The sequence below is a fragment of the Globicephala melas genome, chromosome 7 (genome assembly GCF_963455315.2).
Source record: "Globicephala melas chromosome 7, mGloMel1.2, whole genome shotgun sequence".
Classification (NCBI taxonomy): domain Eukaryota; kingdom Metazoa; phylum Chordata; class Mammalia; order Artiodactyla; family Delphinidae; genus Globicephala; species Globicephala melas.
In genome coordinates this window covers 73,663,700-73,735,788 of record NC_083320.1, presented here as the reverse complement: position 1 = coordinate 73,735,788, position 72,089 = coordinate 73,663,700, and the positions used below count along the sequence as shown (strand labels likewise).

The 72,089-nt window shown below is 38.7% G+C and overlaps 1 protein-coding gene across 1 annotated transcript; it reads left to right on the top strand.

Moving 5' to 3' along the window:
* The first annotated feature begins 34,091 nt into the window (after positions 1–34,091).
* On the top strand, positions 34,092–70,399 carry GALNT5 (polypeptide N-acetylgalactosaminyltransferase 5). The gene is made up of 10 exons (XM_030849901.2): positions 34,092–35,542; positions 47,965–48,131; positions 49,716–49,835; positions 54,972–55,107; positions 55,727–55,846; positions 57,286–57,403; positions 58,407–58,730; positions 63,676–63,756; positions 66,562–66,723; positions 70,259–70,399. The coding sequence occupies exons 1-10, from the start codon at positions 34,092–34,094 to the stop codon at positions 70,397–70,399; spliced, it is 2,820 nt and encodes a 939-aa protein (XP_030705761.2).
* The last annotated feature ends 1,690 nt before the right edge of the window (positions 70,400–72,089 follow it).

Sequence of the window (72,089 nt, the reverse complement as noted above, 5' to 3'; positions counted from 1 at the left end):
GCCTCTTTACCATTTCAGTTCTATCTTTTCTTCATATATTTTGAAGCTCTATCATTTGAAGAATTCATACTTAGGACTGTAAAACTTCCTGGATTAGATGACCCCTTTATCATTATGTAATGTCCCTTTATATCTCTTATAATATTTCTTGTTCTGAACTAGTTTGTCTAATTTTACTTTACATTTACATTAGATATAATGTAAATCTAATTTACATTATACCTAACCCAGCTTCAGTTGATTAGTGTTTACATGGTATATCTTTTAAATCTATCTATATCTTTATATTTAAAGTGAGTTTCTTATAGACAAATATAGTTGGATATTACTTTTGTTAATACCATTTGACAATACCTAGCTTTTAACTGACATGTTTACACCATTTACACTTAATATAATACCAATATGATTGAACTTACATCTACCTTTTTACTATTTATTTTCTAAATGTGCCATATATTCTTCATTTACCCCCTTTCTTTTTGTCTTTTTTATGGTTTGAATGAGTAATTTTCTGATTCAATTTTGTCTCCACTACTGGTCTATTATAGTATTTTGTTTTACTTTTTAGTGTCTTCTCTAGGATTTACAATATACATCTTTAACTTCTCACAACCTATCTTCCAAAAATATACACATCATTATGTTGTAAAAAACACACAGTATCATTTCCTTCTACTAATTCCTTGCTATTGTTTTCATATATTTTACTCCTAATTATGTTATAAATCCCACAGTACAGTGTTACTATTTTTGCTTTAGATATTTGACTATCTTTTTAAAGTGTTTTTAAAAAAATGTTTTGTATTCTCACTTTTTTCTATCATTCACAGCATTATTCAATGTTGTAGGTCCAAATATTCATGTTGTATTATATTTCTTCTAACTGAAACACTTCCTTTAACATTTCTCATGGTGAAAATTCACTGCCAATAAATTTTCTCATCTCTTGTTTGCTGAACAAGTCCTCTATTTTACTTTTATTAAACAAAGCTATTTTGCTTGGTATAAAATTATGAGTTAACAGCTTTTTTTTTTTTCTTTCATCACTTTAAAGATATCCATTACTGGGCTTCCTTGGTGGCACAGTGGTTGACAGTTTGCCTGCCAATGCAGGAGACACGGGTTCGATCCCTGGTCCAGGAAGATCCCACATGCTGCAGAGCAACCGAGCCTCGTGTGCTACAACTACTGAGACTGCACTCTAGAGCCCACTGGCCACAACAACTGAGCCTGGGTGCCTAGAGCCTGTGCTCCACAACAAGAGAAGCCACTGCAGTAAGAAGCCCGCACACCTCAACAAAGAATAGCCCCCACTTGTGTCAACTAGAGAAACACCGTGTGCAGCAACAAAGACCCAACACAGCCAAAAAATAAATAAATTTATAAATAAATAAAGATATCTATTACTTTCTGCTTTGTTTAGTGTCTGATGAGAAACCTGCTGTCATTTTTATCTGTGGTCTTCTGTATGCAATGTTTTCTTTTCCTCTGGATGCCTTCAAGATTTTCTCCTCGTATTTGACTTTCAGAAATTTGGGTATGATGTGCCTAAGTGTGTTTTTCTTTTAATGTATCATGCTTGAGAGTTTCTACCTTCCTTGATCTGTTGTTTGTGGTCTTTCATTCATTTTAGAAAAAAACTGGCCATTATTATCTCTTTGAATATTTATTCTGTGCTGTCTGTCTCTATCTTCTCATGAAAATGTAATCATATATATGTTAAATCATTTTATATTATCCCACAGTTATTGGATACCCTATTCTGTTGTTTCTTCTTCTTTTTCTCTTTTGTTTCAGTTTGAATGCTTTCTATTGATCTAATGTACAGTTAACCAGTTCTTTCTACTGCTATATCCAGACTGCTGATAAGCCCATCTACTGAAATTTTCTTCTCTGTTAGCATGTTTTCCATTTCTAGCATTCTCATTGGATTCTTTTTTTATCTCCATATGCCTGCTGAAATTTCCCATCTGTTCGTGCATGTTTTTCTCTTTTCCACTACACCCTTTAACATATTTAACATAGTTATTTCAAAGTACTTCATCTAATGTTCCATAATCAGGGTCATATCTTGATTTGATTCTGTTGATTGTTTATCTCTTGCTAATGGGTTATTGCTGTTGTTGCTGCTACTTTTTTGTTTATTATATAATATTTGATCAAATGCAAATATTGTGTATAAACAAATAGTGAGGTAAATTTCAAACTGAAAATGGACACATTTCTTTTTCTTTCAGTCCATTAGTGTGGAGGTTGGGTCAGTCTATACAGTAGTTGAACTCAGTTAGTTTTGGTTGTTGCTCTAATTACCTTTAGTTTACCATAGACTTCAAATTCCTCCAGTGGTAGATTGCTTCTATCTTGTGCTTAGTATGAGACCTAGAGTGTTGGGAGGATTTTTATCAGTATTTCTGTTCCATTCTCACCTTTCAGCAGAGTTTGCATGCTCATCACAAGGGGATCTTTTTCCAGAATTTTCCCCCTCTTCCAGAAATAGACTACCTGCTTTAGCTTGTTACTAAGTGCAAGGATTATGTGGGTGCCTGGGAATTTTCAGTCTCTTGTTTTAAACTTCTCATTATTCCTTCTCCTCTCATCATGGCAGCCCCAAGCTACCTTGTATCAATGGAGTGTCTTGTGCAAAGTTGAGTTTCATGGCTCTGTCCTCTAACAGAACTCTGCTTGTCATCGGTGCAAGATCTTGGGCTCAAGTAAGTCTCCTATTTCATTCACTAGTGGCAGACAACTTTTTTCTTCTACTCCTAACCCAATGGCAACCAAACTTTGCCTGGTATCAGGGGTGAGAGGCCAATCCTTTTTTTCATGTAAGAAAAGGATTCAGAAAAGGGCCAGACATTGCACCTTTCCATCGGTAGCAGCCAGTCACCATCGACACGCCTGCACCACAAGAGTTTCTCTCAGGTCTCCTTCCTTGCCTCCAATCCTATTTGTGAGCACCCAGTTAGGGCCCATGGACAAGCATTGGTGAGTGCTTGCAGAGTCTCCTTTGTGTGGGGCTTTCAAGGGTTCTAAATTGTTATGCTTGTCCATATTTGACCTTTAAAAATTTGTTAAAATTTTAGTTTGTATTAGTCAGGATTCTCCAGAGAAACAGAACCAACAGGATGTGTGTGTGTGTGTGTGTGTGTGTGTGTGTGTGTGTGTGTGTGTAAAGAAATTTATTATAAGGAATTGGTTCGTATAATTATAGAAGCTGAGAAGTCCAGACCCAGGGGAGCTAACAGTATACTTCTAGTGTGAGTCCGAAGACCTGAGAAGCAGGAGAGCTAGTGATGTAAGTTCTATTCCAAATCTGAAGTCTGGAGAAGACCAATGTCCAAGCTTTAAGTCAGGCCTTTATTCTATTTAGGTCTACATGGATTGGATGAGGTCCACCCACATCAGGAAAGATGATCTGCTTTACTCAGTTTACCAATTCAAATATTAATCTCATCCAGAAACACCTCAGAGACACATTGAATAATAATGTTAATAATAATAAAATCCAATAATAATAAGCAATGTTTAATCAAATATTTGGGTGTCACATGGCCCAGTCAAGTTGACACATAAAATTAACCATCACACTTGTTTTCTTCTTACCTGATTTTTCTTTTTACTGTACTCTATCAAAGGCAAATTTTGTGTGGCCCCTATCTCTTTGGAGGGGCTTGCCATCCTTTGGAATTCAGTGACCCTGGTTGTCTCGACTCTGATGAGTACCAACAAGTTATGATTTTATAGATTATCCCATATTTTTGTTGTTAGAGTAGAAACAATCTATATCCAAAATAGAAGCAGTTTTCCTGAGTATTCCTAACAGTCAGAGTAAAAAGCTTTTGAATCAAGACACGTTTATCAAACACCTGTCAGTTTTGTTTTTTACAGTGACTGGAAAGATAAGCAATAATGGAATATCTCTACTTTTAATGCATTACTAACCTAGTGCATGGGAATGGTGAGTGTGTAACAACAAATAATGCTAATAGTTCAGTGAAAATCACTTAATAATAGTATTCTTTATGCTAAGAACCTAGGTCACCAAGGTACTTTATAGTGTACAAAAATAGCTATGCTGACTCAAATTTTGCTTAGAGTCAGTTCTATATTGCTCAGTATTCAAAATAATAGTACCACTGGCTTGATTCCTCAGTTTATGGTATACCTTTACCTAGATTTTTCACATGCAGGGTATTTATAACAGCATTCTTTAGCTTATACCTGTTACTATTTGTGAGAATAAAATTAAACTTCTTTATATTTTGAATGACCATCCCAGGCTACCTAAATTTCATCCCTAAATTCTAACAAGCTAGCATCATGCTTAACATCTTCTTGTCTTTCGTAAAGTGTATTAGAATTGAGAGCTGAAAAGCTACAGCCCTAAGCAAGTGGTAAAGATACACCTTATTTTCTTTGCTGAGTAAAAGCATGGAAGTGGAAGGTAGTTTAACAGAGATCGACTACATTTTATATTAAAGTTTTCCTCATAACAACATACAAAAAATGGACCCACTTCTCACAATAAATATTACTTATATATTATTAAGAGTTTAGTAAAATAGCAATTTATTTTTAATTACATGCTATAGATATGTGAAAACTTAACCTCAACTTTTCATTTTTTGGTTTCATACTACACAAATAATTTTTTTGAAGTTCAGATGCAAACATTCTCCGGGACCTTGAAAAGTTCAAACGTTCTTGGCACAGTGCCTGTAAATATATAGTGAATAAAATGATCTTACTCTTACCTTCTTTCCTAAGTCCGAGGGTGATAATAAAGTCAGGAAAGGTGATAAAGTCTAAACCCCTAGCAGCAGCAGCTTTATAGTTCCTAAATCAAACAATTTATAAACTAACTTTATCAGAAAGAACCCCACTATGCAATCTAATAGGGAAAGGATAGCTGTGTCATTAATGGATCACACATGTTTATAGTTGTCATTCATATGAATTAACACATGATCATCCAAAAGCCACTGATAGGAAGAGAGACGCAGACATAGAGAATGGACTTGAGGACATGGGGAGGGGGAAGGGTAAGCTGGCATGAAGTGAGAGAGTGGCATGGACATATACACACTACCAAATGTAAAATAGATAGCTAGTGGGAAGCTGCCGCATAGCACAGGGAGATCAGCTCGGTGCTTTGTGACCACCTAGAGGGGTGGGATAGGGAGGGTGGGAGGGAAATGCAAGAGGGAGGGGATATGGGGATATATGTATATGTATAGCTGATTCACTTTGTTATACAGCAGAAACTAACACACTATTGTAAAGCAATTATACTCCAATAAAGGTGTTAAAAAAAAAAGTCACTGATAGGGCTTCCCTGGTGGCGCAGTGGTTGGGAGTCCGCCTGCCAATGTAGGGGACACGGGTTCGTGCTCCGGTCCGGGAAGATCTCACATGCCGCAGAGCGGCTGGGCCCGTGAGCCATGGCCGCTGAGCCTGCGCGTCCGGAGCCTGTGCTCTGCAACGGGAGAGGCCACAACAGTGACAGGCCCGCGTACCGCAAAAAAAAAAAAAAAAAAAAGTCACTGATAATATGTTTGAATAAAAAGATAAAATAAAGACTATCATTGGAACCTGCTGTATACTGATAGCCTAGTTCTCCATTTTTGCTGCAAAGCAAAATGTGTCTTAAAGAGAAAAAAATGTGTCTTTAAAAAAATTCCTGTGGGAAGGGATAATAAATTATTTCAAACCTATATAAACCTCAGCAGATATAAACCATGTAATATTCACCCCAAATTTGGAGAATTCCATTAAACAATTCAGAATACCTTCATATTTTCTCCAATACATGAACCACATTTCCACCAAAATCTCCACCATCTTTGACTATTTGTTATTCACTATGGGTGCTGATACCAAGTTCAAATCTATATGAAATAACCAAAAATGAGTACCTGAAAAATTGATTCCATCCCTTCCATTCCCAGTAGTATAGCCAAGAGTGGCCTGAGCATGAAAATTATTATAATTTGTTGCCTTTGAATTTTCTGGAATCTCGCTGAAGATGAAACTGTTTCATAAAATTATTATTTGAAAACTCTGTTTCAGCTCCTCTGAGAATTATTCCAGAATTATTCACTAAGAAGTAACAGCATCAAGGAAATTTTGTGGGCAGTGGCCAACTTCCACTTGCTTTTCTCCCCGTTTTCCCTGTTACAGGCCAGGGAAAGATGTCAGTGCAGTTGGTATTCCTTAATAGAAAATTTTCCCACTCGTTCTAACAGTTCAGCCCACTCAGTACAAAACAAACTGAGGGTCAGGGGTTAGTGCCAACAGTTCTTTGCTGTTTGTCTCGTTAGTTTTAAAATATGATGTATAACAATTGTCCCCTGAATTTCAGTTTCCTGACGACAATATGACAAATTTATTTCAACTATTCTGATGGAGGAAGCTAATTAAGTAAACTAGTTTAGCAACTGATCACGTTTCACTAATTTCAACCATCTGCCTCAACATTTGTTCCTATGTGTACCAGCTTTCATAGCTTCTTTCCTCTAATAGCAATTAATGAAACTGTTAATAAGCTACATATATCATACAGTGTTGTAACAATTTACCAAAGGATAACATTATGAGACAAATTACATTTAACAATCGTAGAAAAATGACCCTGATTATCAAATGTTATACAACATCAACTAGTTTTCTTCTTAACTCATGCTTCTCAATTAATTCTCTAATTTAACACACATTTTATGTATAATTCATAATTTTAACTCTCGGTCATATTTGCCATCTATTTTTACATGCTGACTGCTTATATGAGACACATATTAATGAAACACAACCTCTGTGCAAATTACTGAGCCCTGATTTTATTTTCAATCACACTCTGAAGTTCACTGAGCTTTTCCATACGAACTCTTTTCAGTGATTGTGGAATGCATAAAGAGGCAAGCTATACTATTACCCAGTTTTTGTGCTATATTCAAAGAATGGTCTATGTACACACACACACTTATATCATGATTTTAATTTTTTAAATGAGATTAATTTATAAAGACCTTGAATGAAAACAAAAAGTAAGTGGCCTTGAAAAATAAGTCCTATTGAACTACTTTAGCCTTCTAAAATAGCTTAACGCGTTCGGTAACACTCACACAAAAGAAAAATATAAAACATCATTAGAAAAAATATATATATCATTAGACTTTGCTGAGAATTTGGGGTTTATTTTCATGGTAATTAAAAAAAATAAATATATTAACACCTCTTTAATATGTTTTCATGAAATACACAGTAAGTGCTAAAAGTTCACCTCACCAGTACTAAATATCCCTCTGTTTAGCCACTGCTCTTGTCCAAATATACACCCATATACAGTTGATCCTTGCACAATACGAGTTTGAACTACTTGGGTCCACCTACACCCGGATTTTTTTCAATAGTAAATACTATAGTACTACACGATCCATTGTTGGTTGGATCCACAGTTGCAGAGGAAAAGTGGATACGGAGGAACCACCAATATGAAAGGCAAACTATAAGTTATATGTGGATCCAACCACAACAGGTTATACCCCTAACCTCCTGGGTTGTTCACAGGTCAACTGTGCATGCACTCACTAACACTCAAAACTGCTCCCTTCTCTCTGATGACCACCACCTTCTGTTTCCATATCCACAATCAAAATAACGTCATAGAGAAAAAAAAACAAACCTGGATATTCTGAAATATCCAGGACATCTTTACAAAGCTGTAAACTTTGTTTATATTTGTATATAGATATGTATAGATGATCCTACATATTCCTCCTCCAATAAGTTGTTTGGATAACATAGACCTAAGTCAGGAATTTTTTAAATGATTTTACCAATTTACAGTGAATGATGTGAACAAGTAAATATATCTGAAATCATAATATATTAGTAAAAATATATAACAAGTTTCCAAATGAATTGAGTAAAAATGCAATTTAGAGTCTTAATGAATCATAAAATGGATACATTCATAGTATTATTCCCAACCTACACTAAGCTATGTTCATCCTATGACTCAGGTACATTAAGATTGGACATGACTGAAGGACTTATTAAATAGACTTACTTACCAAAATCTGTTTATAAGAAGGACATTACAGCCACTCATTCTGAAGGAGGAGAGAACACCAATTTGGTCAAGTACAGTAGCTCAGCACTGGTGAGGTCAAGCAAATGGGAAAATCCACTGCTCAGGGTATCTTTAGCTCAATTCCATGAATGTGCGTTTTATCTCCTTTAACCCCTGAAGAGACTGAAGTTTAAAGAATTTTGGTCAACATCATAAAAGTCAAAGTATGACCATTAAATTTACAGCAACTTGACTAGAGACATAACTAGTATTGTCTGTACCCAGATCACCAATTATTCATCAATCCTTCCCTGCTCCTCAGGCAATTTGCAGATTATGTTTGTCCTTCTCTGCCTGAAAAAATTAAAACCAAACTATTGGGAACACCTATCCATACATCTCATGAGAAACTTACTTCTTAGATTTTGCTTGATCATTATCATTTCTAGAGATAAGCAAGTGTACGGTATATTGATATAGCTGAGTTTAGAATGAGGGTTGAAGAAATACAGTGTGGTGCTAAGCAGTCTTGGTTCTACTGTGTTTTAGATATTTTGTATAATTTAGCGATTCTTATTGAAACTGTTGCCATTTTACCATTGGTATATAGAGATAATTTAAATAACTCAGAGAAGAAGAATAAAAAGAATTCAAAAAGTAAGAACTACATTCTTAGAAGAATGATGGAAAGGAATTGGGAGCCACACTAGAAAGATTACGCTCAAAATGCTAATATAAAGTAGTCTGGCTTCCTTTAAATATGCCACTTTTTATAATGTAAATAGCTTTCATTTTACAATGGATACTCCATGGCTTAATTAAAATAATCAGGTTGAAAAGCCCCTAAACCAAAGAGACAATAGAACAGAGAAACACTGTCTTCAAATAGTGTGAGAACAGTGGGGAGAATAATTCCACCCCCGCCTAGGATTCACAGAAATTACTTCATCAGTTGTGTCTATATCAGTTTCACCTCTTAAAATAAAAAGATTAAAGCCACCATTTATATCTTGCATTTCATCCTAAGCAACATCCAGTCTTAAATCTAGTGCCTACAATTCCAAAAGCAAGGCACACTAATCACAATTCTATACTTTCTCAATAACTCAGTGACAGAACTAAAATTCTATACTCGGCCCCGATGAAGAACCTTGCACATGGGCCATAAAAAAGAAAACTTCTCTTCCTTATGTGAAAAGAAAAAATAGAAAGGAAGGAAGGGAGAGAGGGAGGAAAGAAAAAACTGTGTCATGATTATACAGTATGTAAATATAACACCCCAATTCATAAAATCCAATAAATCTGCATTTCACTGAGGACCAGGTCAATGATGAATGAGTGAGAAAACACGTGTGCCCAGTTCAGGGCAAGGTTACCATAGATAAGCCATGACTGACTGTTATGACGCAGAGAAATTTGTGTTTAAATGGGTACAGCTTGAGTGCATTTAGACACTTATTAAGCATGTATGAGAACTTCTAAGTTTCGTTTGTCAATCTCACATTGTTCACAATCACAATTCTTCCATTGTCTGAAATATTCCACCCTTTTCCTTTCTTTTGTATTTTAGAATTTTCTTACCTTTTTCCTTTCTATTCCAAGAAGCCTAAGGAGTGCTTCAAGTTACTTTTTCATCAGATTTTACTATAAAAGACAAGTATTAGAAGACAAAGAACTAACTCATTAAGACCACAATAAAGAAAAAAAACATAAGCAATTTGTCACAACCTGAAATAGTTATAATTGCAAAATGTGGCAAAAGGCAGCTGCAAATTTGAGCACCACATTTAATCTGTAAACTCTCTTGAAGCCAAGGCAAAAAGAAGATAAAAATGTTGGTGTCTACTGCTCTAGCTATTCAGAGTCCTGAGAATGGGATCTCCTGTGGTAAGAAACAGCATACAAGTAACACCAGCAACCATAGCAGAGGGCCCCCGAAATAGCTAGTCTTCTAGGCAGAACTGACTCTGCGGTAATACCATTCTGGCTCCATTCCCCTTTCCTAAAATAACCTCTTAATCTTGACGTACAGAACCCGTGCAGTGGATGAAGATGGAGACACACACCACAAAATTGGACAAGTGCCACTCCTTGGCTGGCAATGGGAAATCTGGTCCTAAAAGTTTCATAGATCAAGGATCTAACTCTGCAGGCTTCCAATGAGTAAGCACTGCAGACCCTGCCCCTTGCCTTGGCCGCCACTCCAAACACAGCCACTCAGCAGCCATATTCCATTGTGAGGGTGAGGCAGCGGAGTTCCAAATTAATGGCTCTGCTCATTAGTAATATGCTAATCATTTTCCAACCAAGCTGTATTCATCTGGAATACAATCAGCAAAATCTAATATGTGTAGCGTTATCAGGAAAATCAACTGTTTAGCCTGGATTGTTTTAACCACGTAACTGAAGCAAACCCTTTTAACAATGCCACTGTTGAAAGCTACCTTTTTGAGAAAATCATTTAACCTTCTGTAATGACAGCTTCAGGGTTATCATTTGGATTATTAGTTATTGAACTGGATAAATTGAAATAATGCCCTGGGAACTCACAAGGATGTAGGGCTGCATAAATGGTCCCTAGTCACCTCTCTTTTGCATGAAGAGTCCTCTGTCCTTCCTTTGAAATCTGCTGTTATTTCTCATAGCTGCCAGTATGTTACCGCTTTTCATCTGTTCCCTTATTCTGTGTACAGTTGTCTGCGTAAGGTTTGGAAAGTGTGCCCACCTCTCCTCTGGAGTAAGCTCTGGACTGTCCTGTATCGTTAGAGGGCTGTTTCACTTACTCCCTCCTTCACAATTTGGTTTCAGACCATGGGCTAAAATCTGCCTCTGGACCCAATCAATCACAATGATGCACTTCCTGCCTCTATATAGAGTTTGTTATACTATGACCCTAATCTTCTGACAAAATCATCATGTGTTCTGGACAAGGAGCTAGTGATCGTTTGCCAAAATAGCAATAGTTTGTGCTTAAAATAGTACCAAAAATCACATGTTAGAGCATTCTGGCACATCTTGCACTATCAATATTCTACACCTGATATGGCTCTAAAGGCTATGTGGTGAAAAGAAAGAAATGTGAGAATAAAAGCCCTAAGTCATTTTTAAATTAATGAAATAGGATGTTGATTTAATGTTAACAAGTAGAGATATTTCAAGTAATAACTTGGTATTTTGTAAACAGATATTGAGGAGGCCTCCTAGAAAATATTATGGTAATACTCCCAAGTTGGTAGACTATGGCAACTAAAAGGCAAGGACCCAGCCGAAGTGGCTAATCTCCTGCATGAATATAGCAAACCTAATGAATGAATGAAAAGACAATCCAAATCCGATAATTTCAAACAAAAATTAAAGGCAATACTTCTGAAGCTGTATTCAGTTCCAAATCTGAAAACAGGAAGATAGAAATCAAAGTGTGTATTGTTTAGGAGAGAGGGGAAGATTTTGAATTTAAACAGGTGATTAAATCCTGCGGTGAAAACTTTCATTATGAACTACGTGATCTCCGATACTTTTAAAATCTACTGTTCCTTTCTAGACACAATTCTGCCAAGTTTAGATCCTCCTCAAATGTCACAATTTTGATTTCTAAAGTGATTTTATTTTGTTATACCAAGTCACATTTTCTTGTTTTCAAAGTCTTTCAAGTTTATTTAAACTACTAGAAATGACCTTTTGAAAACAATACCTGGAATATCCGACAGAAAAAAATCTCTAATCTTGAAATTCACCTTAGGTTTAACAATTTGGAAAAATTAAGAGGGAATAATATAGATTACATACTTGGATTTTTTGTTTTTATTTAACTCAGGATTTAACTGAACCCAGCATCTTTCCAAACCCCAAATGTATGGAGTTTCTTGCTCTTCTTCCTGGTAAGAGAAGAGATATTTTTTTAAAGAAATCTTTTATTATAATCTTATTCTCATTTTTTCCCTCATATTTCTCATATGCATATTAAACCTATAGAGGATTGCTAGGTAATTAAGACATCCTTATATTTTCTGAGTCCTAGAAGTCAGTTTCAAAATATTTCAATGTTACAGGCAAATAATGCCAACCACATTGTAAATGAATATAAAAGGGGAAGCAAATGCTGTGTTAATAGGTCCAGATTTCAGTCGGGCATTTCTTGCCTTTCTGCCCTTTGTGCTAGTTAGTATGTGTGGTAGGTAAGTGTGGCCCAGCGGTAGCAACATAACAGGGCGTGTGTGGACAAACATGAGCTGGGCTCCTATGGTTTCTTTCCACTCCCGAGACAAGGCAGGACACACCAGGCAGGACAGGGCTGGGGGATAGCTTCAACAGTGAACTCTCTCCCGGAATCCCTTGTAACTAAGGAATGATTGCTTTTCTAACATCTTGTCCAAATGACAAAGGCAAAATTCAACAAAATAAAAAGTTTGCATCTGTTAGGTACCACCTACATCTGCCTACATATCTTCATGACGCAGACTGAGAATGTGCGTATGTCACTAACAGAGGGGGTTGGAGTTCATAGCATGAATCCCATTGGCAAGGATGTATTTTAGTGGGTTGAATTACACCCATCTGAAAAACAACATTTGGGTTCACCACAGGAAGGGCTTGGAAAGAGAGAGTCTGCTCACGAGGAGATGCTGACACTGGGGAAGAAAGCAGGGAGGAAATGCAGCATAACAAAATCCCATTGAACTATTGATGATGGTGACTCTAGCATGAGAGTTTGCTGGTCACTGCTATCTTGGAAGAAGTTACACAGATATTGATATACTCAAATTAAAAAAAGAAAAAAAGTTTCATTCTTCAAATAATTTCTTTTATATGAAGTTATTTTTCAAATAATTATACCTGTAAGATTTTTCTGGAAAAAAAAATTTATAAAACCCAAATATGAGAAAGTTTTAAAGACATTTGGATAAAATCCTCCCACAGATTCAGTTGGATTAAAACTAATTCCACTTCTCTTGTAATAACCTATAATGGAAAAGAATCTAAAAAAGAATATATATATATACACACATATATGTATATATATAATTGAATCACTTTGTTGCACCCCTGAAACTAACACAACTTTGTAAATCAACTATATTTCAATTAAAAAAAAAAAAATTCCACTCCTGGGTCTGTCTAAAATTTTGCATTTGGCTAGGAGAGTTAGTGAACACTTATTTTTAAGGTTTATTTTAGCTGCTAAAGTATATATAGTGTGTAGTATATATGAATGCAATCACTATTTTTTCAATTGACCTCTTACACAGCAATCTTGCTAAATTAGCTTAGAAATTCTAATAATTTCGTTACAGATGCCTCAGAATTTTGTATGTATGCAATCATATGACCTGAAATACAACGAGAATTGTATTTCTTTCTTCCCAGTTCTCATAGCTCCATTTTCTTGACTTACTGCACTGGCAGGGCCTTTCAAGAAAACATTGAAAAAAAGTTAATATTCAGCTACATTTTTCCATTCCTCAAATCAAAAGGAAATCATTCAGCATTCCTGGTTAAGGATGACATTTCTGGACTTTTTTCTTCTAGATACCCTTTATCAAATCAATAGTCTCCTTCTATTCATAGTTTGCTAAGATTTTGATCATAAATAAGAATTGAATTCTATCATAAGCTTTATCTCCATCTATTGAGATGGCTACATGATTGTTCTCCTTTGTTAACTTGTGAAATGTACTGATTTTTTTTTAATGCAAAGCCAATTTTACATTCCTAGAATAAACATAACTTAATCACGATGTATCCTTTTTGGATATTGCTATATTGGGTTTACTGATACTTTGTTTAGAGTTTTTATATATATGCTCATGAGTAAGATTGGCCTGTAACTTTTCTTATAATGTCCTTCTGAGGTTTCAGTGTCAAGGTTATACTTGCCACATAAAACAGGTTGAGGAATGTTCCTTCTTTATTCTCTGGCAGAATTGATCTAAACTGGTGTATTACTTTTTAAACTGTTTGATAAAGTTCATCAAAAATGACAAGTGGCTTGGGAGTACTTTTTGTGGCATATTGGATTTTGTTTGTTAGTTTGAGTTTGTTTATCTTTTAAATTTAGGATTCAATGTCTTTAATAGTCAAATTATTGTTCTCTTTTTGCATTAATTTTGGTCAGTTTATATTTGGGGGAATTTATCAAAATTTAAATTTATTACTATATAGTTCATAATATCCTCTTTTAATAGTTTAAATCCTGAAAAATACATTATAATGTCATTTTTTCCATTTTTTATATTGATTATCTGTGTCTTTTTACTTTTTATTCTTCATCATTCTTACCAAATATTTATCTATCTTGGTCTTTGCAAAAAACTAACTTTTGTCTTTGTTGATCCCTATATTATGATTGGGTTTTATTACATTATTTTATACCTTTATTATTTACTGCCTTCTACTTTCATTGGACTAAACTTGCTCTATTTAACTAAGTTTTTGAGGTTAATGCTTGCCTTGTTGATTTTCAGCCATTCTTCTTTTCTGAAATATACTTATTTGTATATGTACATATATAAATCTCACAAGTTTTGGGGTGTAGTATTGTTGCAAGCATTTATTTATTCATTTTCTATTTTTCATTTTGATTTTTTCTTTGACCCATAGGCTACTTGGAAGTATGCTCCTTAAATTCCAAATCTGTGAGGATTTTACGGTTATCATTCTGGCTAATTTCCTAATTAAGAATGTTAAGGGAAAAACACATAAGATGGGTAGGAGGGGCAGAGATGCAGCCTAGTCAGTATTCACACCCCACACAGGAGACCCACAGGTGGAAGGGATATCACAAACTCAGAGCACTTCTTAAGCAGCAAGGAGTTCTAGTCCCATACTGGACACCCCAGCCCTGGGGTCTGGCACCAGGAAGACGAGGCCTCATAACTGGCTTTGAGAAGCAGCAGAGTTTACAACCCAGAGAGCCAGAGGGTTATAGGAAATCAAGACTCCCATCCTAAAGGGTTCACGCAAAAAATCAGTGACTGAGTAGTGGCACAGAGGTAGCGGAATGAAAAAGCACCTGATGCTCTAGCTGACCTCCCGAGACCACCCCAGCACGACCCCAGCCTTTACCCAGCTCCAGCCTCAGCCCTCCCAGCAAGACTGCAGTCCTCAGAACACCCCCAAAAAAGTCCCAGCCCATGATGGGCTCAGGCTCTAGCACTCCCACCGAGGCGGTGGCCCCTGGAACACCGCAGGAAAAGCCTTGGCCTGTGCCCACACCAGTTCCAGCCATACCACCAAACCCACCAGGCACATACAGGCACATAGAGATGCTCCTGCACAAAGCCACGCCTCCAAGACCGGCAGAGGTAACTCTTTTGCCTTGTTCATAGACACTAACACAGAAAGTCAAGCAAAGTGAGATGACAAAGGAATTGATTCCAAATGAAAGAACAAGATAAAACGCCAGAGAAAAACCCTAATGAAGTGAACATAAGTAATTTACCCAGAAAAGAGTTTAAAACAATAGTCATAAGGATGCTCACCAAACTCAGCAGAATACCAGAGAAACACAAGAACTTCAGCTATAAAAAAGAATGAATCCGAGCTGAAGAATACAATAACTGAAATGAAAAATACACTAGAGGGAATCAACAGCAAATTAGATGATTCAGAAGAACACATAAGTAACCTGGAAGATAGACTAGTGGATATTACCCCTCTAGTAGAGAACTTCTGGATAGCTGGGACAAAAACGTATTCAATTTTGATATCCCAAGCATTTAGCACCATACCAGGCAGATGGACATTGTGGATGAATAAATGGAAAAAGAGGAAAAGGAAGGAAGTTTCTCCAGATACCTGAGGATCATAAAACGTTCTCCTGCTGTAAAATTCTTCTTTTTTTGAGTGGTGCAATACACAAGGACTAGAGGCTTAAAACTCTGTGCAGTACAACCTCTGGAATATTCTGATAGTAAATAAAGTAGCTAGTTCTATAGTAAAATGAAATAAGAACCCCTTTTTAAAAAGAAAAGAGAGGGAAAAATGCATATTTCTGCCAGTTATAAACAGATCTCTAAATTAAATTTCCAGTAGCAACTAGTTATTATGTCACTGTTTTTTACTTTAAAAAGTTATCATTTTTGAAAGAGGTGGAAGAAGGTAGAGGGAGTTTTTTGGAAAAAATGAAGTCTGTTATTTAACACAGCTCATTGGATAGCTGGTCATTCATAGTTTCTCACAAGGAGTCCCCAAGACAACACTCTATACTTTTAAACTTTGTGTTCTCAGCCTGAACCATGAAAATGATTTCTGTTAGCCTGACCAAACGTTCCCACTGTAAGCAGTGTAGGCTGAACTCCTCTACGAATACACACATATTCCTGACTATTTGAACAGCATGTCCTCCCTTGAGAAAATAGTCACCTCTATATGGATAAATTGATTAGTCAAGTCCATACTACTCCAACTTTAAAATAGCATGAATATTTTCAACACTCAAAGATAAGGAGTTTTTAATTTAAGTGTTGAGAGGCTCTTCAAAGTGTTGACAACAGCAGAATATGACAAATTATTCTGTATGACCAAGAAGCTCCTCCAGCTAATGATTGACAGGAAATCAAAATGGTGACCCAATATTTCAGGGAACCCAAAGAGGACAAGGGGAGACCAATTTTCTCAGTTTGGAGGGCTTATGGTCTTTGGCGGTTATGCTGATAAACTGTCTGTATAAATGTCTGTGTATAACTTGTCTGACTGCAAGGAGGGTCACTGTCTTCAAAAGACTAAAAGTAATACAGGTAACTTTTAATCAACATGTAAAATTTACTTTTGCTAAAAGTGAAAGCATGTAATCAGACAAAATTATCAAAGCACAAATAGTCACAGCACTCTCCCCCCACCCAACTCAACCCCCTGGAACTCAGTGCTGAGACTGGCCTTAAGTCAAGAACAAGAAGATCTCGTTTTATTCTAGTTAATATGGAGAAGGTTATTGTGGTTTGTCAGAGAGAACATTGAGCTGAATAGGGTGTATAAGGAGACAGTGAAAAGCACAGGTTAAGGAAGATAGAGTTAGAGTCAAGCCAAAGGCTTGATAAATATTGTACTTAGACACTGTGCAAAGCTGGAGTATCACACGCCTTCAAGGGCACCATTCTCAAAGAACGAATTAGCGGTGCCTGACAGCATCATGCTATGTGTTGCCCCTAACTTTGCCTGTTGAGGATATATGCAATCATGGTCAAGATAGTAAATGCTACATCCGACAGGAAAAAGAGTTTGAACAGTGACAAAGTCAAGAGTTCAGTAATTATAGTTGCTGCTGTAGACATATTGGAACATTGGCAGACTGCAGTAAGGATTGCTGATTTGCCCAGTGCAATTGTGACTCATAATTCTTTTAAGTAGAGCACTAAAATTTATAGCAAGCTCTGAAACTGAAGAGTCAGACCATTAAATTTTAGTAAGGAAATTCCTTGATGTAGCAAAATCTGTGACCTCCTTGGGCTGAGTGATTTAAGAAGAGGCCAAAGACCTTCTTCTCGAAACGTCACTGAGGTCAGCCTGCTATACGCCATTCCACTCATGGAGGCCTAAGTTAGGTTTTAACATTAAAGGATCCTTTGAAAGTAAAGGTATTGTTTTTTCCCCCATTCTTTATTTATTTCAATGGTCTTGTTTCAAAACAATAAGCAAAAATTTGAAAATGATTTACATCCACAGGAAAACCTTCACACCGGTGATTAGAGCAGCTGTATTTATAATTGCCAAAACTTGGAAGCGACCAAGATGTACTTCAGTAGGTGAGTAGAAAAATCAACTGTTGTACATTCAGACAATGGAATATTATTCAGCACTAAAAAAAAAAATGAGCTATCAGTCCATGAAAAGAGATGGAAGAACTTTAAATGCTTATTACTAAGTGAAAGAAGCCAATCTGAGAGGCTACGTAGTATACTATTCCAGTTATATGACAGTCTGGAAAAGGCAAAACTATGGAGACACTAAAAAGATCAGTGGTTGCCAGCGGTTGGATGGGAAAAAGGATGAATAATCAGAGCACAGAAGATTTTTAGGGCAGTGAATATACCCTATATGATACCACAGTGGTGGATACATATCATTATACATCTGTCCAAACTCATGAGATATACAACACTAACAGTGAACTGTAATGTAAACTATGGGCTTTGAGCGGTTATGATGTGTCAATGTAGGTTCATCATTTGTAGTAAACATACCACTTGGATGGGAGCTGTTGATAATGGGGGAGGTCATGCATGTGTGGGGGAAGAGCCTATATAGGAAATCTTTGTACCTTCCTCTCAATTTTGCTGTGAACCTAAAACTGCTAAAAATAAGTTTTATTAAAAATGATTTACAAATATACGTAAAATATTGCCAAAGTACATAAATTGGATGTAGGGAAGAGAGGTGAGGCAGTGGCAGTATAAAGGTGAAGACATTAAACACGATAACACTCTTCTTGGGGAAGGCCAAACTATTGAGCCACGATAAGCCATTAATTGGTCAGATGATCGAATTAGGCACTAAGGTATACAGGACAATTTTGGTTGGGAGTTGTCAGAGGTTGACAGATGGGAGAAATCCAGCATGTGGGACCCAATCCCTCAAGAACTGTTTTAAATGAGAAATCATAGGGGGAAAGTCTTAAGACATAGGAAGACATCATTAAGGGCTCTTAATTCTGAAATGAATGAAGCAGATGGGAAAAGCAAGCTAGCTAGCAAAGCAGGAACACAGTTCAGCAGGTGGGGAGGCACCAGAATGATTTTGCAGAAAAGGCTGTGGTTCTTGTAACAGATTCCTTTTTTTTTTTTTTACCACGTTACACGATTTTATTACAATCTCCTCTTTCCTTCTACCAAAAACATCACTTCTAAGAAGTTTGTGCTCCACATGAGGCACAAAAATGCTCTGTAGCATCAGTGTGACCACCGTGTGCGGGGTTCCCTGGGGAAGCAGAGCCAGGACAGGGAAGAAAGAACCTGCAAAAGAGAACTTGCGATAAAAACCCAAGTGGTGCAGGGCCCTCAAGAGTTCAGCTCACTAAGCTACAGGGGCAACTGAGAAATTTCTCCCTGCTACTGCTGATTGTTCGGTCTTTTCTTACACTTTTTGGTATTCATAAACAATGTCATGATCTGGTCCCTGCTTACCTCTCTAGGCTTATTTCCTGAATTTTTCCTAACCTACTACATATGCCACATGCTCTCAAGTCTCTGTGCCTTTGTACACACTGTTCCTTCAGACTGGAATTACCTAATCCCCTTGACATTCTTGATAGCTGTTATTCAATCTTTATTACTTATCCTTAAAGTTATTTCTGCTGATATTTCCAAACTAACCAGATTCTTCTGTGGACATCTATTAGCTGCAGCATTTATCATTTATCTGTGTTAAAAATGCTGGGGTTTTGGCCTAAGAAACTTGATTTTAAGGACAATGTCTTAGAAGTTTCCCAATCCTCACTCCTAGCACGTAACACACTACCTATAACATAACATTTGTAGAATGAATAGTTGATAAATTCATCATGTCCTGTTTTATCATTTATTTTTGTTACAGTTTCATCTGGCTTCTACTGATTATACATTAAGATGCATGTATATATACACATATGCACACACCTAAAGCTCATTGGTTGCCCATATCCAAATTACAGTCTAATATGGATTACCTCTTAGAAACTTTAAAGTACATGCTAATTTCATGCACACTAAGGAGTTTTGGGTACATTTCAGTCATGTGGGATAGTATTCTTGTATCTTGTCCTTAATGTCTGTGGCCAACATTGTCTGGGGACTATAGGCTACTGCCTACTTACTATATAGCAAATTATTGGGCCTACTCTCCAATCATTTTTGTTGCTGTTGTTGTTACTGCTGCAGGCACTACTTTATAGTGTCATGATTGAAAACAAATGACAATACTTTAGCAAGACTTATTTATTAAAAATTTCAACAAAAAACATTAACTGCCATTACTTGCTACCTTAGCATTTAATAAGTAACTACTATGTGCCAGACGCAGAGCTAGGTATTTTTTACCCTCCTCGTATCCAGTTCTCACAACAGCACTAACAAATGAGCATTAAAACCCACAGCTTGCACATGAGGAAACTGAAGTTCACTGAGGATACTGGGGTGCCTCAGTCACATCACAAGGAATGGTGGAGCTGAGACTCTGTCTGCTCTTTACTATGCCAGCCCGTCTCCCTATAAAGAACTTCTTTTTGTACTCATGGTTCTCTATTCAATGATTTTCTTTACTACAAAATGAATGATGGGTGAGTATGCATATTTTAATGTAATTAAACCTTTGATACACAAAAGCACAAGCAAACAGAACAGTAAAGACAAAAGAAAGTAGTGCAGATGATACCCAGATTATGGCCGTATAAACCAGTGAACCAGAAGCACTTCAGACCAACCAGCAATACCCCGAGTATCCCAGTCATCCAGCCGTGAATTTGACTGCTTTTTGGCTTTTCTTTCCAGGCTGTGCTTCCTCAGAGGCAGAAGGATACAATTCAGTGAATGAAATTCCTCATAAAATCAAATTCTAGTAACTGCCCCTACCCCCAGTGGAGTTGGGGGTTGAGGTATACACGAGAGAAAAGAAATAATTTTAAATTTTGGTTTTATGGACCCTGAATTACTCAAACATTATTATTATTATTTTAGATCCCAATCTTAATCCCAATAGTATTTCTTAAGCACTTAATAGACTTTACTTTTTTTTTTGCGGTACGGTATGCGGGCCTTTCACTGTTGTGGCCTCTCCCGTTGTGGAGCACAGGCTTCGGACGCGCAGGCTCAGCGGCCATGGCTCACGGGCCCAGCCGCTCCGCGGCATGTGGGATCTTCCCGGACCGGGGCACGAACCCGCGTCCCCTGCATCGGCAGGCGGACTCTCAACCACTGCGCCACCAGGGAAGCCCTAGACTTTACTTTTTAGGGCAGTTTCATTTCTCCAAAAAAAAAGAAAGAAAGAAAAATGAGGGGAAGTACAGAGAGTTCCCATATACTCTCTGCCGCACACGTGCACAGCCTCCTGCACTATCAAGATCTTGCACCAGAGTGGTATGTGATGTTCTCCTATTTTAATAAATTATATCTCCGTCTCCATGGAATTTATTGAGTATGGATTCATCATGTACTAGTTCCCTAAAAACTGGTTAAATCATACCGAAATTCTCATATACTCAACATCTAAGGTGAATCCAAATAGCTCATTCCCAGCCTTTTCAGAAAAATCGAAATCATAGCTGACACTAGCTGAAGGTGTTTTATTTGTGCTTTTCTGAGCACTTGACTTGTATGAAGTTATTTAATCCTTCTAACAAATAGTGAAAAATGGGTGAGTATACATGTTTTAGCAAACTATAAAGTGTCTTCATCTTCTCCATGGAATTTGTGGCACCCAGCACATGCAGTTTCCATGTGTCAGAGGTTGATCAACAAATGCATCCATGAAAGGCAGGAAAAGGTTGAACACTTCTCAATATATATTCATTGAAAAATACACTAGTCATATCATGGGGGAATCATATTGTTCAGTCCATATACTGTCATATATACTTGTGTTTCCTTGCAAATGAGCCAAAGTGGGAAAGGGATGGGACAAAATCATTGTAAACAGACGGGACAAACTAAATTGAAACTCTTGTTCATCGTACCAAAGGACACACTACTATAAAGACTCTGACTCTGTCTTCATAATATAAATTAAAAATGAAAAGTAATCAAATTAACCTCTGGGACTTGTTTCTAAATACAATTTTTATGGCATTACAATGTTTTAACAGATTCCGCTTAATCAAATGGAACTTCTAAAACTGGCTTTTCACAGAATTATCATTAAAGTCCATGATTATAACCTTGGGATTAGTCAAATCTTGAAACACCTTCTGAGTCAGTCTTTCAAAATATAAAATAACTTTCAGGGGCTTCCCTGGTGGTGCAGTGGTTGAGAGTCCGCCTTCCAATGCAGGGGACACGGGTTCGTGCCCCGGTCCGGGAAGATCCCACATGCCGCGGAGTGGCTGGGCCCGTGAGCCATGGCCGCTGAGCCTGCGTGTCCGGAGCCTGTGCTCTGCAACGGGAGAGGCCACGGCAGTGAGAGGCCCGTGTACTGCAAAAAAAAAATAAAAAAATAAAAAAATAAAATAAATAACCTTCAGTATTGGTGCAAGATTAAGAATGGTCTGTTGTATGAATCACAACCTTTTCAAGCATAGGAATTAAAGAAAAAAATTTCCAAAATTCCATAGTCCCTGCATACTGTAAATGTATTTTTTGTTTCCACTTATTGAGCAAATACATAGGGATAAGACCCCTAGAACTTTTCTTTGTGTGTGTGTGTGTTTTCCTTTGCTGTGCAGAAGCTTTTAGGTTTCATAAGGTCCCATTTGTTTATTTTTGTTTTTATTTCCACTTCTCTAGGAGGTGGGTCAAAAAGGATCTGTGATTTATGTCATAGAGTGTTCTGCCTATGTTTTCCTCTAAGAGCTTTATAGTGTCTGGCCTTACATTTAGGTCTTTAATCCATTTTTAGTTTATTTTTGTATACGGTGTTAGGGATTGTTCTAATTTCATTCTTTTACATGTAGCTGTCCAGTTTTCCCAGCACTACTTATTGAAGAGGCTCTTTTCTCCACTGTATATTCTTGCCTCCTTTATCAAAGATAAGGTGACCATATGTGCGTGGGTTTATCTCTGGGCTTTCTATCCTGTACGATTGATCTATATTTCTATTTTTGTGCCAGTACCATACTGTCTTGATTACTGTAGCTGGGTCTGAAGCTACAGTCTGAAGTCAGGGAGCCTGATTCCTCCAGCTCCGTTTTTCTTTCTCAAGATTGCTTTGGCTATTCGGAGTCTTTTGTGTTTCCATACAAATTGTGAAACTTTTTGTTCTAGTTCTGTGAAAAATGCCATTGGTAGCTCGATAGGGATTGCATTGAATCTGTAGATTGCTTTGGGTAGTATAGTCATTTTCACAATGCTGATTCTTCCATTCCAAGAACATGGTATATCTCTCCATCTGTTTGTGTCATCTTTAATTTCTTTCATCAGTGTCTATAGTTTTCTGCATACAGGTCTTTTGTCTCCTTAGGCAGAGGAGACAAAAGACCTAGGTATTTGTTCCTAGGTATTTTATTCTTTTTGTTGCAGTAGTAAATGAGAGTGTTTCCTTAATTTCTCTTTCAGATTTTTCATCATTAGTGTATGGGAATGCAAGAGATTTCTGTACATTAATTTTGTATCCTGCTACTTTACCAAATTCTTTGATTAGCTCTAGTAGTTTTCTGGTAGCATCTTTAGGATTCTCTATGTATAGTATCATGTCATCTGCAAACAGTGACAGTTTTACTTCTTCTTTTCTCATTTGGATTCCTTTTATTTCTTTTTCTTCTCAGATTGCTGTGGCTAAAACTTCCAAAACTATATTGAATAATAGCAGTGAGAGTGGGCAACCTTGTCTTGTTCCTGATCTTAGAGGAAATGGTTTCAGTTTTTCACCATTGCGAATGATGTTGGCTGTGGGTTTGTCATACATGGCCTTTATTATGTTGAAGTAGGTTCCCTCTATGCCTACTTTCTGGAGAGTTTTTATCATAAATGGGTGTTGAATTTTGTCAAAGACTCCTAGAACTTTAAATGAATTTTTATATTTTATTAAATATAATGCTGTGTGTGTGTATTAGGGAAATGGTTGGGGACATATTTGCATATGTGCAAGGCGGAGAAAGAAAAGCAGACAGATGTTATCTTGTCAAGGCTCACTTCACATATGTCCATGGTGATGTCACAGCAGTTCATAACTTCAAAGGGTCCATAGGTCACACTTTTGTAAGTATTGGTTCATTATGTTTTAGTTCCCTAAAGCCTGGTGAAAGCATATAGAAACTCTCATACACTCAACATGTACGATGAATCCAAATAGCCGATTCCTACCCATTTCAGAAAAATCAAAATCATAGCTGACACTTCTTGAGTGTGTTTTAGCGTCTGTTCTCCTCTAAGCACTTGACTCCTTAATTCATTTGATCTTCACAACAACACTGTGAGGTGGTACTCTTATTACCCTCCATACTGCAGATGAGGAAACAAAAATCCAGAGAGATTAAAGTACCTGTCCAAGATCACAGAGCTAAAGAGGGCAACCTAGATAGTCTGTCTCCAAAGCCTTCACTTCGTATACCTCAATGGGGCTCTATTGTCATCTGGGATGGCATAATCCTTGATTGGATGGGAGTGTCCCACACAGTGTAGGATATTCTGCATTCTTTCCCTCCTCCCATTCAGTGTCAGTAACAGCCCCCAGGTATTGTGACAATCAAAAGTCGTTCCCAATCCCCAGCTCTTCCAAACATCCACTTGGGAGAGGAATCCTCTATGTTAAAAATACTATAAGCCTTTTCTCCAGGCAATACCACATTTCACTGAAGGTCTACACACACACAGACACACACAGACACTCTAGTATACATACACATATTCACGTAATCACACAGCCAGGATTTTCCCTTCAGAGAAAAGAAAATGTTAACCGAGTTAAACACTTTCTTCTTCATATTACTGTCTCAATGAACATTGCCTTCCCTCCATCTCTTACATCTAGAGGGCGCAGGCAGGATGAAGAAAAGTCAAGGAAAAGAGAATAGAAAATGCAAAAATTAAAGGTGAGGAAAAGAAGTAGGGGAAAACAGAAATCAAACAGAAGACAGAAGAAATTGTTATGTCTAGTACTTATTGAGATAGGAGTGAGCTGCTCATAAGTCACTGAATAAAATAAAAGCAGTCAGAAAACCAAAACCATATATGACTTGACTTCCCTTAAAATGTCTTTATGCATTTTAGAACCACTGAATTTCAGAATGGAGATGGCCCAGCACATAACGATAGTGCAAACCCTCACCATAATGGAAGAATGCCCCCTACAACTTCTGTGACAGATGGCCACGCAGCCTCTGCCACATGTCATTTCCAAGAGTAGGCAGATCATTATCTACTTTTAGAAGGAAGACATGTCTCTTTTGTGTAGTACTAATTGTTAGAAAGTCGTTCTCATTTAAAACAGAAATCTGCTACGCCTCGGCCTCATTTCTACCCTCTGGAACCATATGGAATGGTTAAATCCTTCTTCCACATGACATGTCTCCAAAATTATGAAGCAGTTATTATGTTGTCCTGAGTCTCCTCTAACCCAAAATAAACATATGCAAAACATAGAATATGCCCTCCAAGTATCAGTACACCTGGTAGGATGACCGATGTCCTCAAAAGCCCTGTTTCATTTTCTTCTCCATAGTAATCTTTTCCTTGGAGAGCTCAGAATCAGCACATCTGGTGTGTGTTTGTTTGGGAGTGCTCTGTGAACTCTGTACATACATATGTGTATAAATATGAATATGTACACACAAGCATAAACCGCACATGGAGTTTGTGTGTTTGCATATAAATATGCAGACACATATGTGTGCACACATGTAAAATATACACATTGCTCATCTTTCCTTTTCTCTCAAGTGTTTCTTTTCGCATGGCTCCCATCCAGTCCAAGTTCATGAGGAGAGTTCATCTTATTTCCCGGCTTATTTCATCCCCCTGGAAATAAGGTGGGGACTTTGGGGTTATATTTACTTTCCTTAGTTCAATCATGAGTGGATGCCTGCATGCTCCTGTCTCCTACGTGCCCAGGCTTGAATAGTTAGTTAACCCTCAGCTTCTAAGGGTAAGGAAACCACTTAGAATTGTACATCAGAGGAGCTGAGTAGCTCTGAAGATATTTGATCATGTAAACAAAATTCATATCCTGTGATAACTGTAAGCATGACATTAATCTAAACCCATTTGTCTTTTCCTCTCTTAATTTCATTTCCAATTAAGTATTTCTTCCACCGTTTCTGGTTAGTTCATCACTTGTCCATTTTCTACCTTATCTTCAGAAAGCAGGAAAAAAAAATCCTTCTTTGATATCCAGGAAAATGTCCAAAGGGCCCTGAGTTCAAATCGCTTTCATATCTCACATTGTGATTTGAGTTTCACGGTTCAGTACTTTAGCAGACCTCAAATGCAAGGGTTGTTTCCAGGTTATGATAACATAATTGGATCCAAAGTCATTGTCATCCTTTCATCCCACAGAAGGTTATTTTGATCTTGCTCCTGGGGGCAGTAATTGAGTTGGAGGTGGTGCTGGAGGGGGGAGATATGAAGCAGCATTTAGCCCTTCTTCAAGGCTTTCACTTCATCCTACTTCTTCACAGCACATGAAAATGCCCTCAAGGGCCCTCCATTGTGCCTACCGTCTGCCCCTCCCACGACTCTTCTTTCTCTACGCCTTCTCTCCTCTTTGTTAAAATGGAGGTCACAGAGAAAGCAGAATGGTTCCAGGGTGGGACAGATAAGAAGAAGAAGAGGAAGAGGCAGGACATGTTCTGAGGGCATCACTGGTGTGGCACCTGGAATGTGGCAGAGGTGGCCTCAGTGGGGTACCTAGGGCTCCTGGGGGCTCAGGGCTCAAAGCTCTCTGACAGTCCTTGCTCCTGTTCTGAGTTGGCAGCTCTTCCTTCTCTTCATAGCAACTGATTCCAACCTTTAGCACGTGCCTCGACCGCCTACCCACCCACTCCCAACTCTTCACCGTCTGCCTCGTGCTTATGGAAAATAATCAGAAGCCCTCGAGCACAAACTCCCTGAACTTTCTTTCCTTCCATCTCCACTCATCCTTACCTGCCCTGGAACAGGTACAATTTCAAAATGAAACATGCCCCTAGTTGTTTCTAAAATGAATTAAATAATCCACCTGTGTTCTTAAGCTTATTTCCTGTCTCCTCTGGGACGTCACTTTAATCTGATAAGGCTTTATCCACTCTTTATCTTCAATCTTACCTCCCCTATGCCTGAGTCTTCTAAAGCCTTCAGGTCTAATCCATCTGCAAGTAACAGGCAGTCTCATCAAGCTACCGAATTATCCCTTTTATTTCCCTGTTTGTAAGAAACTTATACAATAAAAGCATTTATTTATAAGAGAGATGTAATTTATTTATAAAAATATTCATTTATTTATAAGAAAATTTTATTACAAAATTATGTTTTTATGAGAGCTATTATAGTGTGGTATATGCATTTTTCTCAATGAAGTGATGTCACCCTCAAGGGGGCAAAAATGGATTCTTAGGGGGCAAAAACATTCTAAAATATTACAATGGTTTCTGGCCCTCCAAAGCTTAACTCTACTTGACAAAGTATTATTTCTCAGTATTTAAATTCTCTCACTTTAGGGAGAGTTTTAATTTAATTTTTCTCTCAGGGAGTAAGATCTGATAATGAGAAAGAGATTGAGAAACACTGATGTATAGGATCCAGCCGGCCTGGGTTTATATCCTGAACCCACCACTGCTTGGCTGGCTGTGTGACCTTTGACAGGCTACTTAACTTCACTGTGCCTCAGTTTTCTTACCTGTAGAATGGAGATCTTAGCACCTAATTCACGAAGTTGATTTTAAGTAAAGATTACTTGAGTTAATATAGGTAATGCTGTGAGTGTTAGCCCACTCTTTCAACTAATTGAATCATATATACAATAAATGAGCTACGAAATCTGGAGCCTGCCTACATCTTCATCTCTTCCCACTCTCCTTCTCACTCATTCTACTCCAGCTACACTCACATTCTTACCCCTCTCCAAAATGCCAGGCTTGTTTCCAATGTCACATCTTGATTTTTCTGTTCTTACCATCTGGAATCTCTTCCCCCAGATTTTCTCATGGCTTACTCCCTTACTCTATTCAAGTTTCTTCTCAGATGTTACCTCTTTAAAGAGGTTTCCCTGATTTATATTCCCACTTTTCTTTCCCTATTTCCTTTCATTCTCTTTCTAGCACACATGACTACCTAAAGTTACACATTTTTGTCTCTTTATTTCGTTATGTATGAACTACAAGACGATGGAACTTCTCTGGTTTAGTCACTGTTGTATTCTTGGTGCCCAGAACATTGGGAAAAGTAGTATTGATTGAGTGCTAGGCTCTAAGGATATAGTGGTGAATAAAAGAAACGCAGGGCTTCCCTGGTGGCGCAGTGGTTGAGAGTCCGCCTGCGGATTCAGGGGACATGGGTTCGTGCCCCGGTCCGGGAAGATCCCACATGCCGCGGAGCAGCTGGGCCCGTGAGCCATGGCTGTTGAGCCCGCGCGTCCGGAGCCTGTGCTCCGCAACGGGAGAGGCCACAACCCGCGTACTGCAAAAAAAAAAAAAAAAAAAGAAATGCAGTCTTTGCTTTCCTGGAACCTAAAATCTAGTGACAGTCAGACTTTAAACAAGAAAACATGCAATTAATGTATAAGTGGTAATCAAAATTACAAAAGTCTGCTCTCCCAGACAGCCTGAAGCAACACAACACAAATCATAAATTCCACATTGCCCTGCTGAGACCCACTGACAGGACTGCAGGTCCTTCTTAGGACCAGAGAGCCAGGGACACGATTTCTTAGAAAATTGCAGGCTATACTAATGGCTACTCCCATCCTTCTCCAACCTGGAATGGTAAGAGACTGAAACACTAAACTTGTCTTCTTGTCAGGACTTATTTTTCTTCCTTCTTAGGTTAGTTGCTTGTTTCACTCACTTTTCCCATTTTTATATTAATATTTTGCCTCTGCCACTGAACCAATGAACCTCAAAGTGTGGGTCTTGGTCCACCTATATCAGAATCATCTGATATTCTAGTTAAAAATCTAGATTCCCAGATCCTGTATCCAACCTCAGAATTACTGAGGGAAGAACATGAGAATCTATATTTTAACAGTCCCTCCCCTTAAGATTTTTGATGCACAAAAAGTTGAAAACAACTACATTAAACTGTGAGCTTCAGCTTCTTTGTTTTCCCAGAGGCTAGTACACTGTTGGTACTCAAATATTTGCTCAATATATACATGTTTATGTATTCCACATATATTTCAAACACATGTTTAAATCTGAACTCCTCTTCTCTTCCAAACTGTCATTGTTCTTCCTACCTTTTCTTTCTGAATTAGTAAAGCCTTAATCAGAGTCACCCTGAGCTATTTTTATTTTAGTATTTGAGTTAAAAGTCTCGGGCTCATTGACAACCTGTCCCTTAAGGCAATTTTTCCTTCTGATAACTAGCTCAGTTCTTTTCCCAAGGTGGATGCTCAGTTAATGTTTATTTTATTTTTAACTTTTAAATAATTTTAAAATATTTATTTATTTATTTACTTATTTATTTGGCTGTGTCGGTTCTTAGTTGTGACACGTGGGATCTTCGTTGCAGTGCATTGGTTTCTCTCTAGTTGCAGTGCGTTGACTATGAAGGCTCTCTAGTTGTGGTGCATGGGCTCTAGAGTGTGCAGGTTCAGTAGTTGTGGCACACGGGCTTAGTTGCCCTGCGACATGTAGGATCTTAGTTCCCCAACCAGAGATCGAACCCACATCCCCTACATTGGAAGGCGGATGCTTAACCACTGGACCACCAGGGAAGTCCCTGTTTTATTTTAAATTTATTAAATTTTTCTTAATCAAAATAAAATATTAAAACAATTAAATTGTCCAGGGACCTAAAAAGCACAGATGCTGGCTTGGCTCCACTCTTCACAGAACAGAAATAGAGACACAAATGTAGAGAACAAATGTATGGACACCGAGGGGGGGAGAAGTGGGGGTGGGGTGAAATTGGGAGATTGGGATTCACATATACACACTACTGATATTATGTATAAGATAGATAACTAATGAGAACCTACAGCATAGCTCAGGGAAATCTACTCAGTGCTCTGTGGTGACCTAAATGGGAAGGAAATCCAAAAAAGAGGGGATATATCTATACATATAGCTGATTCACTTTGCTGCACAGTAGAAATGAAGACAAGGTTGTAAAGCAACTATACTCCAGTAAAAATTAGTTTTTAAAAAATCAGTGAAACCTGAGGTCTAAGCACAGTGTATTATCTTTCAACGGCAGAGGTCTTGCTTTCTTCAAACTCAGGCTTAATGGATTATGATTTACCACCACTAATATGGGAAAAATTTTCAAGGACAAATGTCGGAGGGAAGATCACAGCAGTCCTCATTCTCTGGGCGTTAGAGAGGCTGTTTCTTAACCAGCTTCTAAATCTTATAAAAAAGGATACATACACCAAAGCTTAAATGACTGCCAGAAATTGTATTCATCCATCTTCACTGGAAAAACCAGTTAAACTGGAGTAAAATTATCATTTTTATATTTATGGTACCTATGGACTTTATAAAAACTCCAGCCTTTAAATTATGATTTTCAACTTTCTCTCTTTTTTTGTGAATTGTGTTCACAGGGCAGTGTTATCTTCTTGCATACGATTTCTCTTTTTCTCAAAAACAAACAAAAAAAGAATTTTAAAGGAAAAAATGATCATATTAAAATACAAAAGCAAAATGATATTTAATAGTTACTTGATTTTCCCATTCAAATTTCCTAAGTGAATAATATCCTCATCCCATATTGTCTTTAATTGGAATCTCCAAATTTAAATCTACATTCAAATTCAGTGATGCATCTGTAGATCCTCATTATTCTCTAAAGAATATATGTTTAAATATATTTTCCTTTTATATCTTTTATAATTAAGGGTAAGCAACTGAGTACATATTATAAAAGAAAATAGTTATTAGTTACTCAGAATATACTTACATAGTCAAAAAAAAAAAAAAAAACAGTCAAATATTCTGAGAGAGTTACTTTAGACACAAAGCCAGGGACCTGGAACCAGTACTTCTAATATTCTGCATTCTGGCTGGGGAAATTGGAGAATAGAAATTTTAAAAAATGTTTATTGAACTCCTACTGATTATCAATGAGCATGATTCAGAGATAGTCACCTTGGAAGCAGAACAAAGGAACACAGATTTCACTCTAACTATATACAAAGCTGTCCTGTTAAACAGTTCATGATTTAATCTAGGAGAATCCAGTGTCAGGCACTCAGTAAATTCTCAATAAATGGTAGCTGTTAACATGATAATCCTGACATCAACCATGTAGAGTTTAAGGACAGGTCCTCTTTTACAGAAGAAGAAACTAAAAATATATTTTTAATTTTTTACTACACAAGTGTCAAAATGAAGTCAGAATGAATTAGAAAAACCCCTCCAAAAGCTTCCCAAGGACCACTTCATAGCCCTAGTTCTTTAGAATGATACCCACTCCAACTAAGTACGTGCAGATTCTTGAGGAATTTGACCAGCTAAGTCTACCATTTGGGATGACAGCCAGAAGTACCTTAAACAGCCAACCCACCTATATATTTAGTTTTCTGCTAGTAATATGGAAACTAAACCAAAAAGCAGCATCAGGTATCTATACGAAAGGTCATCTGTTGAATAATGTGTGTATTGACTGCTATTAAAGGTAAAATTTCTTAATCTCTTTGTTTTCTATTCTTTTTTATCCATACTTTTTCATTGCTCTGAACATCATGGAAACCCAGCTAAGAGGGAAAAAAAGAGGAGAAATACAGAGCTGGTGGGGACCACCAGTAGAGATTGTTACTGATTTTCTGAAGATCCATAGTATTGAGTCTGTAGAGCTGCTTATAACAACTTTTGTCATCCTTACAGATTCTCATAGACTAACCAGGAAAAAGATGTGGAAAAGGCTGGGAAGAGGCCTTTAGAGGTGCTTCTTCACCATGCGTTTGTCACCATTGGATTGTTGTCAAGATCGAATGAGATACTCAATGGAAAGAGCTTAGCAAACAGTTTGGGGCATATGGGGTACACACACACACACACACACACACACACACACACACACACACACACACATGCCTGAGTTTCCAATCATGCTGGTTCTCAGAAATGTGTGCTTCCCATAGTACTATACTCTCTCTTCACTTCTATGTTCTTGCTAATTTATCTGCCTTTCACCATCCAACTAATACTTCCCTTCTCTGACCACAGTATGAGCAGAGATAATTATGCTCTTGTTCATCCCTCAAGTCTAAAGATAGCTTCTCCAAAAATCATTCCCAAAGAATCCAGGATATGGTTCTCTCATATTACTTACTGTGTATTGTATATGTGCCTACCTGTCTGTGTCCACCAATAGACTGTGAGATCTCAAAGACAAGAACTATGTCCTTTTTACTCAATATCTTTCAACACCCAACACAGGGCCTGAGCAATGGGACAGACTCAGCAAATATTGGAAGGATGGACAAATGGAGGGCAGGGGTGCATGGAGGAAACAGCTGAGCCACCAGTGCTGCCGTCCATGTGGATATTCCAAACTGGAGTGAGCAGGCATGGAATAAAAAGGAGAATCAGAGATTTAAGAAACATGTCACTATAGCTGCACTTATCTGGGTTCCCTCCCATGGGGTAAAGTACAAACTTAAAGTTAAAATGTTGTGGAAGGCAATGCATAAGTATAAACTATTCAGAATCTTCCCTTCTTCCCTTCCCAAGTCTTTGGGAGCCTACATTTATCTCAAAGCGGGGATGCTATACCCTTCCTAACACTGGAAAAATAGGTGGCATCACTGTCTGCAGATCACTCAGAGCTCCTCGGAGAACAGTGCTCCTGGGCTGCGCTTCTCAAACTTTAGGGACGACGTTTATAGCAGGTGAGGTTAAAATGCAGATCCTTGAAAAAGAATGGACACATGTGTGTGTATAACTGAATCACTTTGCTGTAACACCTGAAACTAGCACAACATTGTAAATCAACTGTACTCCAATATAAAATAAAAATTAAATTTATAAAAATGCAGATTCTGATTCAGTTGTTCTAGGAATGTATAGTTTTTATTAGGTTTTACTCTGTCTGGGGGAAAATTTCACAAAAATTGTGCGCAGTGGTCCAAAACCCAAAAAATAATGGGGAGGCATTTTATTCTAGACCGGTGTTTCTCAACTTTGGCTGTACATTAGAAAGACCTGGGAAGCTTCTAAAAACACAATGCAGACCAATGGTCATCTTTGCCCCTTTCCCCCTCCATCAATTAATCAGAATTTGGGAGGATTTCTTCAGTGTGATTCTACCATCACAAAGCTGTCGGAACCAGTGTCCTACCAGTCTACCAGTGCCACTCAGAGTCTGGTCCAAGTTCTGGTTCACCCTGCAAGTTGTTGTTACATCTGGGACAAGTATCCAAACCAAGAGTAAGGGTTTAGAAACTTTTACAGCAATATGACAAATTAAGTTTATGGCCACCGAATCTAATAATAAAAATAGAGGGACTCATTTAAAACAAAAAGTTGACTTACAAACAAAGATTTTGATACCCACCGCCCTGGCCCAAGAAGGCTTCTGAATAATCAAACACCCACCTTTGGTACTGAGGTTATGCTCAGCCCCTTCTATAAGCTATTACCTCTCCAAGTTGGAACATTAAGTTCACTGATGAATTGCTGGGGCACATCACTTGGAGACCTGGGTACAACAGGGTTAATAAGCAGGAATGGGGTAGGTGGGGTTACAAACCAGGAACACATGCCCTCCAAGTTAGACAGTTTTCTTTAATTGCCCTGAAAACACACACACTCTCACATAACACGGAAGGTGAGAGCTGAATGAAGTTTTCTGGGTAATGGCTTGAAATGTTTTCCTTCTGAGAAGTGGTGTTGAGTTACAGCGTGCAGACGGAGAACTGCGAGGAGAGAAGGCGCAGCCCAGACCCCACCTTTTCTTGGGTTTGTAGGAAGGTGGACATGGGCTCATGGAGACGAGGCGAGTGATCTGTTGACCTGTCTGGCGGCTGGAATCGACCGCTCCCAGGGTGACCAAAGGGCAATGTTTAGCAGGGCTTAGCCAGGGGCCGGCCAAGCAGGCACGGATGCTCTGCTGTGAAATGCCACGCAGGCAGAGACTGACAAGCGGTAGGAGCTGAGCTCTCCCTTTGGACTGCTGCTTCCTGCTCTGTTCAGGGGAGGGGGCCGCTTTCTGGCAACTTTGCTGCTGCTGCTGCTGCTGCTATTGCTACTACGTCAGCTCCCTCTCCCCTCAAGGTAAGCAGGCTCAGAGGGAGGGCAGGCTGCGAGGGAAGCCTTTGTACCATGAACAAGATCCGAAAGTTTTTCCGAGGAAGTGGGCGAGTCCTGGCATTTATATTTGTAGCTTCTGTCATCTGGCTGCTCTTTGACATGGCAGCTCTCCGCCTCTCATTCAGTGAGATCAACACTCGAGTCCTGAAGGAAGACATCATCCGGAGGGAGAGGATAGGGTTCAGAGTTCAGCCATACCTGGGGAAGAGCCTTGACAGCAGCGTGAAAGAGATGAAGCTCCTCTCGAAGGGACACGGGAAGGGCGTATGGGGCAAAGAGAACTTTAGAAAGACGGAAAAGAGTAAGCTCAAGGTTGAGGATGATTTGGACCAAGCCCAGAAGGAAAGAAACGTGCAGAATGCCCCCGGAAGGGGCAAGGTTGCACCTTTGTGGCGTCCTGCGTATCTGCTGACCCCCCCAGTGACTTTTACCAAGCGGAAGACAGAGGGGCGAGACGTCAGACCTGAAGTTTCCTCGCACGTGACGCCAAAGCAAAAGACAGCCCAGGGGGCTGAGAAAACGCCGTTCACAGCAGCAAGGGGAACTCCACGGGACAAAATATCTGTACACACAGGACCTGTTGGTATAAACCAGGAGGGCCTGAAGAGTCTTAGTCTCAGCAGTGAAACATCAAAACAAGCAGCTGAGAGGAACCCAAATGTGACCATCCATCTTAATATTGACAGATCAAAGCAGCAATTCCAGGCAGTAGCAAATGAAAGGACCTACCCTGCCAGCCCACCAGTGCCAAAACCCAGGGAAGCCATAGCCTTAAATAAAACTGAGACTCAGAGCAAAGAACTAAATGCAAATAAACACAAAGCCAATAAGAACCTTCCCTTTTCCAGGTTCATTGCCAATTCAAGTCGCTTAAAGAAGCAATCTATTAATGAGACACAGTTGGGAGGCTTGCCAAAGGTTGATGGAGCCAAAGTGGCTGATGGGAAGAAACTCAATTTGTCTGAAAGCCATGTTGTGATTATAACCAAGGAGGAGGGGCTAAAGACAGACACCAAAGAGGTCCCCAATTCCAAAACCAAAACTATATTTCCTACGGTACTGCGCAAACGCCAAGAGGAACACGTTGCCAGGAAGAGCAGGGAGGCATCTTTCTCTTCTCTTGCTCTCCAGGGAGCAGCAGTGTCTCAAACCAATCAAGCCTTAGCTCGTGGGCTGGGGCCAGCAAGAATCAACTTAACTGCCAAAACCCAGCCTGAACAACTCAACCAAAGTCACAGAAAAGCTCGTTCGCCTGAAGATGGTGGAATGCACCGTGTGTTAAGAATTGATGTGACACTTTCTCCAAGGGACCCCAAAGCTCCCGGTCAGTTTGGACGTCCGGTAGTTGTTCCCCATGGAAAGGAGAAGGAGGTAGAAAGAAGATGGAAGGAAGGAAATTTCAATGTCTACCTCAGTGATTTGATCCCAGTGGACAGAACCATTGAAGACACAAGACCTTCTGGGTAAGATCCATTTTTCTTCTCTTTCCTCAGCCCCAAGTATTTTGGGTCTTACATAGAGAAGACTTATTTCTAGATTATTCTTTGTGATTTTTGGTCACCTAGAGAATTAGAGCAACAATAATCATTAGGCACAGTTCAAATAGTCTACCATCCACACAGAGAAAAAGTCCGATATCAGCATACCCATTGCACTCTCTTTATACATTTATTTCTCTGGGACTTTGGCCCTCATCCCTATTAGCTCATGTTCTGTTCCCTTTTCTGTACTGAAAACCTATCAAAATGATTAGGGGAGCTCAGTTCCTAATAAGGTGTATATGAATGGTAGAGCTTAAAATGTAATTCCGTTAAAACAGTGACAATGAAGTGAATTCTCAATTTCAGAATTTTTTATTATTAGCAAGTTTGTCAGGAGTATATCTGGGAAAGGAGCACAGAGAAGGAGCCTTCTCGGCCTCTCTGGAATCATGTCTTAGCCAGCAGAATTCTGCCTAATCATGAGTCATGATCACCATAAGTGAAGAAGTGACTTACTCCTTAGAATTTAATATCCTTTACAGATGAGAATGGTAGATAGTTCAGGAGTTCAGTGATACAGGAATAATAATTTTGGAAAAAGTCAATCAGCCAATAAGTAGCAAACACCCACAGGACATACAAGAATATAATATTTTATATTTCTAGAGTTTCACCGTTTATGAAGCAACTGCACACAAATCACATGAATTTCACAAGAGCTCTGCAAAGGAGGCAACAGACATTATGCGTTCAAATCAACAAGTAAGGGCACTCAGGAATTACTTCAGTCTTCCAAGACAGCACAGCTCTGAAGGTGCCCAGTGAGCCTTCATAAACCAGTTTTTAAAAAATTATATTCCTTTAACTAGAAAGTAGATCACAAATATTTAATCTGATTCAAATATATTCGGTTTCTGGCTCTTTTTGGCCCACTCATAAGTGAGGGTACCTCATAGCCATATGTTCACTACCCATTCATTGATAATGCAACTCCATGTGTGCCTTGATATGCAATTCCTGAGCCAAACAATGTTTGCCGAGAAGGTGGAATTAGGGAATATCAAGATTCAGATTTAGCACATGTGGTCTGTAAAGAATGCCCTCGTTTGGCTTCTGTAAAAAAAAGAAAAAAAAAGGGAAACAACCCTTCTCTGTGATCTAGGTATTCAGTGTTACTAAGAGGAAGGAAGATATAGATGTGCCTGTATTCATATTGGTGAGAGGGGCCTCTTCATTGGGATGTTAGCCATTTTCAGCTCTTAGCCATTGGCAGATGGCTATTGGCCATGCGCTAATCACCTGCTTAGGCCAAGCACTCTGCCATTCATGTTCCTCACCCTGGTGAAACTCACAACCTTGAGGAGAACACAAATATACCCAAAGTAAAGATGAAGAAACTGAGGCCCTGGGAAGTTATATTGTCTGTGGTCATAGAGCTAGCAATTATAGAGAAATTATTAAAATCCATGCTCAAAATTATGTTGATCGCCCATATCTTACTAATTACTACCAAAATGATCCCCAAAATTATGCTGCACCAGCTCTGATCTGAAATCCTGTATATCATATATCACATACATTTATGATATATCACTATATTACTACACATATACACTATGTATGGTACATCCAAATATGCCAGTATAGGGCATATACTATATATACCACACTATGTACAACATATTACTATACATATCCTATATAGTATATACTATATGGCCATATACTATACATGCCAACTTTGAACACAAAGCACCAGAGAATGAAGTAGGAGAGTAGCTTTATTTTAACATCCCTTCTGTGGCCTGGCAGACTGCTATGGAGCTTGGAGAGAAATAAGACACTGCACAGAAGCCCAGGCTGCACTTCCAAACCAGAGAAAGGACAATTGTATGAGGGCCAAAAGCAAGTAATAATGATGTTAGCGTCCATGTGATTTATTGAAGGCTCAGTAGCTCCCAGTGCTTGTTCGTTTCTGAAATTTGGTCTGTGGAAATTAAGTGTTGCTGCCCAGGGAAGTCATGGTCAGGCTTTGTCTTCTGAAGGAGGCTGTCCCAACAGTAGGAGAAAGTGAGTGACACGTGTGCTTGAGAGGATGAGTCAGACAGCATGTGACCAGGCCCCTCCCTCTTATCACACAACCCACCTTGGCTAAATATAGGTGCTCTTGGCAAGGTGCCTACCTGATGCTCTACTCTTCCGACAGGATGGAGGTGACAGTCTTAAGCCAGAAGGGATCCTGTGTACAGAACCCCTTTTGGGCCATTCTTACAGGAAAGAGAATAAATTATTTTTCTTTTCTTTTACCCAAACACTCTAAGTATGTGCAAATTATGTATTCATATGGATAAAGTTTGGAAGAAAATACAAATGAAAAACATTTGATTCATCAGGTTGGCATGATTTAAAGTTCTCTTACTTTGATTTTATTTTTTTCAGCTTTGCTCAAAAGGTATATGAGATGCTTGTAAGAAAACACACAATAAGATTTTTTGAGATAATAAATTTTAAAAGTCAGCATGGGGGAAATTGTTATAGAATATAATAAGAATGTGTGTGTGTGTTTGTGTGTGTGTGTGCGCAAACACATGAGAGAGAGAGAGGCAAAAAGAAAGAGAAAGAAAGAAAGAGAAAGAAAGAAAGAAAAAAGAAAGAAAGAAAGAAAGAAAGGAAGGAAGGAAGAAAGAAAGAAAGAAAGAAAGGGGGAGAGAAAGAATCTATTAGAATGCCGAAGGACTGGCCTTAAAATTAGCTATGGTAGCAACCCACTGGAACCTTTAAATTTTAAGAGTTCTGGGAAATATCTCCCTTACTGCTTCTTTCATTCCCCCCAAATCCATGTTATGGATTGATTAACACAGTATAACTGACGTGTCATAACTGGCTATTGAATATACATTGAACCAAAACAAGGATAAAAACCATAGATTTGCTAGTATGTTTGTTTAAATTTAGGTCCCCTCAGTAAAGATAATAAGTAGTTAATAGTTCTTAAGGATGATGATTTAACCGATATGCTAGGATGAGGTTGACATTGAGAAGGAGAAGAGAGAAGCAGCATTCCCAGGACAACTTCACTTGCTCTTGTTCTAAAATCAGACTCTCTTTTCCAAAACTGCTCTTCTCTCCTTTTCTCCTGAGTCCCAAAGAACCATTTCTGAGATGTTGAGATATAGTCCTGGCCTTTTCCAAAAGCACAAAAACTCCTTTCTGTCATTAGCATTATTCTCACTGTCCTTTTCAGTGCCACCCTGATTTCTGACCCTTGCTGTGTGGCTATCGCTTGCTGCATGTGACATGCTCTCTAATGCGGGCCTTCAGCATAAGGAGAGTCTTATTATCTTTCTCTACTCTTCACGTTTGTTACCATCCACTGATATTTTTCTTAACTTGTCCCTTCCCACGGCTTCCCCCCATCCTCACCTTTCACAGTCGTCACCATTTCTCCTAGAACATCTTAACCTGACGTTGCTCAAAATCTAATTGTATCTTACCTCCATCTAGACCATGATTTGGCTGTGACCTCTAAATTCCCATGACCATTAATGCGCTCTCCTGGTTACTGAAACACTCCTTGCTGTGTGCCCTTCACTAACCGTGGCCTTGAGAATCTGTTTCAACTTCTCAGTGAAATTCTAAGCTTAGGAAGGAAACTCTGTCTTTTACTTTATTTTGTATCCATTTAGCACTGAGCACAGTGCTGTGGACTCAAAAGATACAAGTTTACACAATATGGTTTTAAAGATAAGATTCTCTGAAATGATTTTTGAATACTGATACTATTTTTAAAAAAATAAATGATAGATAACTATTCAAATTAGGCTTGCAAGAAGTCATTTTACAAATTAATAATGACTTCCTAATTTTTCATTTTGAATATATGGAATATGTTGGTGTCTCGTTTAAGGTAAATACATCCTATTCTAACACTATTGTCTATTCATTAATTCATGTTCATTCATTAATTCGTATTTTTGTTGTTGTTTGGTTTGTCAATTTAATGTTTTGACTTTCAATGGTTGAAAATCTCCTTATCTTATTTATGAGAATGTTTTATGCCAGTAAATAAAATACAATTTCATTTTGCTTAGAATTTTTGCCTATAAAATATGCTTCAGATAAAATACTGTTTTGACGGTTATTTCAAGTTTCCATATTTAACCCTTTCTTTATAAAAAGCTAATCCTTGCAGTGCTTACTATTAATTATTGAAGTTTGTTTTAGCCAGCAATAATCAATACGTACACACAGGCTTTGGTAAAACATTTCCTATCTACTGGAAATGCAGAGCAATTCTACTTAGAGAAGTCTGTCCTGTGGCCTGCAGCTAGAGTGAAGATGTAACTCCAAAAATGAACTTATTTTAAGAGTGCACTTCCTGAGTCTGCATTTAGAGAAAAATGACTCAAAGACATGTTTGCTGCCAATATTTAGTTTTTTAGAGGACAGTAAGAATTACAGCATGCTCTTCTAGCACTGCTGTGTCATCACGATGTTAGCCAATTGTTTATTTTAATGCTTTGCTTTTCCTACAGTACTCTGGCAAGCCCCTCAATAAAGCAACTAGAATGGGCCTGTTCTCTTAGCCCAGAGCTGGGACTGTCAACCAATGATTTGATTCCTTCCTACGCAGCTAAAGAGAGTTTTCTTTGGCACATATGAAAAGCAAAAGATAGCACCGCGCATTTGCCACAAACCAGTCCAATTTACTGAGGGGAAAGAAAAACCTTTATAGAACCTACATGTCCACCTCTCCCCTACTCTCCCAATCCCAGTGAGGTCAAAAACCACAACTAATGAATTACTGAAAGTAAACTGACCACATAGCCTTCCAGACTTCATGCTTCTAGATGTGTGTATCAGGCTGAGAGAAAAGAGAAACTTTACTGTTATATGAAGTTCAATGTCCTTAGTTTTACATAAGATTAGTATTTTAATTGGTGAAATGAGATAGCTTTTGTGACTAATAGTGATAGAAAAACATTATCTAAAATTGACTGGAAAAGCTCTGAGACCTCCCTGAGAAACCGAACAAGGGCAGGGGAAAAAATAAATCTCACAAGATGGATTTAAAAGGGTTATTTCCTGCCTTCTCTTCCATGAGTGTACACAAAGCAATGTTGCTTTTGAATTGGGTGTGTGTATGTGTATATGCACATTAGTGTCTTCGTGTGTGTTAGAGCACAGTGTGCTATTTCACTAAAAAGTTGTATCAGGAAGCTGGAAATATAAAGCAAACTTTGTTTAAAGGGTGCAGGCTAGACCATAACAAGACAAAGGTTAAATGTGGCCAAAAGATGACTATAGAGCTTTTGACATTTTTACTTATCACACTCTCCCCACAACTAGGGGAATGATAAGGAGAGAGATGACCAGAGGATATAAAACACACTTCTGCTACTGATTCGAAGAGAAGAAAACAGTTCCTAATTAATGTAAAACTGAGAAATGTTAAAGCAAATCCGTGACTTTGTCATCTAAATACCGCCAGAGACCTAGAAATATTTATGCGAGAGAGGAATTAGTGAATATAGAAATTCGAACCTGTGTACACTTCTTTTTTACACACCTCATCCAGGGCCCAGTTTAACCATCATAAAATTATTTATCAAATTCTTATGGTGATACAGCCCCGAGTACTCTTGTCCCAGAAAGTAACTCCCTGTTGGGCTGTCCTGGGTGACCCATTCAGAGAAGAGCCTCTCAAGAAGGGAACATTTTTTTGCTCAAGGTTCAGAAAATGGGGGAAAAAGAGCAATGTTTGTTTAGAAGCTCTGTTTTGTTGTTTGCTTTCAGAATAAAGGGAGCTTTTTAGAGTCTCCTCTATGTTTAAAACAAATCTATATTATTCGAAACTAAAACATCTTCTAAACTGGCCCCACTTCTAAAACGTTGGTGTACGGGTATGTGTGAGAAGGGTCAGGGCAGAGAAACTTGAGTACAGTGTTTTAAAAGGCCTTTATGACCTGCCTTCTCATTTGTTCCTTAAAATTATTCTTCAAAGCAGGTACTGTCGCTGTCCCAGCTTCACCTGTAGAGAAGCTGAGACTTAGAGAGGAAGCTGAGGTTTCAGATTGCGGTAGGCAATGTAGTTGGTGGCCGTTCATTTCATTCCACGCCTGTTTGCTCACTGCCTGTCACGAGCTGGGCAGCTGGGACCTTGGGACCTTCCATTCTCCATGTACGTCATCGTGTTTGATCCTCACAACAGCCATGCCAGATTGATAAAGTGCTACAGATGAGGAAAAAAGCACAGGGAAAGGTAACTTGCCCAGGGACTCACAGCTCATGAATGGTAGGGTTGGGATCCAACCCTCAGTCTTCTGATTTTTCTTCACTCGGCAATGATTCAACTACACCAGTTTGGCTCTCTCCCCACCCCACCTGCTCTGCCCTTATAGTGACCATCCACACCTCTGCCTCTCCTGGGTTTGCCAAGTCTCTCTGAATAAAGGGGATCTGTCCCTTGCTGAGCCTCACCAAAAAGGTCTTTATTTATGTTGCAGGCAGTGATTGTGTGTGTGTGTGTAGATTTTATATGTGTGTGGAGGTTTTTTATTCTAAACAATCCTCACAACAATACTATGAAAGACATACTATCTCTCATATGATTTACAGATGAGAAAAGTGAGGCTCTAAGAGATTAACTGATAGGTCTGCTGTCCCAGCAAGAAAATTTTCTGGCTTCTAATTCTAGTGCTCTTTCCATAGGATACAGCTCCTCTTTCTTTTGTTTCCTTATAATCATATGACTTTAGCAGAAATTAAAACATCTCTCTTCCTTATACTTGGGGTGGGTAGTTGCAGGGAGGGGGATAGGGTCAGAGGTATACGAGGGGAATTAGTTTTGCACGTCAGGTACCTTGTCAGGGAGAAAATTTACAGGAAATCATTTTCTATACAGCACTAAGCAAAGGTGACTCCATAAAATTGCCCAACAACCACAGCTCAGCAGTGGACAAATATCTCTGAGTGCCTGCCTACTCTGCAATCTAACATCTGAGCATGGGTCCTGCCTTCAAGGCAAACACATGAAAACGTTCTTCAGAAGCAGAGTAAACTACTGGGACAAGGAAGAGAAAGGCTGAGCCTGGCCTGAGAGAGGGCAGAAGTGTTTCATCTGAAACCTGAAGGGGGAGGGAGTTAGAGACATGGGAAAGGGGGTAAAAAGAATAATCCATTGAGAAACTGAGGGAAATCTGACATAGGGTTGGGGAGAGCAGGGAGGGTAGAAATGAGACCATAGAAGTAAGCAGAGTCCAGATCACGCAGGACCTTGTTAAGGTGCTTCTAAGGACCAGAGAGAAAATGTCCAAAGATTTAAAGCCCAAAACAACACTTTAATTTACCTTTGCTCTGGCTCTCATGACCCAGAGGGAAGCACTTATGAGGCTAAAATTACATAGAGCCTCACCGAAAGTTAATACTAGATGAAGCTTCAGGAGAACTCTAATCCTGTCCCCTGCGTTACAGAGAAGTCTGAGGAAGGAAGTGACTTGTCCAAGGTCACAGACCCCAGGAGTGACAGAACTACCTGAAAGGTGCCCTAACCTCCACCCAGAACTATCTCTGCCACATCACACCACCTCCTGCTCTTTTTCTTAATTTCATTTATTATTTTTATTTGTTTATTTTTGGCTGCGTTGGGTCTTCATTGCTGCTCGCGGGCTTTCTCTAGTTGCGGTGAGTGGGGGCTGCTCTTCATTGCGGTGCACGGGCTTATTGCTGTGGCTTCTCTAGTTGCGGAGCACGGGCTCTAGGCACGTGGGCTCAGTAATTGTGGCTCACGGGCTCTAGAGCACAGGCTCAGTGGTTATGGCACACTGGCTTCGTTGCTCCACGGCATGTGGGGTTTTCCCGGACCAGGGCTCGAACCCATGTCCCCTGCATTGGCAGGCGGATTCTTAACCACTGCGCCACCAGGGAAGCCCCCACCTCCTGCTCTTCTCCCTCCCATCCCTACCTCACTCTGACAGCTGCCTGCTCAAAACAGACTATTGTTGAACTGGTGAATATTGATGCTCGTGGCTTATATTTCTAAGCCCGAGTCCAGTAGCTTTGATGGGTAGGCAGTTACCTCAGGAAACACAGCTTCAGCCTTTGGAGTACGGGTGCTGAGTGTGACTGAAAACTTCTAACTTAGTAGTCAGGCAATTCTGACTAAATGTCAGGGCTAGTCTACCCTAGAAAGAACAAAACATAAAAGTAAAAATTTTATATCACTATACCCTCTTATCAGTGAGAGGAAAAGAAACTTCAATAATTCTAAGGTCTTGCAGAAAAGAATATAATTCTGGACAGAGCTCCTCATCTAGATGCTCTATTCTCTTTCTGATCCTCCCAAAGATACCAGAGCTTGGAGAGGAAAGGCCCCTGAAGGCTCACACTGAGGCAGTAGTTGAATTGCAAATAGAAGCTGAGAAAATATTCTCCTCGACCTTCTGTTCAAACCTGTGAACACTGAGACTTGACCCACATAGTCCATTTTGACTGTTTTGGAATAAAAATGAAAAATTCATAGACATGAGGGAATATTATCATTTCCTCAGTCGTCTGATTTAAAACCTTCTTTATTCGATAGGCTACATACAAATCAGGTTAGTGGCTGAGCCTTCAGCACGTACAAGCCAAGAAGGCAAAACGCATCACTTCCTGAGTCTCTTGGTAAATGATGAGCCCTTGATAGATTTGGATTAAAGGACGGCCTGGGAAAAGGGCAGTGCGTGCAGTCAAGATGGGTGCATGTGCTTTTGCATAATCATAGGACCTTGCACGGGTTTTTTTACCATGGAACTTACAGAAATATTTTTATCTCCATCATCTCATCAAATCTTTACAGACATTCGGTGATGAAGGCGTTGTAATCTTCATCCTAACAGCGAGGAAACTGAGGTTCTGAAAAGTTACGTGACTTGCCCATAGGCATGCAGCCAATAAGTATCAGAAAGTTCTCAGTATTTAGTCATCTTCCTCAAGTCCAGAGTGTTTCTCTCCCACACAGTAGTGGACCCACTTTGTGCAGGACAGTGGAGCCCCACGTTAGAATCCCCCTTTATTTTTAGTACCTGGACAGACTACAGTAATCTCAGTCTAGACTTCCCCCAAACATACAGGTTACAGGTTGGGTTAATTTTAAAGTATAGCACAAGGCCTGTAGACTCTAAGTACCTCACTTGTGTGATGACTGGGCATATACAATACAAATATGAATTCTTAACCTCAAAAAAGATTGCACACTCAGAAATATCTTGCATTTAACTTAGACTTGACTTGAGCTGCAACTCCTCCCTCCAATGTGGCAGAAAAGTTTCCAATAGGCAAACTGGAGGAAAGGAAATTTGCTTTAGTTGGGTCAATGTAGGATAACTTGAAACAGTTTCACCACCTATGGGAAGTAGATGACAGTCCGTGTGTAAGAATGATGCAAGAGTTAATAAGGCTGAAAGTCTTTCCTCTCTGACCCACTGTGCCTTTGAACAAAATAAGCATGCTGGGTTTTCTATACACCTGGAAACATGTTTAACCTGTTTAGTAATGCAGGAAACCAGGTACCTATAAATGATAGAGTAGCCTAGCATCTCAGCCACCCAAACCAAGACACACTACGAAACTTTGTATTTGAAACCTCTCACATATCCTTCTGTGCCCCTCTTCCCCATCTTTTAATGCCACCCCCTTTTCCAGGCACCAGTATGATCTGTATAGCATAATCTTCCACAGGGTCATCTTCAATGTGATTCCTCAAATGCATCTAAAATATATATTTGTCCATAACTGGCAGAGGTACTATTTCCTGGGATAGAAATCCACATTGGATCTAGTGGAATCCTTCCTGATCTACCTATATAGACTCCTGATGGGGAAATTAAGGCATCACAACAGATAATGGAGAGGAAAGGAGGAAAGAAGGAGCAGGTATTTGGTGAAGGGAGGTGCCTTCCCCAAACCTCTCAAATCCCTGAGCATTCTTTCAACCTCCAATTTCAGACTGGCTCACATTACCACTTAGAACTTTCTTCTAAAAGAGGCCAAAAAAATCGACTGTTTTATAAGATGAGAAGATTCATCTTCCTTGTTATATAACATGAGTTAGCCTGCTTAGTTCACTCTCCCCAATGTATTTTCATTTGTAACTAGATGTTTCTAAAGTCGACCTAATTTTAATAATAAGCAGCTCTAGGACTTCACAGCTAAGGCCTGCTGATTCAGATGGCTCAGGCAGAATTTGTGCAGCTGACCCTTCCTTTCTATTTTATTTTTTTAACATCTTCATTGGAGTATAATTGCTTTACAATGGTGCGTTAGTTTCTGCTTTATAACAAAGTGAATCAGCTATACATATATATATATCCCCATAGCCCCTCTTGCGTCTCCCTCCCACCCTCCCTATTCCACCCCTCTAGCACCGAGCTGATCTCCGTGTGCTATGAGGCTGCTTCCCACTAGCTAGCTATTTTACATTTAGTAGCGAGAGTGGCATGGACTTATATATACTTCCTTTTTAGAATTGATTTATTTTTTTCAGGACCAAATGTTGTAAAGAATATTTATGTGTGAAATGTGCATTTCCCATTCATTTACACTATAAAATTAGAGATGAGAGAGTCACAGGAGGTCACTGATGTTTTCTATACTCTTCCTTTCACTCAGGCCAATAAACTCCTCTTAGCTTTACTTCCTCTTTCCCAACTTAGAGCCCAAGATGGAATATTTAACCCTACTTCCCCAGTACCTTCAAAATCCTCTACCACTTTCCTTTTTACCTCATTTTCTCTGATGACCTAGATCTGGATTAAACTATTTGTTCACATTCTCATATACATTCTTTCCAGTGAAGGATGTTACATTTGGTAGTTCATTTGACTTCTTAAGCTTCAGTCTGCTCTATTTGAAGAAGAGTATAATAGTATATATTTCAAGTAGTTGTTATAAAGATTGAAGTTAACTATGTACATAATAGTATTTTACCAACTGCAAAGTGCCATTCTAATGTGTTTTTTTCTATGGCTTTTACTCTCATCTATTTCTTATTTTCAGACTAAGCACAGTGTAGTTATGTTGTCTGGCAGAAGTACCTGCTCCCACAAAATGCCACATCTACAGCCAGCCGCTTTTATTCTTGTGGACCTAATATTTCCTGAATAGTTATTTCTGGAGCCAAACTGGACCAGGGCTGGAGTCCCAACTCTGCCATTTACTAACAGTATAATCATGGACTAGACTCCCCATGATTTCAATTATTCTTCTATAAAAAGGGGAAGAGATGCTGTTAGTCTGAGGTTTAAAATGAAATAATGCAGAAGGCTGATAATATTTATTTATGATCATTGTAATTTAATGATCACATTACTAAGAGTAGCTGCGTTAGAAATATGGCAAACACTCTTTGTGAGGTTCCCCTGGGTTCCATCCTGTGAAGAGTTACTCAGGTGGGAGATGGGAGAATGTCAGCAGTGAGGCACGATGCACTTCAGGGCATGGAGAAGTCCCAAGACCAATTACAACCCACCTGAATACCAACTCCCACTGTAGCCATTGTCTCACTTCCATGCCAGCAAAATTATTTCAACTGTGGCTACCCTGTAGCAGAGAAGGTCTCAGCAAAGACCCCTTAAATAGATAGAGAAGCTAGCTATTTAAGAGTTTAATTAGTATAGAATACATATCATCTATATCCATAAATACATTCACATGCAGTGGGAAAGAATATTTTCTTTGGCATTTGGCTGAAGGCCAACTGGGAAGGCAATCATAAGCTACTTGGTAGCATTAGCTGAATTAACGTTAATTAAGTAACATTAAATAAGAGAATAGGCATGTTCTCTTGTGGTATATAACCTAATTAGGATAGCAATAGCTACCATTTGGTGAATTCCTGTGCCCAGAAACTGTGCTAGTGTGCATTCTCACTAAACTGTAAACCTCTCTTCAGTAAGAACCATTACCTCACTTTACAGATGAGGAAACTGAGGCACAGAGAGATTAAGTAAAGTATCAATAGACAAATCTCTGAGAAATATTGGCTGTGGGCTTCAAAATAGTGTCTTAACTACCTGCAAAGCCTATATCCTTTCCACTGCAGGGTAATGCCTCCACAGGCCATTCTCATGTCTGGCATGTCTAGGCCTCTTATAGCAACAATTGTCATTTGGTATCCTTCCTCTGCTCTTTTATTTTGTTTATAACTCTCCCCAACAAAAGCACATGAGAAAATCATCTTATGGATAGATAGATATAAAGATAAAGATATAAATAGATGATGGAAGGATGGATGGATAGATAGATAGATGGATAGATGGTGTGAGTGTGTGTGTATTTACACACAATTGCACTCTGTGACTTTTAAAACCACCTTGTGGATCTTGTTGCCACATCTTTTGTGCTCTGCTTGTGTTATGGCCCAGGTGTGCAGAGCAACGTGTACACAATAACCTCCCAACCACCAGTGTCATCATGTGCTTTGTGGATGAGGTGTGGTCCACTCTCCTGAGGTCTGTTCATAGTGTCCTCAACCGCTCTCCTCCGCACCTCATCAAGGAGATTCTACTGGTGGATGACTTCAGCACCAAAGGTAAGAAAACTACCCCCTGGAAAATCAAACTTTGATATGAGGCAATAGCAGCTTGGATGGCAATTACAAAAATTACAGGATAATTTGATAAAGCATAAACATTTTACAAATGCCAAATCATTTTCTCATGTTGTGCCTTAGAGGCCTAAGTCCAAACGTCTATGGGTAACAGAAATTCAGCTCAACTATCCAGGGCCTTGTTCAACTAGCCACCGCAGACTTCCCTTTAGCTATGACTTCTCTGCCATGTAGAAGTGATTTTCTAACTACAGCTCCTTGAAGTTCCAGAGACCATAAGATGTTCTCTACAATTGCATAAATAACTTTTTATGGAATCTAACAAGCAAAAACTCCATAATTAACGGGATGCCTTTCCTACTGATAATAGCTAGAGTTATAGTAAACAATGAAATGGAAGGCCTCTGTTCTCTTCTTCAAGAGCCAAGCCTATTATATGTTCAGCTAAGTGTTGAGAAGACAAATTGCCAAAGGGACAAGAAAAATGAGGTTCCAACAGAGTTCAAAGGCAGAATCCACCACTGTCTTTACTTTTGTGTTTATTACAGTGAAGAATCTCTCCCTTTGGACTGTCAAAACAATTGTGTATGTAAATGGTCCCATGACTGCCAGAGGTCCTAGACCACATTACAAATTCCCAAAATGCAACCCACTTCAGAAAATTTTAGAAAGCAGCAAAGAGACAACAATCTTAATAGAGCAGCTTAGCCCTGGTCATGACCCCAAGGACAGGAGCCATTTCCCTCAGCCTCAGAGTACCTACCAGGGTCACACTGAGCTCCAGGAGCAGGGAGATACCTAAGGAAAACTGGTTGAAAATTTTAAGAAGTGGCCTCCATAGCATAAACAAATAGCATCGCGTTACCAAGCAGAGAATAGTTCCTTTAGGAATGGCCTATTCGGATTTCGTGGGACCCAAAACTTCTATGGGGTCCTCTTTAAGAAAAAGAATTCACAATTAGTTGAAAAGTGACCAGCAGAAGTATTCCTAGAAGACATTCCTACCTGGGATATGTCAATAACTTAACTGCATATAGAAGTAACTGCAAGCTACATAAATATACCCCACAAAACCCCCCAAAAGAGCAAGAGAGCAGAGGTGTGATAGAGGGGGTGTCATAGTAGGAAGTGACAGTGGTCTTAGCCAATTGCAGTCACAATATATTTCTTTTGCAAGTTTTCCAGTTTGCATACAATGCTTAGACTCTCCCCTAGGTCTTAGAAGGGGCCTTAGCAAGGGGAAAAGTTTGTGCAGAAACCTGAGCTTTATTTATTTCAAGGTAAATTTGTACCTGTCCTGACAAGTCCTCAGAAAAGGCAAGCCCTCCTCTCGGTAACTTGGCTACACTGAAAAGACGGATTCGGGTTTTGGGAAAACGGAGAGCTTAGAGTATTGAACCCAGAGAAAAATCCATCCAAGAAAATGACAGCATGGTTCAAAGAATAAAGTTTAGTAACTATAGTAAATGTCATAGTTTTGGGAATTTGATATTGAAGAGGCACTTCTAGTATTGTCCAGATCTCATTAATTAAAGTGTTTCCTTGTCTATCCTTTCCCTGATATAGACTACCTGAAAGATAACTTGGATAAATACATGTCTCAGTTTCCAAAAGTTCGGATTCTTCACCTCAAAGAGAGACATGGCTTAATAAGAGCCAGGCTGGCAGGGGCACAGAACGCAACAGGTAAGAAGCTGCTAATTTTTTGTTTTGGTTACATTTTTATTTTAGTTTTTTTCCCAAATATACAGAAAATTTGAAATAATAATACAGTGAACACTCATATATCCATCATTTCGTGCCACAAAGTTTTACGTGCTTCATCACACACATACACAGACACATACATACATACACTCTTTTTCTGAACTTTGACATCATGACACCATATCTCTAAGTACCTCAGTAGACATCTCTGAAGAATACAGACATTCTCTTACATTAGCACGACTTTCATCATCTAAATATCATCTAATAAATGATCTTTTCAAATTTCCTCATTGCTCCCCCATTTTTTAATAACTGTTTCTCACTTTTGAAATTAGAAATCGAATTCAGTGTCATGCACTGCATTTGGTTGCTTGGTCTTCCTAGTCTCAGTCTAAAATAGACAAGTCCACATACATTGCTTACTTACCCTTGAGTTGTTTGTTTTTGAAGAGTACAGGCCATTTACTTCGTGCAATTGACCATGTTCGGAAATGTTCTCACTGTTATCTCACAGGATGTTTTTCATGAATACCATATAGAATTCTATTACATAGGTGATGGGAATTGTGAACTTCTTATCGCTTCAAATCAAGAGACACGATGCCAGGTCGTCCCAGTGTTGGTGATAATAATTTTAAGCACTCGGTTAAGATGTTGACAGCTAGAGTTTTCCTCAGAGTAGGAAGTAATTTGTGGGTGATACTTTGATCCATGTGAGTATTCTGTTTCCTCACAACATTTTTTTTTCACTGCTAACATTCTTTCTTATATTTTAAAATTTCTCATGGAAAGGCATTTTATTTTAAGTTTAACAATGTGTACATGTCAATTCCAAACTCCCAGTCTATCCCTCCCCCCCGACCCTTCCCCCTCTGGTAACTATAAGTTCATTCTCTAAGTCTGCCCTCACAACATTTTATCCAATAATCTAGCAGCCATTGATGATCATTGCTTGAATCAATTATTACACTGAGGACTGCAAAACTGTTTTTCTAAATCTCTCATTCCTTCTTCTTTTAGAGCTGGCATTCAACTTGTAAAGAAGACATCTCTCTTTTTCTTTTTCTCTTTGCCTCTCTCTCCCCTCTCTCCCTCTTTCTCTCCCTCCTTTCTAACCCCCTGTTATGCCCACTTCACTATGGATTTATGCCTTGAAAAAGTCAATGTGTATATTATCAGCATTAGTATTAGTATTCATATTTGTGTGTGTGTGCTCAAATTATCCCAAATTTGACCACTAGGCACCCCTTTAAGCCTGTGACTTTTTGACCTGACCCCATCGGTTTTGAGAACTTCAGAATTAATTATCTCTCCCCTGACTTTTGTCTGCTCTTCCAATTGCCCTCTCTTCCCAAAGAGTAACATGCCTTCTTTTCCTCACCTCTTTTTAGTGTGTGGGTATTAGTGGGTGAATGGGGGAGAAGGTATATCTTTTCTCTCCATAAGTATTCTAAAAATAGCATCAAACATTTTGGTTCATTTTCACATCCTCTCTGGATGCACTTGTACCCCATAATAATAGTTGACCTTATGTACTAGGTACCATTCTACACACTTTCTATATTAATTGATTTAATCCTTACAATAACTCTATGAAGTAGATACAATCATTTCCCTCATCTTATAGATGAGAATAAGGAGGCACACTGAAGTTATGACAAGTTCTCCCAGCTAGTAAGTGGTAGAGCCAGGATTAGAACCCAGAAACCTTGGCTTTAGAACCTACACTTGTTTCTACTACATTTTGTTGCTTCTAGACATTTAGCCACCACTCTGCCCCTGTAAGCCATAGCATTGCAGACCTCCACCAGCTTGGATTCAAGCATTGTCTGAAGCCGAATTATCTGCTCACCAGAGTTTCACTGTCTTGCAACTAGACCCCAGATTTGGAACTTTTCTTATCCCATTGGTTTGCTAACAAATTTCTTCTCTCTGTAATGGAAGTCTTAAATTGACAACAAGCACATCACACCAAAACGGGCATTGTGGTGACAGCTAAGATTCTTAATTATGGACTGCATTTGGAAAAATTTAATGAAATTCTCCATTTGATTTCCTTTGGAAAGTCATTATCCACAAATGATACAAAAATGAAATAGTCAAGAAATAGTCCAAGTGGATAACTTTTGAGCTGAGATCTGTGTGATGAACATTCCCAAGCAAAAGGAACAAGAAATGCAAATGTCTCAATGCAGAAACAAGCTCTGCATATTCAAATTAAAGAAAGAAGTTTATTATGGCCGATGGGTGCTGACCATGGAGGGAGTGGTAAGAGATGCATTGGGGGAGAAAGGCAAAGGCTGTCTTCTGTAAAGTTTTCTGAGTCACTCAAGAAATGCAGGCGATATTCTTGGTATAATGTGAAGTCAATGAAGGACATTAAAAAGGAGAATAAAATTGTCTGACTTACATCTTAAAAGTTCATTCTGCCCATTTTGTAGAGAATAGACATTAGGGAAGTCAGAGACGATGTAGGGAGACTAGTTAGGAGGCTACTGTAGTTGTCCAGGTACCAGAAATGTACCAGGGCAGATAGAGGAAGTGGTCAGATTTAGAGTTACTGTGGACACAGAGCCTGCAGGACTTGCCATCAGGTAAGATGTGAAGAGAGTGTTAATATGAGGAGTCAAAAAAACCCCTCGGATTGGAATCTGAACAAGTTGGTGGATGGTGGGGCTATGACCAGAGGCACAGGTTTGGGATTGCAACTGAGCTCTGATTCTGTCCATCTCAGTTTGAGATGAAAATTACACATCCATATAGAGAAAGCTGATGAATACAGGACCAAAACTGTGCTGCTTATAAAAACTGTCTCTCTGCCTGCCTGGAGTACAAGGCCTGCTGGTAATGATCTCCAGAACAGCCCAAATTGTTAGACGGTATGAGAGGCCACCTTCAGAAGGGGTGCAATGAACTTGATCAAAGTTATTGCCATTGGCCGTCTCAATAACTTATAGTTACACCATAAAATGATTTCCTTGAATTTAGTAAATCCAAATGTAAAATTGTAAATTTGTTTCTCAGCCATTCATTAACACCCTTGAACACATTAGCTCAGCCTTAGTTTAGTAACTTTCAAACTCTTTTGACCGTGACCCATGTTAAGAAGTGCATGACGATTCTAATATCTGCTTTTCTGTTTTATTTATTTTTTTAGATTCTGGCCAATCTCAATAAATTGTTTTAATGACTCACTAAGGGGGCACAACTCTGAAAAACTTCAGCGAGGTGCATCTTAACTGCTTGCCACTATGCAACAGAGAGTGACTTCCCAAACTATCACAGGAGGACTTCTCTTCATTTCCATTTTTTGTGGACACCTTTATAAATGATAATAAAAATGAATTACCTAAAAAAGAAATGGGAAAAAATAGCTATATACACAATTATATATACATACACACATACAGATATATACATAATTATATATGTGTGTGTGTATATATAACACACATGTATATGAAATAGACAATAAATTAACCAATTACTCTGGCAAACTGCTATAAAGTTTCAAAACATTTGTTCTCAATTTCTGTCCCTATCTCCCTATAGATGGCAGTGTCTATGGCCCATACTTTGAGCAGCATTAGTGGAGGGCTGATGTCTGAGTTTAGAAAGAAGCAGAAATGTCTGTTTGATGGGGTTAATAACAGCCTCATCTAAAGATAAATCCAACTGCCCTGAAATGCACCTGAACCCTGTGGAGAGTTTAAGGGAACTCAGGAGGTCCTGTACCAGATTTTGTCAAGGATGTAATTCAGGGACCATTCAAGGATGGCACTGAGCAGGGCTGGCCAGCCTAGTGAGTCCTCCCAAACTCTCCCAGGCATTCCCCTGACCTCACAAGTAGAGCATAGGCAGCAGCCTGCGGTGGATTTGAAGAGTCTCTATAATCAGAGATCAGCAAAGATACCGGTGTAGAAATCTTCTCTAGAATGCCTGACCAAACAAAGAGATCGAAGGTAAGACTCTGAATCCAGAATCTGACAGGCCTTGACAGCTACTGCTTCCTAAAGACTTACCCTTTAGGATTCAGAGAGGAGGGAAGAGAAGCCACAGGCAAGGTTGGGATCAGATATCCAAGGACATGCAGAAACAGAAGTCGAGTTAGCCACATTTGGTCTCAGAGTAATGTCAGGCTCTCTGAGAGTCTGAAAGAGTCTTTTACAAAATAATAAGGCAAAAGTGTAACTCTCTGACTAACTTTTAGTGTGTGGAGAACAAGTGACATCTAACTTCTGGCCAACTCTCAGGTCTCCTGAAGAGCAACAATCTTTCTGTAAATTTCTACAACTTGTTCCTGCTGCAGGGAAGACACATGATTTCCTCACCATCACTTATAAATCATTCTGTAAAATTAAATGGGCAGCAGGTCCACATTCATCAAGGAACTCTAAGCACAATCTCCATCACTAATTGGTGCTAGCAGAAGTATCCTAAGTTGGTCACCTAAGTATAAGTGGGCGTCTGTGCTCAACAAGGACAGACAATTTTTCAAATGTACAGTTCACTGTGAAGTACATTCACACTGTTGGGCACCCAATCTCCAGCACTCTTTTCATCCCATGAAACTAAAACTCTATACCCATTAAACAACTCCCCATTCCCCCCTCCGTAAGCCTTTTAAAACTACCTCCTAGTCTTACTAGTTCCCCCACTTTAATTCCTTTTCACTCCTATAATGTGGAGCGATTTGTCCTCTTCATCATTCCTAAGGCCAAACCTGGAATCTCAAACTCTTCCTTGTCTTCTGCAAAACAAAGTCCCAGTCCTCTACCCCAGAGTTAATGGGACCCACCCTCCTTAGAAGGGACAAAATCAACTAACTTTAATACTAAATATTCCCTTCAGAGCCTTGGCTCCGCATTCTAAGTGGCTGATCAATTTTTTCCAAACATAAATAATGCTTGCTCCAAGGGACTGCTAGAAACAAAATTTCTTTTATGTCATTATGGAATGAAATTAGAGAGACAAGGAAGAAATTCAGTGAGAAGAAAAGACTACTGCCTTTACAACCACATTTCTGGATCAGTCCCCAGGACCTTTGAACGTGACGTACACACATTCAGTGTATTGCATTTTCAAATAATTGTTCTTTTTCTGGCTCTGTAGGTGACGTGTTGACATTCTTAGATTCTCACGTGGAATGTAACGTTGGTTGGTTGGAACCTCTTCTGGAAAGAGTTTATTTAAGTAGAAAGAAAGTAGCCTGTCCAGTAATTGAAGTCATCAATGATAAGGATATGAGGTAATATTGTCATATTCCACAAGATACTTAAGTGAGTTTTAACCAGCAGCAGAAAGTACTGGTCATACTCCTAATATGTACATTTTTGCAAATCTAAGTAATACACAATTTATCTGTTTAAATAAATGGAAATACATGATAGATATCTTGAGATGAAAGCTGATCAATCCAATTGTTTATTTGATTATCACAAATTCTTAACCCTTAATGCTAATAAATACTAATACTCATCGTCCAGGTCTTTCCTCTTTCTATTCAGCTGAACCCCCAAATATTTATTTTCCTTAAGATTAGTTTTTCTTTTTGTGGTATCTGTATGTATACATATATATATATGTACACATACACATATATATTCCTAAGTGGGTTTTTTTTCCTCAAAAATGGCCGGAACATTATTAAAAGAGAAGTGTAAGTTAAAAGTGAGCAATCCAGCCAGTTAGTCACTGATGCAAATTTTACTCATACATTTTATTGAAACGTTGTTAAAAAGTTTGTGATGATCTAAAATCATCTGCATAGGCACTTGTTTCATTCACTTGCACAAGACATGATGTCGGGTTGGTTAAGTGTATGTGTATGATCTCAGGCAGCACTTTGGTTTTTTTTCCTGGACTAGTTACATGACAGTGGACAACTTTCAAAGAGGCATCTTTGTGTGGCCAATGAACTTTGGTTGGAGAACAATTCCTCCAGACGTTGTTGCAAAACACAAAATTAAAGAAACTGATATAATAAGGTAAGTGTGTGAAACTTAAGATTAGGAAGGAGTCATATATCTTTTTTATAAAGGCATAGGAAGCAATTCCACAAAACAAGTATATGCTGTCAGTCTATAGAACACCAAGAATTACAGTTCTAGCCAATAAATGACCAAAAGCAAACAATGTTTTCCTGAGAAGTTAGTTTCCCACAACCAAAACTCACCTTTTCAGTGGGCTATTGCACCCTATCCAGCCCTGAACCAGGGAAATTCACAAACACTACTCCTGTTCTCTGGGATTTGCAAACTAAGAAATATAAGCCACTTAAATGTGCTGCATAAATGCTATATAAACACACATAATATTAAAGTCAACATGAGTAAAAATTAAGAGTAAATAATAGTAATAGAGAGATCATTCTAATTCTTTTTGAGTCTAATCCTGTACTTTCTATGGGAAGGGTGCAAAATTCTGTGAATAAATTGAGAAATAGACACAGAAGCTGGATGTGAATTATAATTGGGGCTTTATTGCTGGAGAAACTGGATTGAAGAACACAGCTTAGACCTGAAGCCAAAGTGGTGGGAGCTTCCTAACACTTCCCCCAAAGTCTAGACCTGCAGGATGAGCACTCAGCCAGCCTCAGGCAGAGCAGGGGGAGCCCTTGGTGACCACCATGGGAAGTGATGACTGCCTTGTCTAACTGCTGACTCAAATGTAGTTTCTGTTCCCCATGACCAATAACAGCAGTGAAGGCTCTGGAGTCAGACCCTTTGGGTTTAAATCTGAACTCTACTAGGTACTAGTGGTGACTTTTAAAAAGTTTCTTAACCTCTTTGAGTCTCTGTTTCCTCATTTTTACTTTAAGACTAACAGAAGTAGCTACCTCGGATTGTTTTGAGAATTAAATCAGATAATACTATATATAAAGTGCTTTAAAAAGTGTTTGCCACATAACAAGCTGTCAGTATAGTTTGTGTACAGTTGAGGCAGTATAGCGGGGGAGAAATCATAGAGTCAAGCCAGACCACCCAAATTTGAACCCCAGATGTACAGCCTACCAGTCTGTGACCTTAGGAAACTTTGTTACCTTTTCTGGGTTGTAGTTTCTTAGTGTTACATACGGGATTTTTGTGAGGCCTGAGTTAGTACATATATAACACTTACAGCAGTGCCTGCTGGGTCTTCCTTAAACAGCACTAAATAACTGTTATTAAAAATAACATCTCTGGAGAATTTGTGTCAGGGCATAAATGACAAGTAAGAATCCTAGTTCCAGGCCCCATCTTTGCTGATCCTAATCAAGTTCTGTCACATAAACCAGGGAATTTGTCACTTAGATGCTATGTGTGACTTCTTTCAAGACCTCCCCATACTTGGTAAATATTCTAAAATGCCTCCTAGTAGGGAACCCACTCTAAAAGTTGAGCTCCCATGACATGCGAGATTAAAAAGCCAACTTTTCTTTTTGTAGATGCCCCGTCATGGCAGGTGGATTATTTTCTATTGATAAAAATTACTTTTTTGAACTTGGAACATACGATCCTGGGCTCGACGTTTGGGGTGGAGAAAATATGGAGCTCTCTTTCAAGGTAACACCAAGTGCTTCTCAAATTCTCTTTACAATTACGAGTTTATCATTTTTAAACAGTTTCATTTCACTAATACAATCAGTTATGTTACTATCTCTGGGAGGAAATTTCACAGAAATATTAAGGTCTCTGGATTAACGTCTTCATATTCCAGATTGAATTCGGAAGAATCAATAACTCTCATGAAATTTATTGGAGTTCCCCCATATTTCTCAACATGGTTTCTGCATCTGAATGTGGGGAAAATAACTGTCTGCCATTCAATGTAAATGCTGTGGGATGCATACTCGACACAAAATTACTCTCATAGGTTTTTCTAATATATTAGAAATAATGGAATTATTTAGTAACGGGCCATCTTGGAGAGCACAAGTGACAAAAGGATAAAAAGAGCCACTAGGGAAGGCCACCAACAGGCGATAGTACAGCATCTTAGGACGTCTCAGATAACTCTGGATATTTATATAGCCATTGATTCATATCTGAGAAAGCGGTGGCAGCAGCCACAGTGGAGAGCATCCAAAGCACCTGCTTTCCTATGGAGAGGGGTGTATAGAGTAACAGGGGTATTACTTTGAGCTCTTGATCAGGAAGAATTGTCTTCAGTTGTGGCCACAAGTCATACAGATCATTCCAAGATGTGAGAAGGGGACAGTGAAAAAAAAAGGAAATATATATTCCTTTCCTTGATCTGACTGAAGCAGGAACTCATGGTACATATTTCATACATTGGGATTCTGTTAGGATTTTTTTAGGAAAAAAACAAGATTTATACAGGATAGGAAAAGAGAAAATATATATTTTAATAACCCTAAAATGGTCCACAGCAATATACAAAATTAAATAAACCTGTTGAGTTTAATTTTCTGTTGAAAAGGGTTTCAGAAGTGAAGAGTAGTACTTCAACAGGGGGAAAAAGTTGCCGGGTGGCTTCTTGTCATTAATTGCCCATGATTTGTGGGCAATCACTGGATAATTGGTGTGTGTCATCAAATTGTTCCAGGTGTGGATGTGTGGTGGCGAAATTGAGATCATTCCCTGTTCCCGAGTGGGCCACATATTCCGAAATGACAATCCGTATTCCTTCCCCAAAGACCGGATGAAGACAGTGGAGCGGAACTTGGTGAGGGTGGCTGAGGTCTGGCTTGATGAGTACAAGGAGCTCTTCTACGGCCATGGGGATCACCTCACAGACCAAGGGTTAGATGTCGGAAACCTCACCCAGCAACGGGAACTTCGAAAGAAACTAAAATGCAAAAGCTTCAAGTGGTACTTGGAGAATGTTTTTCCAGACTTGAAGGCTCCCATAGTGAGGGCAAGTGGTGTGGTAAGTTCAAGCAGCAATTTAAAATCTGACTTCGTCAAAAGACAATGCAAAAACCCTTTTGAAAATGCATGGGGAAGAATGAATTATTACATTATAAGTAAACAGCAAATATGAGTGCAGAGGAGACCAAGCGCGGTTGAGGACTACATACATTGGGTAAACTTGAGGAAGGCTTCCAGGCGGCCATGCTCATTGATTAATTCAGCGAACACGCACCAAGTGTCAAGAAACCAGGCAGTATTTCAGAACTGGATTGTAGGGTGATGAATGAAGTAGACTTGATCCCTTCTCTGTGGCGCTTGAAGTTGGGTAGGATAGAAAGATAATAAACAAATAAGCAAGTAAACTGTAAATAAAAAATATAATAGCTTTTATTTAGGGAACTGGCCACAAGTCAGGAATTATTCTTAGAGTAGTCAACTCTGTGGAGACATTGAAGGCCAGGCCTGAAAGACCAAGCGCTGGCCAAGCTGTAAAGAAGAGAGCCGTGGGCAGAGGATGCCCTTTGTGCAAAAACTCTAAGACAGGTGAAAGTTTGAGGATTTCAAGAACTGGAAAGAAGATGGATGTTGTTATCAGGGTGTGAAGGTGGGAAGGATGGCACCAGATGAAGGTGAAGAGAGAAGAAGGAGATGCATACACAGGTCCTTGCGGGCAGAGTAAGGATTCTCTCTCTCTCTCTCTCTCTCTCTCTCTCTCTCTTCAGAATGTAATTGGAAGTTGCTGAGTAGGGTTAAGCAATGGCATGACGTGATTTAATTAGAATTTTAGAGATTTCAAAGAGGGATTGAAAATAACAGAAATTGTCAGACAATAGCAGGGAAAATTCCAGGGCACAAGGTAACATACCAAAAGGAAAGAAGCCAAACTTGATAGGTTGGATAGAGTACAAAGCTAAGAAAAGTCAAGGAAGGAGAGAAACTCTAAAAAAAATAAGAGAGAAAACAAACAAACAAAAAGCCATTTCAGGGCTTCCCTGGTGGCGCAGTGGTTGAGAGTCCGCCTGCCGATGCAGGGGACGCGGGTTCGTGCCCCGGTCCGGGAAGATCCCACGTGCCGCGGAGCGGCTGGGCCCGTGAGCCATGGCCGCTGAGCCTGCGCGTCCGGAGCCTGTGTTCCACAACGGGAGAGGCCACAACAGTGAGAGGCCCGCGTAATGCAAAAAAAAAAAAAAAAAAAAAAGCCATTTCAAAACCATTCTAGGAGCGAGGCTTAATTTGAAGAAGATGACAAGATATGAGAACACTTACCATAGACTGGGTTTAGAGATGGTTAGTCAAGCCTTGACCTGGAGGTCTTCTCCTGTAATGCAAATTTTTAATCTTTTTTTAGGTCATATTTTTTAGTTCTCCCTAGAAAGTGGATTGTACAAACCCAGTTTTTCTCTGCCTAGGAAATCTCCTGATGACAAGGACACTTAGTAAAGCCATTCCCCTTGATGATATAAAGGAGATCCCAGAAAAGTGAGAAAGAGAGGAAACCAGTCTGAGAATTTGTTCTGCTTTTATAAAATTCAACTGACAAATAAGTATATGTAATCTGTTTGTGTATGACATAATTGCCACCTTTGTAGGTCAAAATGCAATAGTCGCTACTTCAGATGGTTCAACCTGATATTTTATCTTAGATAACTCATTAGCAAGAATAACCTGGGTTAATACACTGTTCAAATAATATGCTTGTAAAATAAATTTACATTTTTAAGACTCTATTTCCTGAGCAGGATAAAATAAAAAGAAATTATCACCGTAGTAATTTTTTCCTGTCCTAACAACACAGAATCTCAGCAAGAGCATTACTGAACTTTAACCACCAGAGGGAACTAAAAAACTATCTTTTGCTCCTCTTTGAGGCTAGCTTGTATAATAGTTCCCTTGAAATTTTTGAAGAGCTCTCCTAATGAAACAGCCTTATGCTGATGCCTGAGTTTTAATACAACAAAATGTGGAAAATATTTTTTAAATGGTTTTAACAAATTCTTTCTATTTTCCTGCCTATTTGCTGCCTTCCTTAGACAAATTTTAATAAAATGACATTTGCTCCCTTCTGAAGCAACCAGTAGGGAGTATTATTACTATTAAAACAAACAAACAAACAAACAAAAAACCTTTCTCCAGGCAATTCAGAGTAAGATTAACTAGACCATTATTTTGGATAGATAATCATGTAAAGTTCCAAGAAAATAAAATCCACAGCTTTTTTTTACTTGCTCCATATTTTTCCCTTCTTTAAACCTACACACTGAGGAAAGTTTGACTTTTTAAAAATAAGAACAAATCTTTTCTCACTGAACCAAAAATATTTGAAAATAATAAAGTAAAAGAACCTCACCAATAATTTGTATTTATGTTGGATAAAACTCAGCAAACAGCTTCTAGCCTAGTGTTTAACAACTCTGAGATAAACCATAGGGAACTCCCACCTCCTAAATTGGAAATGAAATAATTCAAAATGGATAATTTAAAACTTGTGTACTTCCTAATTTAAAAAAAAAGATTGACATGGTTTACAATAAAAGCATGGATATAATTTTTAAAAAATCAAAAGTTAAAAACCAGTTTTCAAAACTATTCACAATGAGATAAAGAATAACAATTCCTTAGCACTTCATAGACCATTCCTATATGAAGGAAAGCAGTTTCTCCAGTAATTTCCAAAAGAAGGGAAGGGAAACAGATCTTCATATGAAGTGGGAGAGGGGAGACAAGGGATAGAAAAGTTTTCTCTCTTTCTAAGCCTTTCAGTGCTTGGAAGAAGGGATTGTGAGAAATAAATACAAAGAAATCAGTTAAACCAGGCGATCCCAAACACTGTTCTGAGCAAAGTTATTAGTTGTGCAGTCAGAAATAGGATTCCATGGTCAAATGTATTTGGCAAACTCTCGTACCACATTGCCTTTCAGAGCCACGAGCTAAACATTAACCTGCACTCAGTACCGAAGGTTCTGAGAAGTTCTGGAGTAAGGCAACCTGTTCAACTGTACTGAAGCCAGAGTTTTCCAAATTCATTTGAAGATAAGATATTTTCTGCATAATCTACAAGTACAGGAGTTTATATTTATTTCTGTTAAGATCCAGAGAGCAATTGGGACAGCATTTCCTTTCTTTCAACTCCAGGAGTATTCTACCTCTGTGCACTTCTATTTATTAACCCTTTCTCTGAAGTTCATGGTGGTGGATTCCTTCTGTAGGTTCTGACTGCTCCCACTTACTAATGATGGGTTGTCTCCTCCCAAACTTGTCATTGTCTAGTCACAATTTAAATTGTGAATAGAGCTTCCTTTGAGGATTTCTGATGGAGATTCTGTTCTTCTAGAAATGTTTTGCTTGCCAGTCACCCCAGAGGTAACAAAACTGGTAGATTTTTATGTTTATTTTTGTGCTTTGAGGGTTCTATCAGTGTTCCTAGCCAATGCTAGTGGTGTAAGTGGGCATCTCAAACCAAAATGAAGGTTGATGTAAGGTTTCAGATTCCCATGGAAGAACCTAGCTTCCCATTTGTCCCCCTGTGCTAATGGGTAAATTGTTTTTTCCCAGTACACCATTCCACTGAGGGTCTAACTTTTTAGCTTCCCATCATGTGCGGACGACCTCAATTCCAGCTCTGGCTTATCCATGCTCACTATTGGTCCCCTGCTTGCCAGCATTTGCAATTTTCCCTCTTGTTTTTACATTTTATTCTGCACTTTCTGGACCCTAAAGATGCCCCTTAACTTTCTCACAAGAAAAGTTATGCATGTAAAAGTGAGAACCAACCCACTGAGCACTGCGTTATGAAGTCTGTCAACTCTGTGAGCTACATAGCCTGCGTCCTACAGCGCTCCAGGGTTAGAGCCCTTTGTTAGGCGCCCTGGAACAAAAAGGACACAAATAGAGTCCCTGGCAACAAAGACTTCCCCACTTCCCAGCACAGGGGGCTTCCCTGTGTAGACACTTAGCTCTCCACAGCTCTTCTAGATATCTAAGTCCAAATTGTGCTTTTTTTCTTTCTTTTTTTTTTTTTTTTTTGCGGTATGCGGGCCTCTCACTGTTGTGGCTTCTCCCGTTGCGGAGCATAGGCTCCGGACGCGCAGGCTCAGCGGCCATGGCTCACGGGCCCAGCCGCTCCACGGCATGTGGGATCTTCCCAGACCGGGGCACGAACCCGTGTCCCCTGCATCGGCAGGCGTACTCCCAACCACTACGCCACCAGGGAAGCCCCCAGGGAAGCCCGCAAATTGTGCTATTAACCCACCATCTCGTTAGACCTGCCCAGAATGTCAAAGGGAGCGAGGGAATCAATATTTTTCCACATTAAATGGTGACTTATAGAAAGCTGCCTCCATACTGGACCTTAGAAATCCATTAAAAACCTGGGGGCCTGCCAGAAAATGCCTTTAAGCTTTGCTGTGTATTAACTTGCGTGACTTTCCTGTAATGAATTGTAGCTTGCCTGAGTCATTAGGAAGATTCCGACCAGGAGTCAGCTGGCATCTGCTGTTTTTGAAGGACTCAATTTATCTATGATTCAGTGCCTAAGCAGTCGAATAGCTTGGAGGGGTCAGCCAGGGAACAGAGCCCATAACCGCTGGTTTGATTAAATTGCAAGTATGTGCACTGACTTTTAATATATGCATCAGACAAACTTGAGACAAGAAAATAACTACTTTTCATGCCACCTTTTTCTCCTTTCCTATTCAGCATTCCAGGCAAGGGTTAATTAAGAGCCTCTGTTGGCTCTGTGGCTGAATCACAGGCCTAAATTGACAGATTGAAGCTGTACTTTAGCAAGATTACCTTATGTCTCTGTTAGAGACAGCAACCAATAAAATTGTATAGTGCTAAGTAATGCTATTAACTTAACTATCTTTTAACCCTATTATAGTTTTATGTTCTGTGTTTTCTGAATGTCTTGTTGTACTTTAAAATATCTTTTCTTAACGCATGTTTTATATTTTGCTTCCTAGCTTATTAATGAGGCCTTGGGTAAATGCATTTCCATCAAAAACACCACAGCCATTCTGGAAGACTGTGATGGGAGCAGCAAGGTATGCTGAGCTGGGTTTTTTCTCTCATGGTAGGTACAGTTGATAGTAGGTGCAGGTGTAGTTGATAGGTGCAGGGTATGACATTCATCATTCACTTGGGAAATTCATTTTCGCCTACAGAAACAGTAATTAGTTTCTACATTTCTGTGTAATGATAGGGTTGGTGACAACAGGGTCCACTTCTAAATGTAGAAGACAGTGACTGAGGGAATAAAGGTCAACTGTAGTTGATACTGTAGTCAACCCACCGGGGACCCAGTTCTGGTTCCATCACTTGTAAAAAACGTGTCAACTGCAAATTTCTTAACCCTTAGGTAAATGACAGTGATAATAGTGCCTATTCCAGAGCTGGTGTGAGGATAGAATTAGATAACACATGTGAAGCCTGTAAAAGAATATCTAACATTTGCTGCTCCACAAATTTTCACTGCTATAGTAATAAAGACAAAAATGAGAAAAGTAACTCATTACGTATAAAGACAAAATGATAAAGAAAATAAAGATGGTACATATTTTTAAATAATTAATCTACGGGAGCAATTTTACTCTCTGATTCCACCCCCCCCCCACACACACACACATTATCCTACATCTTAAGGGAGTAATACAAATTGCACAATTCATGATCCATGGTGGAAAACTCTAAGCAAAATTTCAACAAACTCAGAGCACAATATTTAGGGGAGGGAGTAGGGCCAGGGAGAACAGAGCAAGGACTCTTCAGGGCTGGAGGTGAGCTCTGAGTGATAGCACCTCCCTCTCCAACATACGTTTCCTAACAACTCATTCTGTGGGGACAGTTATCAGTTTGGGTACCAAATAGGACTCACAGGAACATACATTCCGGAGTTGAACTCACCCCCTAAAATTGCAGGTAAATTCTTTGATAGAGAAATTTTTTGTGATGAGAATCTAGGCTTGCCAAGACTTACTCCTTTGCTTTGACTTAGAGGTATTGCTTGTATTTTCAAGCACATCCCATCTCTACCTCTTAATTCAAAGCTGCTCTAATTCAGCTATGGATTGTAAACTTGAAGCTAATGGAATTCGTTCTTAATTAGGAAAGAGGAGACAGAGGAAAGAGAAAAGTGTCAAAAATCAATTGAAAGAGGTAATTTTCACATATTAACAATTCAAAGAGGAAATAAAGTAGTAAATTGTAAAACAAAACCATAATCAGTCCAAATTATATGAAAGTAAAATATTAACTAATGCAATCCTTCAAGACTCATCATTATAGTGACTTTCTGTGTCTGATTAACCAGTATTTTATCTGAAAACCCAAGTTCTCAATAACCACTAAGTCTCTCGAAGGGATCCAAGAGACAAAAAGTATGAATCATGGAGCCCCTGCTTTTCACAAACGCCCATCTTCCTTTTTGTCTTGTTACTCATTTTTAGCTTCTGCTTCTTTTGGTTGGTTTGAGTAATAAAAAGTAAAGGAACATGGAGGAAGTTAACTTATTTTTAGCAGAATTAATGAGGCTTAATATTAAGCCAGTGACTGTAGCATTCATCCAAAAAAGCTCAAAAGGAATAAAACCCTAGGACTGAACCATCAAGCCCTATCCGTCACCTTACTTAAAATGTCTCCTTAGTTATTAACTTTTCTACCAGTTGAAATGTCCCTTTTCAAGGTAAGAGTTAGCTTCTCCTAGTAGCCACATAAATCCTTGTATTATGACATGTTCGTGCTTCTCAAATTTAACGTGTGCTCAAATCACCTGGGGATTTTGTTACAATGCAGATTCTGATTTAATAAGTCCATAGTGGGGAGTGAGATTCAGCGTTTCTAAGTAGCTCCCAGGAGATGCTAATTTTGGTCCAGGTACTACCCTTTGAATGGAGAGTTCTAATACAATAACATACTTGATAATCTAAGTTAAATCTCAATTACATTACAAATGATTCACTAGATAAAAGTATTTAGATAGATTTTACCAGCAGTCTATTTTCTTAAAATATGTTTACATTGGTGCAAAACAACAAATTTCCCACATACCTAGACATTTAGAGTATATTGACCAGGCAGACAGTACTAGGTTGTAAGAAAACTGGAGAGAAATATTTATAAAAATTATAAAAATTATTATAAAATTTAAAACATCCTTCCATTACCTAAAACAGTATTTATTTTAGACATACAGTTGGCGACTCCCCAAAACTGGACATCTCCAAGAGCCATTCCTGTGAACTGGGGGATGCTGACGCAGTAGCAAACTGGTGATTCCTTATGCGACCAGCAAAGAAAGATTTTTAACCTTTCCTATAATAGAACAAAGCCTCTAGGAGTCCAAATGTCTAGTCTTAAAAAAAAGAAACATAATAATTCCCATCAAAGTAATTTAGGACTGTGACTTGGATCTCCCTGTAGCCCCAATGGCCAGGGGCCTAAATTATGTGGTGGTTTGAATGTTCCAATACTTCAAGCACCAAGGTAGTCTGGCATTCAGAACACCTAAAATGACATCCATTCGCAGATACATACTAATTGTACTAAATACTTTTTATTATTGCAACTAACACTTATTGAGGCCTTACTGTGTGCTCAACACTTGAGAGTCATTACCCCAAGGTTTTGAGATAGACACTATAGCTATCCAACTTAAAAATGATAAAAATGAGATTAGACAGGGTAAATAATATGCCCACATGGTCAGAATTGAAAATGACAACACCAGGATTTGAACACAGAACATCTGACTAGAGTGCCTATATTCTTAAGCATTGCTAACAAAAACGTTTGACAAAGCTGCTACTTGTGTGTGCCATTGGAAGTCACCTTCTTATTCATTTCACCTACAGCTTCAACAATTTAATTACACCTGGTTAAGGCTTATTAAACAAGGAGAATGGTGCTTAGCTCCCTTCCCTGATAACGGAGCCCTGAGGCTGCACCCTTGTGATAACAGAAACAAAGGGCTAAAATGGCTGCATAAATCAACATCCGTCTTTCATCCAGAACTGGTAAGAGAATATTTGCACCTGTTGCTTACAACAAATCCAGCTTTCAATTAAATGGGACATAAAACCCTCATTGTCAGCTTTCTCAATCAGAAGCCTTAAATGTGTTTGGGACAATAGAGACAGTGTGAAAGTTCATACAGAGAGATAAACAGATATTTTCTATAAATTGTCGAGTCCTTTTTTATTCTTTTCACAAAATTTATTTCAAATCAGTTATTTTAAATAGAACAGTCACCAGGTTCTTTTGGTTAAATTGCTATTGTCATCTTTGTTTCTAAAAGTCATTTGCTTCAGTCAACTAATAATGCCAGAAGAAAGGTATAGACTAGAATTGGTTCTCACTGGTTACCAGGGAAGTTTACAGGGACAGGATATGGGAAAAGTGAGAAGCAGTGTGCTTCCCACAAGCCCTGCACTTAGTGTGAACCTGGTTCCGCATCCTGCCTCCTTTCCGTGTAGAGAGACTTTCTCATGCCCTCTGGTTCCCAGAGGCCTAGGCTCTGAGCCGGTGCTGGAGCCAACTCCAACCAGCCTGGGGGAGCTGGCTGTGCACAGCTCTTGCCAACTTCACATTCAGCAATGTCACATGGGTAACTTGAAACCAGCCGTGATGCAAGTATTTATACCCATGCTACTGTTGACAAAAAATTAACCAGTCGATCTAAGAAAGAATTGGAAAATTTTATTTGAGCCAAATTTGAGGATTATAACCCGGAAAGAGCATCTCAGAAAGCTCTGAGAACTGTTCTGCCTGTTAGAAGTCAAGACTCAGTTTATATAAATTTTTTGAGACACAGGGTTGCACATTAAATAACGAATTATTGACAATTTACACAATCCAGATTTAAGTGCCATCGTGGTGGGTCATGTGACCCTTCACAAGATCAGGAAGGACTGTTCTCTTTTAAGGAGTTGTTGATGCTAGAAGAATGTTGTTGTTTATGGTTGAGCAGGTATTCCTGCTGATGGGGGAAGTTCAGTCAATGCATAATGCAGAGACACAATGCATAGATGGGGGAGAGGGGAGGTCAAAGGGCAGAGAAGAATTTTTATGTTTAAATTTTTCTTGTCTTGCCATAAATATGAATTTTATTTCACACTACAAATCGGGGATGTTTTACCAGAGGTCCAGTTGTGAATATTTACCAGAACATCTGTGCTCTATCCTATTCACTCTCAAAGTCTTCTGTTTTCCCCAATTATATTTTAATAGGACACAAAGTCATAAGCTTTGGTGTAGGATCTTGGAGTGGCAGGAATAATTTCAAGCCTGCCTTCTCAAATTTTCTGCTATCTCACTAGCAGGTAGCCACCAAATCCACTGAATGCATTTAGTATGCGAGACCATCATTTTGCTCAGGGATGAACCCCGAAGTAAGCACACTTTTTTCTTTGGAGCGCCTCCATTCTTTTTGATGTCACAGCCAGTGACTGTTCTCTTCATGACATTTTTCTTCCTGCTCAGGATCAAAATTAGGACCTAAGCAACACCTCCTCCAATCTTTCTTTCTATAGATCATCCCTGTTATATTTCAGTTCCTTCTGGACAATATTTTTTTCTTTTTAGTGATGATGGTTATTATCGAGTTATTCAGAAAAATTAGGAATTACCAGTGTGTGAGCTGCTAATTTCACGTTGCAGAGTGTTAAGAAAATCTGTAAACACATATTGAATAAATTACATTTTACCTTCTGCTTTCTTAACCCTGTGGCAAAGAGGAGCGATAGAGAGAGAGAGGGAGAGAGAGAGATAGGTAGATGGATAGATAGATAGATAGATTAGATAGATAGATACGCAGGGAGGGAGGGAGGGAGGGAGGGAAAGAGGGGGAGAGAGGGGGGAAAGATTGAGATTGCGAATGATAAAAAGAATACATTTCTCATCTTCAGAAGTGAATCTGTTATCAGAAAAGATATTAGGCTGGTGAGAAAATATTTAGGAGCTGACAGTCCTTAAATTACATAGGGCTTACTTATAAACTGGATTGGGCCCACTGAGAACTTAAGCCTTTATTCGCTGATTTTTGTATAGGCCCAACACTGGTCTCCTTAATGGTAAGCCAATTTGTAAATAAGGTAATTAAATTAAGCTGGCAAAAATTAGAAAGCTGTTCCCCTACCTTGTTTGTGCCTATGACTTTGTAACATGTTACATAGCTGCCTTCTGCCTTGGGTTCCCCTTTTCACGATGCTAGATGTCATGGAGATGAGTATCTTGACAATTATCTTTCTTCTTTTTTCAGTACTTTGGTAGTTTTCATACAAAACCTCCTAGGTCCCCCAAGATGTATAAGTCTTAAAAAACAAAAGAAATGGAGAATAAGACTATGAATAACAGGAACATGTCTCTTCTTTTAGAAAGCATTAGGCATTGAGAGCTTCATGGAAGGCGGAAGGGTGACAGTGAGTTTGACCCCGGATACCAGTGAGCTATTAAAATTATACATTTCTGAATCTGCATTTAAAAGGTGTCCTCTAGGTCAGCCCTCCTCAAATGCTGTGAACTGTGGCCACCTAAAAGGAAAAGTCTCACAGGTGGCGTCTAGGATTTGGATATAGAATGCCCCTCCAATACCGGTTTCCACATTGTGTTTTTTGTTGGGGACAAGTTATTTAGTTACCTCTTTACAACCCACGAGCAGAACATTGTAGAAAATCCAGAATGATCTTCTCAATGTTATCTCTTTTACAAAACCTTGAGCATACTCAAGCATCATATTCCCAAAATCCTACAAGGATGACATTGTTTTTGTAAGAGCATCTCTAAAATAAATTATTATGAAGTCACCCCTGTTTGATAAATTTTTAAAGCATTTCAAAACAACATATATATATATTATATATATAATTAAATATATATATAATTAGAATGATCTTTGTCACAGTCATGGGTAATTGAGAGGACTGGTAAATGAAAAAAATTATAAACCCATGAGCAAGTTCTAAGTAGGTTATCGACCATTTCTAGGACATTCAATAAATATTAAGCAATAAAAGAACCTCTGAAATACCTATGACTTTCTCTAATCACATCTGGACTTTCTGGACATCAGACATTATGTACTCTCAGAGATCATGATAGGAAACTCTTAAATAAAATACATCATTTCTAGCACTTTTTATTCCAAATTTGCATTCTAAGTCACAGACTTAAGAAATTAACTAACACACTTTTTATAATGGTGTGTATTTTTTCTTACTACCAGCAGTGAGGCAGCCAGCGATCAAATATAGTAAATGCCATCTGGAATTATTTCCTTTAAATAATATAGTTATCAGCCATATCATCAGAAAATTCATCTTTTGTCTCATGAAGAATTAAAAGTCTTGTAGCTAGGAGAATGTGAGAACTTAGTTTGAGATAAAGACAAACTTAATACTGCCTAAAACCTGTGTTTATGTTATTAATTTTGTTCAGGAGAATTCCTGAAAAATCAAAAATGTAATTACCTAATTTTTTATTGGTTTTCATTTTCTTACATCACGATTGTCAAATTCAGTCTGTGGCTCATTCTCAGATCATGTTTCTCTCCAGGTGAATCACATTGTTTTTGGAAACTATCACCAGTTGTTATGCTTAGAAGGAAATTTCTCTCAGAAGACCCTGAAAGTTGCTGCTTGTGACCCAGTGAAGCCATATCAAAAGTGGAAATTTGAAAAATATTATGAAGACTGAGGAGGAACTGATGTCTTTATCTAGTAAATCTATTAGACACTGTGACTATGACAATGAACTTGGTGACTATTTCTCCATGCTAGTTCAAAATTTTCAAAATTAATAACATTTGAATGGAAGATTTTTTAAAAATCACAATATTTGAGATACCAAAAGTTAACTCAGGGAAACAGTCCAACATTAGATTGGAGTCCTTCTTCAGCACTAGATGGGCTTTTGAATTGCCTGATTTCCACCCTGTGCTGGAACAAAGCCTTCAAGTTTCCACATGCCATGTAACAGGTAACTGGAAAAGAGGACGGAAGTACTTGGAGAAGCACAATGATACTCATGAAGGCTGAGTTTGATCATAACCAGCTCTTTTGGTCCACAAGTAGGTATAATCAGTGAGAAGCTGATCCTTTATTTGCTATTTTTTCATCAAAAAAAAAAAAGAAAGAAAGAAAATTACTTGAGTTCCTAGGCTAAAAGACCTCAGAAACACACAGCTTTCACCTTGGTGAAATCCCTCCCCACTACATGCATGGTTACTTAACAGTTTGAAATAGTATTGATACAATACTCCTTGATGGCAGGGTTTTGATCTAGATGATTGTATAATGTTTTTCCCAATCTGAGTCAGTGGAAAAACTTTAAGTGAAGAAGTCACATGCTTATTCGATTCTAGACAAGGATGTTGTTTCCATTCATTCTGTGCTTTTAAATTGCACTTTAAAAAATGGCCATACTAGTAACTTCTAGACTCACGTGGATATTAAAAAAGAAAGAAAAAAATGCAGAGAAATAGAGGCTGGGTCACGGCACACCGCAGTAACCAAAAATACATTTAATCGTTGAACCTACTCTAATGTGGGACCAAATAAGAGGAGTTGAAATGAGTAAAGCAGAAGTAGAGCACGGAAAAATATTAAAGTTCTTTTATGTGAAAATACTACTATTCAGCAGCATTCACGGGGATGAAGAATGCTAAAAATGAGCTCTAAAAGATTTCAAGGTAGAAATAAAGTGAGGGAAACATAAAGAAAGGGGAAGAGAATGAGTTTAAAACAGTTAGGAAGAGAGTTAAGAAAAAATTGTCCGAGACTTGTCCAAAAACGGGAGGGGATCCGGCACCTCTATGGGGCGGGGGGTGGGGGGAGAAAAGAATAAAGTCCTAGATGTGGACCTCAAGATAACACTGATAAATTTGGGGAAAATTCCAATATTTCTTTGATCCAAATTGAGCACATAATCTTAGGTATGACAATACTTAGGCATACCAGAAGATATCTTAGAAATCCTAATATCCTTTGCATTCATTTTGGTAAGGAAGATGGCCTGTCCAGAAATCCCAGGCCAGTTAGTGAGAGAATCAGGATTAGAATTTGGATCTCCAGAGACAGGGCCACGAGCCTAACCAAATCTCCTCCACAACATTCTTAAGAAAGATATACATAAATTTTTTTGTTAGGGTTGGGTCTCTGGAGGTCAATCATGCTATATTCCTGTTAATATTAAAATAAACAAACAAACAAACAAACCTGTGCTGTTGAGCTGATGGTAAAACTGGGCATCTTTAGTTCTGATTTCCTGTTTAAATTTTAACTCCCAATTAATTACACAAAAGCAAAACAATAACTAAGAGTTGGAAGGGGAAATAGTTTTACATATTTGCAACATATTTAAGATGTTTTATGTAAATAATTGACAT

What these genes read in the sequence shown, in the direction of transcription:
- GALNT5 (XM_030849901.2), top strand. Translation starts at nt 34,092, where the DNA reads ATGAACAAGATCCGAAAGTTTTTCCGAGGAAGTGGGCGAGTCCTGGCA. An exon ending in ATCAATGATAAGGATATGAG is followed by an intron (nt 55,108 to 55,726) that starts GTAATATTGTCA and finishes TTCCTGGACTAG; the next exon opens with TTACATGACAGTGGACAACT. An exon ending in AAAGAAACTGATATAATAAG is followed by an intron (nt 55,847 to 57,285) that starts GTAAGTGTGTGA and finishes TTCTTTTTGTAG; the next exon opens with ATGCCCCGTCATGGCAGGTG.